This window comes from Rattus norvegicus, chromosome 1 (genome assembly GCF_021556685.1).
Source record: "Rattus norvegicus strain SHRSP/BbbUtx chromosome 1, alternate assembly SHRSP_T2T, whole genome shotgun sequence".
Lineage (NCBI taxonomy): Eukaryota > Metazoa > Chordata > Mammalia > Rodentia > Muridae > Rattus > Rattus norvegicus.
This window is the reverse complement of record NC_141534.1, coordinates 173206502-173267168: the sequence shown is the minus strand read 5'-3', so window position 1 is coordinate 173267168 and position 60667 is coordinate 173206502. Positions and strand designations below refer to the sequence as shown.

Sequence of the window (60667 nt, the reverse complement as noted above, 5' to 3'; positions counted from 1 at the left end):
AGACAATCACGGCCTAAAACTGGTCTTCAATAACAATAAGGGAAGAATGCCCACATGTATGTGGAAATTGAACAATGCTCTACAAAATGATCACCTGGTCAAGGAAGAAATAAAGAAAGAAATGAAAATCTTTTTAGAATTTAATGAAAATGAAGGTACAACATACCCAAACTAATGAGACACAATGAAAGCTGTGCTAAGAGGAAAACTCATAGCGCTGAGTGCCTGCAGAAGGAAACAGGAAAGAGCATATGTCAGCAGCTTGACAGCACACATAAAAGCTCTAGAACAAAAAGAAGCAAATACACCCAGGAGGAGCAGAAGGCAGGAAATAATCAAACTCAGAGCTGAAATCAACCAAGTAGAAACAAAAAGGACCATAGAAAGAATCAACAGAACCAAAAGTTGGTTCTTTGAGAAAATCAACAAGATAGATAAACCCTTACCCAGACTAACGAGAGGACACAGAGAGTGTGTCCAAATTGAAATGAAATGAAATGAAATGAAATGAAATGAAATGAAATGAAATGAAAAGCGAGACATAACTACAGATTCAGAGGAAATTCAAAAAATCATCAGATCTTACTATAAAAGCCTATATTCAACAAAACTTGAAAATCTGCAGGAAATGGACAATTTCCTAGACAGATACCAGGTACCAAAGTTAAATCAGGAACAGATAAACCAGTTAAACAACCCCATAACTCCTAAGGAAATAGAAGCAGTCATTAAAGGTCTCCCAACCAAAAAGAGCCCAGGTCCAGATGGGTTTAGTGCAAAATTCTATCAGACCTTCATAGAAGACCTCATACCAATATTATCCAAACTATTCCACAAAATTGAAACAGATGGAGCACTACCGAATTCCTTCTATGAAGACACAATTACTCTTATACCTAAACCACACAAACACTCAACAAAGAAAGAGAACTTCAGACCAATTTCCCTTATGAATATCAACGCAAAAATACTCAATAAAATTCTGGCAAACTGAATCCAAGAGCACATCAAAACAACCATCCACCATGATCAAGTAGGCTTCATCCCAGGCATGCAGGGATGGTTTAATATACGGAAAACCATCAACATGATCTATTATATAAACAAACTGAAAGAACAAAACCAAATGATCATTTCATTAAATGCTGAGAAAGCATTTGACAAAATTCAACATCCTTCATGATAAAAGTCCTGGAAAGAATAGGAATTCAAGGCCCATACCTAAACATAGTAAAAGCCACATACAGCAAACCAGTTGCTAACATTAAACTAAATGGAGAGAAACTTGAAGCAATCCCACTAAAATCAGGAACTAGACAAGGCTGCCCACTCTCTCCCTACTTATTCAATATAGTTCTTGAAGTTCTAGCCAGAGCAATCAGACAACAAAAGGAGGTCAAGGGGATACAGATCGGAAAAGAAGAAGTCAAAATATCACTATTTGCAGATGATATGATAGTATATTTAAGGGATCCCAAAAGTTCCACAAGAGAACTACTAAAGCTGATAAACAACTTCAGCAAAGTGGCTGGGTATAAAATTAACTCAAATAAATCAGTAGCCTTCCTCTACACAAAAGAGAAACTAACCGAGAAAGAAATTAGGGAAACGACACCCTTCATAATAGACCCAAATAATATAAAGTACCTCGGTGTGACTTTAACCAAGCAAGTAAAAGATCTGTACAATAAGAACTTCAAGACACTGAAGAAAGAAATTGAAGAAGACCTCAAAAGATGGAAAGATCTCCCATGCTCATGGATTGGCAGGATTAATATAGTAAAAATGGCCATTTTACCAAAAGCAATCTACAGATTCAATGCAATCCCCATCAAAATACCAATCCAATTCTTCAAAGAGTTAGACAGAACAATTTGCAAATTCATCTGGAATAACAAAAAACCCAGGATAGCTAAACCTATCCTCAACAATAAAAGGACTTCAGGGGGAATCACTATCCCTGAACTCAAGCAGTATTACAGAGCAATAGTGACAAAAACTGCATGGTATTGGTACAGAGACAGACAGACAGACCAATGGAATAGAATTGAAGACCCAGAAATGAACCCACACACCTATGGTCACCTATGATTTTTGACAAAGGAGCCAAAACCATCCAATGGAAAAAAGATAGCATTCTCAGCAAATGGTGCTGGTTCAACTGGAGGGCAACATGTAGAAGAATGCAGATCGATCCATGCTTATCACCCTGTACAAAGCTTAAGTCCAAGTGGATCAAGGACTTCCACATCAAACCAGACACACTCAAACTAATAGAAGAAAAACTAGGGAAGCATCTGGAACACATGGGCACTGGAAAAAATTTCCTGAACAAAACACCAATGGCTTATACCCTAAGATCAAGAATCGACAAATGGGATCTCATAAAACTGCAAAGCTTCTGTAAGGCAAAGGACACTGTGGTTAGGACAAAACGGCAACCAAAAGATTGGGAAAAGATCTTTACCAATCCTACAACAGATAGAGGCCTTATATCCAAAATATACAAAGAACTCAAGAAGTTAGACCGCAGGGAGACAAATAACCCTATCAAAAATGGGGTTCAAAGCTAAACAAAGAATTCACAGCTGAGGAATGCCGAATGGCTGAGAAACACCTAAAGAAATGTTCAACATCTTTAGTCATAAGGGAAATGCAAATCAAAACAACCCTGAGATTTCACCTCACGCCAGTGAGAATGGCTAAGATCAAAAACTCAGGTGACAGCAGATGCTGGGGAGGATGTGGAGAAAGAGGAACACTCCTCCATTGTTGGTGGGGTTGCAGACTGGTACAACCATTCTGGAAATCAGTCTGGAGGTTCCTCAGAAAATTGGACATTGAATTGCCTGAGGATCCAGCTATACCTCTCTTGGGCATATACCCAAAAGATGCCCCAACATATAAAAAAGACACGTGCTCCACTATGTTCATCGCAGCCTTATTCATAATAGCCAGAATCTGGAAAGAACCCAGATGCCCTTCAACAGAGGAATGGATTCAGAAAATGTGGTACATCTACACAATGGAATATTACTCAGCTATCAAAAGCAATGACTTTATGAAATTCGTAGGCAAATGGTTGGAACTGGAAAATATCATCCTGAGTGAGCTAACCCAATCACAGAAAGACATACATGGTATGCACTCATTGATAAGTGGCTATTAGCCCAAAAGCTTGAATTACCCTAGATGCCTAGAACAAATGAAACTCAAGACGGATGATCAAAATGTGAATGCTTCACTCCTTCTTTAAAAGAGGAACAATAATACCCTTGGCAGGGAAGAGAGAGGCAAAGATTAAAACAGAGACTGAAGGAACACCCATTCAGAGCCTGCCCCACATGTTTCCCATACATATACAGCCACCTATATAGACAAGATGGATGAAGCAAAGAAGTGCAGACCGACAGGAGCCGGATGTAGATTGCTCCTGAGAGACACAGCCAGAATACAGCAAATACAGAGGCGAATGCCAGCAGCAAACCACTGAACTGAGAAGGAATCAGAAACCGTTGAAGGAATCAGAGAAAGAACTGGAAGAGCTTGAAGGGGCTCAAGACCCCATATGTACAACAATGCCAAACAACCAGAGCTTCCAGGGACTAAGCCACTACCTAAAGACTATACATGGACTGACCCTGGACTCTGACCTCATAGGTAGCAATGAATATCCTAGTAAGAGCACCAGTGGAAGGGGAAGCCCTGGGTCCTGCTAAGATTGAACCCCCAGTGAACTAGACTGTTGGGGGGAGGGCGGCAATGGGGGGAGGGTTGGGACGGGAACACCCATAAGGAAGGGGAGGGGGGAGGGGGTTGTTTGCCTGGAAACCGGGAAAGGGAATAACACTTGAAATGTATATAAGAAATACTCAAGTTAATAAAAAAAAGAAAAAGAAACGATAGCGTGTCTTTAACAACTAGTTTGATCTGATTGTGTGAAGTTAAAATAGTGATTATATATATATATACATATATATATGTATATATATATATATATATATATAAAGTTCATCTAGTGTATTACAGAGCAATAGTGATAAAAACTGCATGGTATTGGCACAGAGACAGACAGATAGACCAGTGGAAGAAAATTGAAGACCCAGAAATGAAGCCACACACCTATGGTCACTTGATTTTTGACAAAGGAGTCAAAACCATCCAATGGAAAAAAGTTAGCATTTTCAGCAAATGGTGCTGGTTCAACTGGAGGTCAGCATGTAGAAGAATGCAGATCAATCCATGCTTATCACCCTGTACAAAGCTTAAGTCCAAGTGGATCAAAGACCTCCACATCAAACCAGATACACTCAAACTAATAGAAGCAAGGGTGGGGAAGCATCTCGAACAAATGGGCACTGGAGAGAATTTCCTGAACAAAACACCAATGGCTTATGCTCTAAGATCAAGAATCGACAAATGTGATCTCATAAAACTGAAAAGCTTCCATTAGGCAAGGGACACTCTTGTTAGGACAAAAACAACAACCAACAGATTGGGAAAAGTTCTTTACCAATCCTACAACTGATAGAGGGCTTATATTCAAAATATACAAAGAACTCAAGAAGTTAGACTGCAGGGAGACAAATAAACCTATTAAAAAATGGGGGTTAAAGCTAAACAAAGAATTCACAGCTGAGGAATGCCGAATGGCTGAGAAACAACTAAAGAAATGTTCAACATCTTTAGACATAAGGGAAATGCAAATCAAAACAACATTGAGATTTCACCTCACACCAGTGAGAATGGCTAAGATCAAAAATGTAGGTGACAGCAGATGCTGGCAAGGATGTGGAGAAAGAGGAACACTCCTCCATTGTTGGTGGAATTGCAGACTGGTTCAACCATTCTGGAAATCAGTCTGAGTTTCCTCAGGAAATTGGACATTGCACTACCTGAGGACTCAGCTATACCTCTCTTGGGCACATATCCAAAAGATGCCACAACAAATTTCAAAGTCACATGCTCCACTATGTCATAGCAGCCTTATTTATAATAGCCAGAAGCTGGAAAGAACCCAGATGCCCTTCAACAGAGGAATGGATACAGAAAATGTGGTACATCTACACAATGGAATACTACTCAGCTGTCAAAAACAATGACTTTATGAAATTCATAGGCAAATGGATGGAACTGGAAAATATCATCCTGAGTGAGGTAACCCAATCACAGAAAGACACACATGGTATGCACTCATTGATAAGTGGCTATTAGCCCAAATGCTCAAATTACCCCAGATCCACAGAACACATGAAATTCAAGATGGATGACCAAAAGGCGAATGCTTCACTCCTTCTTTAAAAGGGGAACAAGAATACCCTTGGGAGGGAATAGGGAGGCAAAGTTTAGAACAGAGGCAGAAGGAACACCCATTCAGAGCCTCCCCCACATGTGGCCCATATATATATATATATATATATATATATATATATATATATATATATATATATATATATATATACAGCCACCAAACTAAGACAGATGAAGCAAAGAAGTGCAGTCTGACAGGAACCGGATGTAAATCTCTCCTGACAGACACTGCCAGAATATGGCAATTACATAGGTGAATGCCAGCAGCAAATCACTGAACTGAGAACGGGACACCCATTGAAGGAATCAGAGAAAGGACTGAAAGAGCTTGAAGGGGCTTGAGGCCCCATATGAACAACAATGTCAACCAACAAGAGTTTCCAGGGACTAAGCCACTACCCAAAAACTATACATGGACTGACCCTGGGCTCCAACCTCATAGGTAGCAATGAATACCCTAGTAAGAGCACCAGTGGAAAAAAAACCCTTGGTCCTGCCAAGACTGAACCCCCAGTGAATGTGAATGTTGGGGGAGGGCAGTAATGGGGGAAGGATGGTGAGGGGAACACCCATAGAGAAGTGGAGGGGGAGGGGTTAGGGGGATGTTGGCCCAGAAACCAGGAAATGGAATAACAATTGAAATGTAAGAAACACCCAAGTTAATAAAGAGGGGGAAAATAGTTCATCTAGTATTTGCAAGTTTTGCCTTTTTGCAACAAATTGTCACCTTTTGGGGGTGTTCGCTCCTTCCCTGAGAACACATTTAAACCCATATCTGTAATTCTGTATAGTTCTGTAAATCGAGTGGTTTTAGTTATTTTCACACTGAACATTTTTCACCTCTTAAATTGTAAATACCAAGTAGACATTGAATAAAGGGATGGCTTCATTATGACATTTTCCTACAAGTATATTATTTATTTTGATCACATTTACAGTGCCCCCATATCATTATAATCGACTATCTGTTCCATTCCTTGTTTGTTCTCTTAATGGATCCTGCATTCAATGTTTAGAGTAATCTGTGGCCTTAGAGCTGATTCAGAGACAGAGATCTCAGAAAAACAAGCTAGAAAATACACCCAAGAGGATTCATTAATATACTATTTCTTAGAATCATATTTCCAGGGGAGGCCATTTCAGCTGGGAGATAAGGCCTTTTAAAGACAGCAAAAAGAATAAAGAAATAAAAGAGGCCACAAGCTCAAAAGACATAGTGTGCTCCTCGACAAAGCATCCATTCACCACTATGCTCAGGTAGGTATATTTAGGTGGAGCCCTTTGGACAAATCTTCTAATTTCTACTTCTTTCATCCACCTTTCATCTTACTCCCAGATGGAAGAAGGACTAAATAAATCTGAGCATCTGGACCCAAGACCAATTGGACAAATGACAAGGAGCTAGAAGATTTCTTTACATGAAACTTGTTGAACAGAAAGTTTCTACTCATTCTCAAATATGAAAACTGTAAGACATCTTGACACATAGAACACTAACAAAAGACTGTTACCTGACTGGCTCCCCCCTTATCTATCTCCAGAAAACGTCTGTAGATGAAAGGAAGGAATAGAACAGTGCTGACACCTGACATTGTAAGAATTCCTTCCCTACTTACTGACTTAACAAAACAAACCAATTAGGTACTACTGAAATGTTACTTCTTCCCTCCTTTACATTAAATAACCTCAATTACCATGCAGTTGAATTGTAACAAAGGTAGTCAGTTATGCTTCTGGTTATCTGACATAATGAGTATGTCTCTCAGTTAATGCAATGTGTATCCTCTGAGCAAGTCCAAAGCAGATGCCAAAGTACAAAACTACAATAACAAATTTGTTACTGGTTTTAGTTCCACTGTCCTTTCAATTACTCTATTTTAGGATTAATAAAGACACATTCAGATGTCACAAATACATGCACCTACTTTGTTGTAAATACACATCAATTTACACTACAGTAACAATATATCACTTTTGTCAAAGATACCATTATATAGCAGTTTAGTAATGAAAATATATATAATGGTCTACTACTGTCTTTATGTACAGTGATTTACTAGTATACCCTTGTGTTCTCCTTACTTCTACTTCTATGTGTGCCAATGTCCTACATCCTTGAGTCCTGCTACAGTATTATATCCTGTGCATTTTGTAACAGCATATCTGTGTATGCCTGTACTGGGACATCTATATGTTCTACATTCTGAGAATCTTCTAGTCTAGAGTTAAGTACCTCCTTTCCAGGAGTAATTTCAATACCCATCTTTATAACATTTATCAGGATACCAAGATACAATTAAAAGACAAATTTAGATATCAGCAACCAAATATATTTAAACATAAAAAAATAACATTTTATTGGAAAATCAATGTGCTAACATAAAAACAGTTAAAACATAAAAATTAGTTCTATAATAATAAAATTCAATTAAATCATCTGTTTCTAGGCAACTAAATATATCACTCAAAATGGAGTTTAGAAATTCGACATTGGGCAGTGGTTTCATCTTGGTGGGGATTCTGGATGACAGTGGCTCTCCTGAACTGCTCTGTGCCACAGTCACAGCCCTGTACATGTTGGCCATAACCAGCAATGGAGTGCTACTCCTGGTCATCACTATGGATGCCCGGCTCCACGTGCCCATGTATCTCCTGCTTGGACAGCTGTCTCTCATGGACCTACTCCTGACATCAGTTATTACTCCCAAGGCTGTCATGGATTTTCTGCTCAAAGACAACACCATCACCTTTGAAGGTTGTGCCTTTCAGATGTTTCTAGAACTGGCACTGGGTAGTGCAGAGGACCTCCTTCTGGCCTTTATGGCCTATGACAGGTATGTGGCCATTTGTCATCCTCTAAATTACATGATCTTCATGAGGCCAAGTGTCTGCTGGTTCATAGTAGGTACTACATGGTTCCTGGCATCTGTGATAGCCCTAGTATTTACTATCTACACCATGCACTATCCCTTCTGTCAATCCAGACAGATCAAACACCTGTTCTGCGAGATCCCTCCATTGCTGAAGCTGGCCTGTGCAGACACATCCACATATGAGCTGGTGGTTTATTTGACTAGTGTTTCTGTGTTGATTCTTCCTGTTGCTGTTATCATGGCATCCTATGTACGAATTCTGCTTACTGTATTCTACATGCCCTCAAATGAGGGCAGGAAGAAAGCCCTTGTCACCTGTTCTTCTCATCTGATTGTGGTTGGGATGTGGTATGGGGGTTCTTCACTCATGTATGTCCTTCCCAGTCAATTCCACAGCCCCAAACAAGACAATATCCTCTCCATTTTCTATACTGTTGTCACTCCAGCTCTGAATCCTCTCATCTACAGCCTGAGGAATAAGGAAGTCACTGGGGCTTTAAGGAGAATTCTTAGAAGACAGTTGTTGCCAATACAAACCACTTTCTAGGTAGTTCTTTTTAATAGCTATCTTCTAAACTTACTTCTTCCTTAAAGTCGAAGTTCAGCTATGAATACAATTGTCTTGGACAAAACAAACAAGTAGAAGTGTGTATCTGTTGATTTAAAAGTATGGAAATGAAACAACCCTTATTAAGTACTTTTGACATCTTCTCTATGAGATATTTTACAAAATAATTTCCCAGAGACAACTTCTATGTATATTTAAAAGAATCACTTCATTTTGTATTTTAACGACTAAATATTTGAGTGAGTTATATCCACATAGAAGGATTCTTTACACTTAGATATTTTTCTTCTTATTGTATTGTGGCTTTACATGGTGTGATGAGAATATTCAGGTCTGCTGTTACGGTACAGGGATTGGAATTCAATGTAACTTTCTTGTATAACTTAGAACATGTACATAACCTTTCTGAACCAGGTCTTTAACTTATAAATTCCCTGTAATAAAACACATATCTTATAGCATTTTGTGAGAGCTGATTATACAATACATATAAAGACAGACAGTGAAGAAATATTTTGATTATTATCTAGAATATGATGGTCACTTCATACATTTTAACAGTCTTTTTTTTTCTTTCCATCTTTATTAACTTGAGTATTTCTTATTTACATTTCGACTGTTATCCCCCTTCCGGGTTTCCGGGCCAACATCCCCCTAATCCCTCCCCCCTTTCGATGTGGGTGTTCCCCTTCCCATCCTCCCCCCATTACCACCCTCCCCCCAACAATCACGTTCACTGGGAGTTCAGTCTTGGCAGGACCTAGGGCTTCCCCTTCCACTGGTTCTCTTACTAGGCTATTCATTGCTACCTATGAGGTTGGAGCCCTGAGTCAGTCCATGTATAGTCTTTGGGTAGTAGCTTAGTCCTGGAAGCTCTGGTTGGTTGGCATTGTTGTTCATAGGGGTCTCAAGGCCCTTAAAGCTCTTTCAGTCCTTTCTAAGATTCCTTCAACAGGGGTCCCATTCTCAGTTCAGTGGTTTGCTGCTGGCATTCGCCTATGTATTTGCTGTATTCTGGCTGTGTCTCTCAGGAGAGATCTACATCCGGTTCCTGTCAGCCTGCACTTCTTTGCTTCATCCATCTTATCTATTTGGGTGGCTATATATGTTTGGGCCAAATGTGGAGCAGGCTCTGAAGGGGCGTTCCTTCAGCCTCTGTTCTAAATTTTGCCTCCCTATCCCCTCCCAAGGGTATTCTTGTCCCTCTTTTAAAGAAGGAGTGAACCATTCGCATTTTTGGTCATCCTTCTTGAGTTTCATGTGTTCTGTGTATCTAGGGTAATTCAAGCATTTGGGCTAATATCCACTTATCAATGAGTGAATACCATGTGTGTTTTTCTGTGATTGGGTTACCTCGCTCAGGATGATAGTTTCCAGTTCCATCCACTTGCCTATGAATTTCATAAAGTCATTGTTTTTGATAACTGAGTAATATTCCATTGTGTAGATGCACCACATTTTCTGTATCCATTCCTGTGTTGAAGGGCATCTTGGTTCTTTCCAGCTTCTGGCTATTATAAATAAGGCTGCTATGAACATAGTGGAGCATGTGTCTTTGTTAAATGTTGGGGCGTCTTTTGGGTATATGCCCAAGAGAGGTATAGCTGAGTCCTCAGGTAGTTCAATGTCCAATTTTCTGAGGAACCTCCAGACTGATTTCCAGAATGGTTGTACCAGTCTGCAATCCCACCAACAATAGAGGAATGTTCCTCTTTCTCCACATCCTCGCCAGCATTTGCTGTCACCTGAGTTTTTGATCTTTAAAACCAAATTTTCAATGAAGTTTTAAGAGGTAGCATTTGATTTTACATTGGATGCTTTTGTAAAATAACTAGATGTTTTGTTGCTATTTAAATGACCACTCTCACTGCTGGAATTTTATCTGCTGTGGTCTTACACAGGTCTTGTGCATGCTGTCATAACCACTGTCAGTTCATATGTGCAACTCTTCTGTTGTTTCTGAAAAACACTGCTTTCTTCATAATCATCTACCACTTCTCCCTTCTACAATTTTCTACCTACAATTCCACAATGATGTCTGAGGCTTTGGTGGAAGAGTTGTGATATACATGTCCCACTTAGAGTTGACCATTCTATAATCTCCTGTTCTCTGTACCTTAGAACACTGTGGGTCTCTGTGTTAATTTCCATCTGTTGCAAAGAGAAGAAGCTTCTCTGCTTCTCTCATGATTCGAGATAGATGCACTGGTCTGCGTGTAGGATAAGTCATTTTAGTGATACTCTTTCTTCAGCAGAATCATAGCTGTAGCTTCCCCTCATACATCCTATGAGCTGTCTAGACACAGATTCTTGGTCCCAGTAACTGTGCCAGATATGTGTTGAATTTTGTGGAGTGAGATTTTAAACCCAATCCAAAAGTTCTAGCTTATTTCCATGACTTTTACACTACTATTGCACAAGTGGGCACATTTTACCAGGTGGGTCATTATCATAGCTTACAAGGTCTAAGATAGGATCAGACTGATAATTTCTTTCCTTCAGTTCATCATTCTGTCACTAAGAAAGCTAGGCAATAAAGAAACTTCCAGGTCAGGTAAATACCAGTATGATATCTCCATGTACTATGATCCAAGCATGTTGTGTCTTTTATTTAAATTATTTTAGTTATTTATTTTTACTTTACATCCTGATCACATATTTCCCTCCCTCCTCTTGTCCTAATACTTCCCATCTCACCTTATTTCCCCACCATAATCTCATCCTACCTTTCTCCTCAGAAAAGGCTCAGAAAAAGGGAGGACTCCCATAGATATCAACCCATCTTATCATATCAAGTTACAGGAGGACTAGGTGCATCTTCCTCCATTGTGGCTAGGCAAGGTAGCTCAGTTAGGGGAAAGGGATCCAAAGGCATGTAAGAAAGTCAGATACAGCCACTGCTCCTGCTGTTAGGAGTTCCATCATGAGGTGTCTTTAGTAACCAATTGATGCCATCAAGTTCAGTGGGGTAACCAAGTACAATAACAATATCAAGCAATGTATGGAGTTTTATGGGACATTACTGGCAAGAAGCTTCAATAGAGATAATCCATTCCTACAATTGGACTTTTTCATGTTAGTCTCTGATGTCTAATATAAAGTATTTAATATCTGGCAGAGGGAATTGGGACCCACAATCTCTGCCTAGACAGATCATAGGGCTTATGAAAGAACTCTTAGTTGTTCCATTATGGGGTGACTCTATTTAAGCATTTTTAGTATATGTGTATGCTTGTACTTTAGAAATTTTCTGCAGTAGTAGTTTTTTCATGATTTTTCATGATCTTTTTCATGTCCTCAATGTTAGTTATTTCTCACCTTATTCCTCTGCCCTCCTTTTTCCTACCACATTTAACCACTACTGTTTCGTTATTTCCTCCCCCTTTTATATCTCTGTCCCTTGAATGTTGCCTTCCTCACATAGCCCCTCACTGATTCTCCAACCTCTGTGGACATCTTGAAGGAAACACACATATCTAAAAACTTAGGGCTAATATCCATGAATGAGTGAACACACAAGACATTTTTCTTTTTGGATCTAGATTATCTTAGCCAGCATGGTGTGCAAAAATAATGAAGCTCTATGTTTTTTGTATTATTTTTAATAACCCTTTCATTTCACTTTTACTTGTCACTCTCCCTTCTTTATTTTGTCTTCAGCTGAATTACCTACTGAGCAAGAGGCACAACTAGCTTTTACATACTGCCTCTTCTTGGGACTGGAGAGATGGATGAGAGGTTAAAAACTCAGCTGCCTTTCCAGAGGTCCTGAGTTCAATTCATACCAACCACATGGTGGCTCATAACCATTTAATATGAAATCCAGTTCCCTCTTCTGGTCTGCAGGCATACATGCAGCTAGAGTACAGTATATAAGGCTGTCTCCTTGGTTCTGCTATGTTTCTTTTCTTCATCATTTATAAAGATATTTAATCTTACATTCTACATCTTAAAAAGTTTCAGCGATGTGATCATGAGTATATGTGACTTTCATATAAACCTGAGTATTTTTATGGTACCCTGCCTTCACTATCAAAATAACATATACCATTATATTCCCCAAATTTTTCAAATTATTCTTCAGCAAATAATTATGCGACATTTTGGGACTTATCCATTGATGTTGGACAAAATTTTATTTAGAATAAAACAATCATGTACACATTGCACTCCTCTACCTGCATTCAAATCACACACCTACCTGCATCTGAACAATTCCCATGAGCTTCCATCATTACAACTGCCTGTCAACGGCTAACCTCTTTTAATACCCCTGGTCTCAGTTTTGCTTATATCTCTCAAAATATGCTGTTTTCAAAGACTAAATGCCATTTACATGTTCTTGATACAAAAGCATAAACATATACATAAATTCGGTTCATATGTCTCATAACTAGTAGAATTTGACTCCTTCCCCTGATAATCTTCTCCTGTCCCAGACTGGCTTGTGGCTCTCACATCCTACATGCAATCCTAGTGGGTTTCTCCTTGGATGGTCGGTGGAGCAAAAGTGGTGTCCCACCTGTGGCTTAGGAGTGAGAGCACTCCTGGCATACCAGCTGTCTGTGGGCAGGTTTTGGGTTCAAGGACTGTGAGACAGCTCCAGCTCTGGGCAAAGGACTTGTTAAGCTCCTTCTTAACAACTGAGTAGTACCCATTATGTAAATGAACCAGATTCACTCACACCCCTTCCCACAATCTTTTCCCATTCCCCTTCTCTTCTGAGAGAGTGGAGGACCCTCTAGATATTCTACCACCCTGGCATATCGGGACTTTTGGGGGCTAAGACACCCTCTCCTGCTGAGGCCAGACAAGGCAGCCCAGTTGGAGGAACATATCCCGCAGACAGGCAATGGCTTTTGGAATAGTCCTAGTTCTAGTTCTTCAAGACCCACATGAAGACTAAGTTGCACGTCTGCCATATATGTGGGTGGCAAAAGGGCAGGGTTGTAGTTCAGCCCATGTATGCTCTTCATTTGATGGTTCAGTCTCTGAGAGCCCCAAAGTTCCAGGTTAGTGACACTGGTGGTCTTTCTGTGGAGTTCCAATTCATTTCAAGCCTACAAGCCTTTTGTCAAACAATTCCACATAGTCCCCAAGCTCCATCCACTGGTTAGTTGTGGGTTTCTGAATCTGACTGAAACAGTTGCTGGGTGGAGCCTCTCAGGGGACAAGATCCTGTCTGCAAATATAGCAGAGTATCTTTAATAGTGTCAGGGATTGGTGCTTGCCCATAGGATGGGTCTGAAGTTGGACCAATTATTGATTGGTCATTCCCTCAGTCTCTGCTCTATCCCCTTTCCCTGCCTTTCTTGTAGACCGGGTAAAATTTGGGATCAAAAGTTTTGTGGGTGGTTTGGTGTCACTATTGATCCACTTGGGTTCCCACCTGGCTAGAGGAAGTGTACTTTTCTAGTTCCATCTCCAAAATGCTGTGAATTACAGCTATGCTCATCCTTATTGATTATTGGGTACTTCTTTTAGCCCTGTCTCATCCTAGAGATCCCCCCTACCTCCTCACCCCTATTAGTTCAATTCATTTTCACAGTCATCTATCCTTCTCCCCTGTTTTTCCCCACACCTCATCTGGGACCGACCATTCCACATCCCATTCCCTTCACTCCCATTTTCCTACTTTCATCTGCCATTTATGACTATTTTATTCCCCCATTCTAAGCAAGATTCAAGCTTCCTTGCTTAGACCTTCTTTTAGTTTAGCTTATTTTGGTCTATGGAGTATAGCATGGTACCTGTATTTTATGGCTAATATCCACTTATTAGTTAAAACATACCATGCATGTCCTTTGGGTCTGGGTTATCTCCCTCAGGATTATATTCTCAAGTTCCATCCATTTGCCTGTAAAATTAATGATGTCTGTTTTCAATAGCTGAATAATACACCATTCAGTGTAGACGTAGATATTTTTAAACCTACTTTTAATAAGGGCTCTCAAAAACTTCAACATCCTCTACTAGCCCACCATCCAAAGATAGGGGAGAAAAGATGGTAAATAGGACAAGGGAATGGTGACATCTTTAAAAGTAGTTCCTTGGGGTGATTCCAATCTCCTTTTGTCCTGATACCAGCATTCCAGTTCAGTAGTGTCAGGATAACAAACATGAATCAGCAGCAGTGGCATGACCCAGCAGAAACTGTCTAGACTCTGCCCAATCTTCAGGAGTCAGCAGGAGCCACCAGGACCAGCCTGGATGCCAGGACTTCTCAACTATACTTCTTTCAATGAAGCAAAGATCAGCAAACATGAAGATGAGAGACCAAGGAAGCATTTCAAAGCTAGCTAGCCAAGCATGCCTTCACTGTCCAATGAATCTTATTTATAGTCTCTCTAAATATCACCTGTCCTCCCACAGGTCTTGCCTCATCAAAACACCATATAAGTCTGTCCTAGAAGAACAGCACTAGAAGTTGCATCACATGATACAACCAGAAACTTCAACTTCAGTGTAGATGTACTATATTTTCTTTACCCACTCTTCAGTTGAGGAAATCTAGGTTGTTTCCAGTTTCTGGCTATTGACAATAAAGTTGCTATGAACGTTGTTGAGCAAGTCTCTTTGTGGGATGGTAGAGTATCTTTTATGTATATGGAGTGATATAGCTGGATTTTGAGGTAGAACTATACTGTTTTTCTGAGAACAGCCAAATTGCTTTCCAAAGTGGTTGTACAAGTTTGTATTCACACCAGCAATGGAGGAATGTTCCTCTTGTTCCACATACTTGTCAGCATATGCCATCACTTGAGATTTTGATCTTAGCCATTCTGATTGGTATAAGATAGAATCTCAGAGTAGTTTTGGTTTACATTTCCTTGATGATTAAGGACTTTTAAGTGCTTGTCAGAAATTCAAGATTCCTTTGTTGAGAATTCTCTGTTTAGCTCTGTACCCATTTTTAATTTGGTTATTTGGGTTGTGGTTAACAAAGAACTTGAGTTCTTTTTATATTTTGGATATTAGCCTTCTGTCAGATGTAGGGTTGGTGAAGATCTTTTCCAATCTGTAGGTCTACTGTCATATTAACACTTTCCTTTGCCTTACAGAAGCTTTTCAGTTTTATGAGGTTCCATTCATCAATTGTTGATATTAAAGCCTGAAGCATTGGTTTTCTGTTCAGAAAGATGTTTCCTATACCAATAAGTTCAAGGATATATTCCACTTTCATATCTATTAGATATTTTGGTATCCTGCTTTATGTTGAAGACTTTGATCCACTAGGACTTGAGCTTTGTGAAAGATGATAGATGTAGATGTATTTGTATTTTCTGCATGCAGACAACCAATTACACAACACTATTTTCTGAAGATGTTTTCTTTTTCCACAATACGCTTTTGCCTTCTTTGTCAAAAATCAAGTGTACATAGTTGTATGGGTTTATTTCAGGGTTTACAATTCAATTCCATTGATCAACCTGTATTACTATTGTTCTATAACACATGGTTTAAAGTCATAGGTGGTGATTTTTTTAATATCCTCAGTTTCTGTTGTTATATCTCCCTTTTCATTTCTGATTTCATTAATTTGGATATTGTCTTTGGGCCCTGTCTGTTAGCTTATGTCATTTTATTGGGGAATTGAGTCCACTGATTTTGAGAGATATTAAAGACAGAGACAGTTGATTGTTAGTTGCTGTTTGTTGTTGTAGATGGCATTATGTGTATGCAATTTCTTTTTTAGTTGTGAGATAATTAATAATTTGTTTTTTCTTTGGCGTAAGTACCCTCCTTGTGTTGAACTTTTTCTTCTAGAATACTCTGTAGAGTAGACATATATTTTTACTACTTTATATATTTTTGTTCTTTAATTCTCTTTTTATAGTCCAGACTCCATCCCCTTCCTGGTCTGCACCTGACCACTCCCCGTCCCCCCTTCCCCATATCTAAGAGAATGTCCCCATGCCACTACTTCAAACCCTACTCCCTAGGGCCTCAAGTCCCTCCAGGGTTAGGTTCTGTTTCTCTCACTAAGGCAATACCAGTCCTTCCTCTGCTGTATATGTGTTGGGGGTATCATAACAGATGGTGTATGCTGCCTGTGTGGTGGCTCAATGTCTGATAGATTTGGGGAGTCCAGGTCAGTTGAGATTGCTGGACTCCTGATGGGGTTCCCTCCTCCTCAGCTTCTTCCATCCTTTCCCTAATTCAACCATAGCGTTCCACAGCTTCTGACCATTAGTTGGGCATAAATATCTGCATATCACTCTTTCAGCTGATGTGGGGCTTCTCCAAGGGAAGGCATGATAGGTTCCTGTCTGCAAACACACCAGAGCATCATTAATAGTGTGAGGTCATGGGGTCCTCACCTTCAGCTGGATCCCAATTTGGGCCTGTCATTGACCCTCCACTTTCACATGCCATTCTCCAATTTTGTCCCTAAAGTTCCTTCAAACAGGATCAGAAATATTGACTGTGAGAGGGCAACCTCATACCTCCACTTGATTTCCTATACCTCCACTTAAGGTGGATTTTATGAGCTTCCCCCTCCACACTGTAGAGAACTTCATCCAAGGTCACTCTCATTGATTCCTGATAATCTTTCACCTCCCAGGTCTCCAGTACATTCTGGAGGGTCCCCAACTTTCTATTGACTGTTTCCATTCTTTCTGCTGGCCATTAGGGCTCCAGTCCCGTTCCCCTCTCCCAATACCTGATCATGTTCCCCTCTCCTCTTCCCTGTCCTGTCTCCCACACATATCCTCCCTCCCTCTGACCCTGTGACTGCTATCTTCTTGTTCCCAAGTGGGATTGAAGCATCCTCACTTTAGCCCTATAGCTTGCTAACCTTCTTGAGTCCTATGGGTTGTATGCTGGATAGTTCGTACTTTTGGGCCGAATATTCACTTGTAAGTGAGTACATACCAGGCTTGTCATGTTGGGTCTGTGTTACCTTACTCAGAAGGATATTTTCTAGTTCCATCCATTTGCCTGCAAAACTCATGATGTCCTCCTTCTTTATTGAAGGTTAGTATTCCACTCGGTGATTAAGCATATTTTCTGTATCCATTCTTCTGTTGTGGGAGATCTGGGTTGTTACGACCTTCTGACTATCACAAATAAGGCTGCTATGAGAATAGTGGAACATGTGGCCCTGTGGCGTGGTGGGGCATCTTTTGGGTATATACCCAAGTGGTATTACTGGGTCTTCAGGTAGATCTATTTCCAATTTTCTGAGAAACCTCCATATTGATCTCTGTATTGGCTCTCCCAGTTTGTGATCACACCAGCAATGGAGGAGTGTTTCTTTTTCTTCACATCCTCTCAAACATGTGCTGTCACCTGAGTTTTTTAACTTAGCCATTCTGATTGATATGAACTGGAATCTCAGGGTAATTTTAAATTGTGTTTCCCTGATCACTAAGAAATTCAAATATTTCTTTAAGTGCTTTACAGCCCTTCGAAATTCCTCTGTTGTGAATTCTCTGTTTAGTTCTATACGCCATTTTTTTATTGGGTTGTTTGGTTTATGGTGGTTAACTTCTTGAGTTCTTTGTATATTTTGAATATTACCCCTCTATCTGATGTGGGGTTAGTGAACATTTTTCCCAATCTGAAGGTTGCCAGTTTATCCTATCAACTATGTCCTTTGCCTTACTGAAGCTTTCCAGTTTTTTGAGGTCCCATTTATCAATTTTTGATCTTAGAGCCTGAGCTGTTGGAGTACTGCTCAGGAAAATTTCCCCTGTGACAATGAGTTCAAGGTTCTTTCTCACTTTCTCCTTTATTTGATTTAATGGATCTGGTTTTGAGTGGATGTCCTCAATCCACTTTGACTTGAGATTTCTGCAAGGTAATAAATATTTATATATTTTCATTTTTCAATGTACAGACTGCCAGTAATACCAGCACCATTTATTGAAGATGCTTTCTTTTTTCCATGGGTTATTTTTGTCTTCTTTTTCAAGGATCAAGTGTCCATAAGTGTGTGCCTTTATTTCTGGGTCTTCAATTCTATTTCATTGATCAACCTGTCTGTTTCTGTAACAATGCCATGCTATTTTTATCACTATTGCTCTGTAGTATAGCTTGAGGTCAAGGATGGTGATAACCCACAGAAGTTCTTTTATTATTAAGAACTGTTTTTATTATTCTGAGTTTTTTGTTTTTCCAGGTGAATTTGAGAATTGCTCTTTCCATGTCTTTGAAGAATTGTATTGGTATTTTGATGTGGATTACATTGAATTTGCATATACCTTTTGGTAGAATGGACATTTTTACTATGTTAATTCTACCAATCCATGAGAATGGGAGATCTCATGAGATCTTCTCAGGTCTCCCTTAAATTCTTCCTTGAGAGACTTAAAGTACTTATCATGCAGATCTTTCATTTGTTTGGTTAAATTTACACCAAGATATTATAAATTATTTTTGATTATTTTGAAGTGTGTCATTTTTCGAGTTTCTTTCTCAGCCCATTTATTATTTGTATAAAGGAAGGCTACTGGCTAATTTGAGTTAATTTTATACCTAGTCACTATGCTGAAGTTGTTTATCAAGTATAGGAGTTCTCTGACAGAATGTTTGGGGTTGCTTATGTATACTAGTATACCATCTAAAAACAGTGATACATAGACTTCTTCTTTGTCCCTTGAGATCCTTTTGTTGTCTTATTGCTCTAGCTAGAACTTCAAGTACTATATTGAATAGATATGGGGAGAGTGGGCATCCTTGTCTTGTCCCTGATTTTAATGAGATTGTTTTGTCCCTGATTTTGATGAGATTGTCTCAAGTATATCTCCATTTATTCGATATTGGCTGTTGGTTTGCTGTATATTGTTTTTATAAGCCTTGAATTACTGATCTCCTGTACTTTTGACACGAAGGCTTGTTGTATTTTGTCCAATGCTATTTCACCATATAAGGATATGAAGAGAGTTGAAAGCTGGTCACTAGGAGAGTTGGAACACCTGAGAGAAGAGGTAAGAACAACTCTTCTGCTCCAAGCAACCTGCCTGGTGACCTCAGGACACACAAACACAGTATCACTCTGGGACAGGACACTTCTGGTTTCTGCCTGTGCCCAGAGATGAACTGGTTCCACAGATCTCTGTACCTAACTCCAGTGGGAGAAAGAGCTGGACTCTTAGAACTAAAGACAATCCTGAGAGGTCAGAGGGGACAACTACTTCTGTTCAAATTTCTGGCCCAATGTGAACCCACCTAGTGTACACTGTGACTTCTGGGCACAAAAAACTAATAATGATGATACAGGAATTTAAGAAGGAAATAAATAACTCCCTTAAAGAAATACAGGACAACACAGGAAAAACAAGTAGAATCCCTTAAACAGGAAAAACAAAAATCTCTTAAACACTTACAAAAAAACACAAACAGGTGAAGGAATTGAACAAAACCATCTAGGATTTAAAAATGGAAATAGAAACAATTAAGAAAACACAAAGAAAGACAAACCTAGAGACAAAAAACCTAGTAAGGAGATCAGGAAATATGGATGCAAGCATCACCAACAGAATACAAGAGAGAGAAAAGAGAATCTCAGGGGCAGAAGATACCATGGAATACATTGATATAAACATCAAAAATAATGTAAAAGGCAAAAAACTCCTAACACAAAATATCCAAGAAATTCAGGACACAATAAGATGACCAAACGTAAGGATAATAAGTACAGAGGAGGGCGAAGACTCCCAAATTAAAGTACCAGTAAATACCGTCAATAAGATTATATAAGAGGCACTGAAGCTCCCGGAAGGGGTGGCACAGGTCTTCCTGGTTGCTGCCGGAGCAGAGAGCCCCTGGGCAGCACCCCACGAGCGAACCTGAGCCTCGGGACCACAGGTAAGACCAAATTTTCTGCTGCAAGAAAGCTGCCTGGTGAGCTTGGGACACACGGAAGCAGAATTTCTCTAGGACCGGGCACGTTCTGTGTTTACCGGAAGTCCCACACCCGCGGATCCCGGCCCGCAGCAGCTCTCTGCTCCCAGACCCAGTGAGAGAGAGACCCAACCACCTGGTCAGGTGGGCACTCCTGAGGCTGCAGAGCGGAAGAGACCACCAACACTGCTCACCCCTGCCCACATCCCTGGCCCAAGAGGAAACTGTATAAGGCCTCTGGGCTCCCGTGGGGGAGGGCCCAGGAGCGGCAGGACCCCTGCCTGAGACACCGCCGGAACCTGAAAGAAACAGACCAGATAAACAGTTCTCTGCACCCAAATCCCGTGGGAGGGAGAGCTAAACCTTCAGAGAGGCAGACAAGCCTGGGAAACCAGAAGAGACTGCTCCCTGCACATACATCTCGGACTCCAGAGGAAAAAGCCAAAGACCATCTGGAACCCTGGTGCACTGAAGCTCCCGGAAACGGCGGCACAGGTCTTCCTGGTTGCTGCCGCTGCAGAGAGCCTGTGGGCAGCACCCCACGAGCGAACTTGAGCCTCAGGACCACAGGTAAGACCAAATTTTCTGCTGCAAGAAAGCTGCCTGGTGAACTCAAGACACAGGCCCACAGGAACAGCTGAACACCTGTAGAAAGGAAAAACTACACGCCCGAAAGCAGAACACTCTGTCCCCATAACTGACTGAAAGAGAGGAAAACAGGTCTACAGCACTCCTGACACACAGGCTTATAGGACAGTCTAGCCACTGTCAGAAATAGCAGAACAAAGTAACACTAGAGATAATCTGATGGCGAGAGGCAAGCGCAGGAACACAAGCAACAGAAACGAAGACTACATGGCATCATCGGAGCCCAATTCTCCCACCAAAGCAAACACGGAATATCCAAACACACCAGAAAAGCAAGATCTAGTTTCAAAATCATATTTGATCATGATGCTGGAGGACTTCAAGAAAGACATGAAGAACTCCCTTAGAGAACAAGTAGAAGCCTACAGAGAGGAATCGCAAAAATGCTTGAAAGAATCGCAAAAATCCCTGAAAGAATTCCAGGAAAACATAAATAAACAAGTAGAAGCCCATAGAGAGGAGACACAAAGATCCCTGAAAGAATTCCAGGAAAACACAATCAAACAGTTGACGGAATTAAAAATGGAAATAGAAGCAATCAAGAAGGACACATGGAAACAACCCTGGATATAGAAAACCAAAAGAAGAGACAAGGAGCTGTAGATACAAGCTTCACCAACAGAATACAAGAGATGGAAGAGAGAATCTCAGGAGCAGAAGATTCCATAGAAATCATTGACTCAACTGTCAAAGATAATGTAAAGCAGAAAAAGCTACTGGTCCAAAACATACAGGAAATCCAGGACTCAATGAGAAGATCAAACCTAAGGATAATAGGTATAGAAGAGAGTGAAGACTCCCAGCTCAAAGGACCAGTAAATATCTTCAACAAAATCATGGAAGAAAACTTCCCTAACCTAAAAAAAGAGATACCCATAGACATACAAGAAGCCTACAGAACTCCAAATAGATTGGATCAGAAAAGAAACACCTCCCGTCACATAACTGTCAAAACACCAAACGCACAAAATAAAGAAAGAATATTAAAAGCAGTAAGGGAAAAAGGTCAAGTAACATATAAAGGGAGACCTATCAGAATCACACCAGACTTCTCGCCAGAAACTATGAAGGCCAGAAGATCCTGGACCGATGTCATACAGACCCTAAGAGAACACAAATGCCAGCCCAGGTTACTGTATCCAGCAAAACTCTCAATTAACATTGATGGAGAAACCAAGATATTCCATGACAAAACCAAATTTACACAATAACTTTCCACAAATCCAGCACTACAAAGGATAATAAATGGTAAAGCCCAACATAAGGAGGCAAGCTATACCCTAGAAGAAGCAAGAAACTAATCATCTTGGCAACAAAACAAAGAGAATGAAAACACACAAACATAACCTCACATCCAAATATGAATATAAAGGGAAACAATAATCACTATTCCTTAATATCTCTCAATATCAATGGCCTCAACTCCCCAATAAAAAGACATAGATTAACAAACTGGATACGCAACGAGGACCCTGCATTCTGCTGCCTACAGGAAACACACCTCAGAGACAAAGACAGACATTACCTCAGAGTGAAAGGCTGGAAAACAACTTTCCAAGCAAATGGTCAGAAGAAGCAAGCTGGAGTAGCCATTCTAATATCAAATAAAATCAATTTCCAACTAAAAGTCATCAAAAAAGATAAGGAAGGACAATTCATATTCATCAAAGGAAAAATCCACCAAGATGAACTCTCAATCCTAAATATCTATGCCCCAAATACAAGGGCACCTACACACGTAAAAGAAACCTTACTAAAGCTCAAAACACACATTGCACCTCACACAATAATAGTGGGAGATTTCAACACCCCACTGTCATCAATGGACAGATCGTGGAAACAGAAATTAAACAGTGATGTCGACAGACTAAGAGAAGTCATGAGCCAAATGGACTTAACGGATATCTATAGAACATTCTATCCTAAAGCAAAAGGATATACCTTCTTCTCAGCTCCTCATGGTACTTTCACCAAAATTGACCATATAATTGGTCAAAAAACGGGCCTCAACAGGTACAGAAAGATATAAACAATCCCATGTGTGCTATCGGACCACCACAGCCTAAAACTGGTCTTCAATAACAATAAGGGAAGAATGCCCACATATACGTGGAAATTGAACAATGCTCTACTCAATGATAACCTGGTCAGGGAAGAAATAAAGAAAGAAATTAAAAACTTTTTAGAATATAATGAAAATGAAGATACAACATACTCAAACTTATGGGACACAATGAAAGCTGTGCTAAGAGGAAAACTCATAGCGCTGAGTGCCTGCAGAAAGAAACAGGAAAGAGCATATGTCAGCAGCTTGACAGCACACCTAAAAGCTCTAGAACAAAAAGAAGCAAATACACCCAGGAGGAGTAGAAGGCAGGAAATAATCAAACTCAGAACTGAAATCAACCAAGTAGAAACAAAAAGGACCATAGAAAGAATCAACAGAACCAAAAGTGGGTTCTTTGAGAAAATCAACAAGATAGATAAACCCTTAGGCAGACTAACGAGAGGACACAGAGAGTGCGTCCAAATTAACAAAATCAGAAATGAAAAGGGAGACATAACTACAGATTCAGAGGAAATTCAAAAAATCATCAGATCTTACTATAAAAACCTATATTCAACAAAATTTGAAAATCTTCAGGAAATGGACAATTTCCTAGACAGATACCAGGTATCGAAGTTAAATCAGGAACAGATAAACCAGTTAAACAACCCCATAACTCCTAAGGAAATAGAAGCAGTGATTAAAGGTCTCCCAACCAAAAAGAGCCCGGGTCCAGACGGGTTTAGTGCAGAATTCTATCAAACCTTCATAGAAGACCTCATACCAATATTATCCAAACTATTCCACAAAATTGAAACAGATGGAGCCCTACCGAATTCCTTCTACGAAGCCACAATTACTCTTATACCTAAACCACAAAAAGACACAACAAAGAAAGAGAACTTCAGACCAATTTCCCTTATGAATATCGACGCAAAAATACTCAATAAAATTCTGGCAAACCGAATTCAAGAGCACATCAAAACAATCATCCACCATGATCAAGTAGGCTTCATCCCAGGCATGCAGGGATGGTTTAATATACGGAAAACCATCAACGTGATCCATTATATAAACAAACTGAAAGAACAGAACCACATGATCATTTCATTAGATGCTGAGAAAGCATTTGACAAAATTCAACACCCCTTCATAATAAAAGTCCTGGAAAGAATAGGAATTCAAGGCCCATACCTAAACATAGTAAAAGCCATATACAGCAAACCAGTTGCTAACATTAAACTAAATGGAGAGAAACTTGAAGCAATCCCACTAAAATCAGGGACTAGACAAGGCTGCCCACTCTCTCCCTACTTATTCAATATAGTTCTTGAAGTTCTAGCCAGAGCAATCAGACAACAAAAGGAGATCAAGGGGATACAGATCGGAAAAGAAGAGGTCAAAATATCACTATTTGCAGATGACATGATAGTATATTTAAGTGATCCCAAAAGTTCCACCAGAGAACTACTAAAGGTGATAAACAACTTCAGCAAAGTGGCTGGGTATAAAATTAACTCAAATAAATCAGTAGCCTTCCTCTATACAAAAGAGAAACAAGCCGAGAAAGAAATTAGGGAAACGACACCCTTCATAATAGACCCAAATAATATAAAGTACCTCAGTGTGACTTTAACCAAGCAAGTAAAAGATCTCTACAATAAGAACTTCAAGACACTGAGGAAAGAAATTGAAGAAGACCTCAGAAGATGAAAGATTTCCCATGCTCATGGATTGGCAGGATTAATATAGTAAAAATGGCCATTTTACCAAAAGCAATCTACAGATTCAATGCAATCCCCATCAAAATACCAATCCAATTCTTCAAAGAGTTAGACAGAACAATTTGCAAATTCATCTGGAATAACAAAAAACCCAGGATAGCTAAAGCTATCCTCAACAATAAAAGGACTTCAGGGGGAATCACTATCCCTGAACTCAAGCAGTATTACAGAGCAATAGTGATAAAAACTGCATGGTATTGGTACAGATACAGACAGATAGACCAATGGAATAGAATTGAAGACCCAGAAATGAACCCACACACCTATGGTCACTTGATTTTTGACAAAGGAGCCAAAACTATCCAATGGAAAAAAGATAGCATTTTCAGCAAATGGTGCTGGTTCAACTGGAGGGCAACATGTAGAAGAATGCAGATCGATCCATGCTTATCACCCTGTACAAAGCTTAAGTCCAAGTGGATCAAGGACCTCCACATCAAACCAGACACATTCAAACTAATAGAAGAAAAACTAGGGAAGCATCTGGAACACATGGGCACTGGAAAAAATTTCCTGAACAAAACACCAATGGCTTATGCTCTAAGATCAAGAATCGACAAATGGGATCTCATAAAACTGCAAAGCTTCTGTAAGGCAAAGGACACTGTGGTTAGGACAAAACGGCAACCAACAGTTTGGGAAAAGATCTTTACCAATCCTACAACAGATAGAGGCCTTATATCCAAAATATACAAAGAACTCAAGAAGTTAGACCACAGGGAAACAAATAACCCTATTAAAAAATGGGGTTCAGAGCTAAACAAAGAATTCACAGCTGAGGAATGCCGAATGGCTGAGAAACACCTAAAGAAATATTCAACATCTTTAGTCATAAGGGAAATGCAAATCAAAACAACCCTGAGATTTCACCTCACACCAGTGAGAATGGCTAAGATCAAAAACTCAGGTGACAGCAGATGCTGGCGAGGATGTGGAGAAAGAGGAACACTCCTCCATTGTTGGTGGGATTGCAGACTGGTAAAACCATTCTGGAAATCAGTCTGGAGGTTCCTCAGAAAATTGGACATTGAACTGCCTGAGGATCCAGCTATACCTCTCTTGGGCATATACCCAAAAGATGCCTCAACATATAAAAGAGACACGTGCTCCACTATGTTCATCGCAGCCTTATTTATAATAGCCAGAAAATGGAAAGAACCCAGATGCCCTTCAACAGAGGAATGGATACAGAAAATGTGGTACATCTACACAATGGAATATTACTCAGCTATCAAAAACAACGAGTTTATGAAATTCGTAGGCAAATGGTTGGAACTGGAAAATATCATCCTGAGTGAGCTAACCCAATCACAGAAAGACATACATGGTATGCACTCATTGATAAGTGGCTATTAGCCCAAATGCTTGAATTACCCTAGATCCCTAGAACAAACGAAACTCAAGACGGATGATCAAAATGTGAATGCTTCACTCCTTCTTTAAATGAGGAAAAAGAATACCCTTGGCAGGGAAGGGAGAGGCAAAGATTAAAACAGAGACTGAAGGAACACCCATTCAGAGCCTGCCCCACATGTGTCCCATACATATACAGCCACCCAATTAGACAAGATGGATGAAGCAAAGAAGTGCAGGCCGACAGGAGCCGGATGTAGATCGCTCCTGAGAGACACAGCCAGAATACAGCAAATACAGAGGCGAATGCCAGCAGCAAACCACTGAACTGAGAATAGGTCCCCTATTGAAGGAATCAGAGAAAGAACTGGAAGAGCTTGAAGGGGCTTGAGACCCGAAAAGTACAACAATGCCAAGCAACCAGAGCTCCAGGGACTAAGCCACTACCTAAAGACTATACATGGACTGACCCTGGACTCTGACCCCATAGGTAGCAATGAATATCCTAGTAAGAGCACCAGTGGAAGGGGAAGCCCTGGGTCCTGCTAAGACTGAACCCCCAGTGAACTAGTCTATGGGGGGAGGGCGGCAATTGGGGGAGGGTTGGGAGGGGAACACCCATAAGGAAGGGGAGGGGGAGGGGGATGTTTGCCCGGAAACCGGGAAAGGGAATAACACTCGAAATGTATATAAGAAATACTCAAGTTAATAAAAAAAAAAGAATGCAAATAAAATCGTTCAACTGTTAAAAAAAAAAGATTATATAAGAAAACATTCCTAACCTAACAATAGAGATGCCCATAAACATAAGACAAGCCTACAGAATTCCAAATAGACTGGACCACAACAGATATTTCACCTGTCACATAAAAATCAAAGCAACAAAGAAAGAATATTAAAAGGAACAAGGGAAAGGGTCAAGTAATATATAAAGGCAGACCTATAAGTATTGCAACAAGAATCAACCTCACTGATCCCAGTCCACAGATCACTGCTCCCAAACCCCTTGGGAGAAAGAGCTTACTGCCCAGACAGGTGGGCACTCCTGAGACTGCAGAGCAGGAGAGACCAACAACACTGCCCAACCCTGCCCACATCCCTAGCCCAAGAGGAAACGGTATACGGCCTCTGGGAACAGGAAGATAGGGGCACTTGAGCATCAGGTCCCCTGTGTGCCAGACACCGCCCAGACTGGATCAACAGTTCTCTGAACAAAAATCCCGTGGAAAGGAGAGCTAAATCTTCAGAGGGGCAGACACGCCTGGAAAAGCCAGAAGAGCTACACTCTGCCCACATTTCTGACTCCAGAGGAAAACACCTAATGCCATCTGGAACCCTGGTGCACGGTGGCCACAGGAAAAGGCAGTGCAGGCCCTCCTGGTAGCCGCCCTCACACAGAGCTGAACATCAGCCCCCCATGAGCAACTTGTAACGTGGAACCACAGGTAAGACCATTTTATATGCTCCAAGCGACCTACCTGGTGGACTCAGGACACAGACCCACAGGAACAGGTGAAGACCAGTAGACAGGAAAGACTACATGCCCAAAAGCAGAATACTCTGCTCCCATAACTGGCTGAAAGAAAACAGGAAACAGTTCTACACCACTCCTGACACACAGGCCTATAGGACGACCTAGCCACTGTCAGAAATAGCAGAACAAGGTAACACCAGAGACAACCTGATGGCAAGAGGCAAGCGCAGGAATCCAAGCAACAGAAACCACGACTACATGGCATCATCGGAGCCCAGTTCTCCCACCAAAGCAAACACTGAATATCCAAACACACCAGAAAAGCAAGTTCTAGATTAAAAATCACATTTGCTCATGATGCTGGAGGACTTCATGAAAGACATGATGAACTCCCTCAGAGAAACACAGGAAAACATAAATAAAAAAGTAGAAGCCTATAGAGAGGAACCACAAAAATCCCTGAAAGAATTACAGGAAAACACAATCAAACAGGTGAAGGAAGTAAAAATAGAAATAGGAGCAATAAAGAAAGCACAAAGGGCAACAACCCTGGTTATAAAAAACCAAAGGAAGAGACAAGGAACAGTACATAGAAGCATCATCAACAGAATATAAGAGATAGAAGAGAGAAATACAAGAGGAGATGATTACATAGAAATCATTGACATAACTATTAAAGATAATGTAAAACGTAAAAAAGCTACTGGTCTAAAACATACAGGAAATCCAGGACTCAATGAGAAGATCAAACCTAAGCATAATAGGTATAGAAGAGAGTGAAGACTCCCAGCTCAAAGGACCAGTAAATATCTTCAACATAATCATAGAAGAAAACTGCCCTAACTTGAAGAAAGAGATGCCCATGAACATACAAGAAGCCTACAGAACTCCAAATAGATTGGAACAGAGAAGAAACTCCTCCTGTCACATAATAGTTAAAACAACAAATGCATAAAATAAAGAAAGATTATTAAAAGCAGTAAGGGGAAAAGGTCAAGTAACATATAAAGGTAGACCTATCAGAATCACACCAGACTTCTCACCAGAAACTATGAAAGCCAAGAAGATCCTGGACTGAGGGCATACAGACCCTAAGAGAACACAAATGCCAGCCCAAGTTACTGTATCCTGTAAACTGTCAATTAACATAGATGGAGAAACCAAGATATTCCATGACAAAACCAAATTAACACAATATCGTTCTACAAATCCAGCGCTACAAAGGATAATAAATGGTAAAGTCCAACATAAGGAAGCAAGCTACACCCTAGAAAAAGCAAGAAACTAATTGTCTTGGCAAGAAAACAAAGAGAAGAAAAGCACACAAACATAATCTCACATCAAAATATGAATATAACAGGAAGCAATAATCACTATTCCTTAATATCTCTCAATATCAATGGACTCAACTCCCCAATAAAAATACATAGATTAACAAACTGGATACACAATGAGGACCCTGCATTCTGCTGCCTACAGGAAACACACCTCAGAGACAAATACACACACTACCTCAGAGTAAAAGGCTGGAAAAAAAATTTCCAAGCAAGTGGTCTGAAGAAGAAAGCTGGAGTAGCCATTCTAATATCGAATAAAATCGATTTTCAACTAAAAGTCATTAAAAAAGATAAGGAAGGACACCTCATATTCATCAAAGGAAAAATCCACCAAGATGAACTCTCAACCAAAAATATCTATGCTCCAAATTAAAGGGCACCTACATACATAACAGAAACCTTACTAAAGCTCAAAGCACACATTGCACCTCATTCAATAATAGTAGGAGATTTCAACAACCCTCTCTCATCAATGGACAGATCATGGAAACAGAAGTTAAACAGAGAAATAGACAAAGAGAAGTCATGAAACGAATGGACTTAACAGATATTTATGGAACATTCTATCCTAATGCGAAAGGATATACCTTCTTCTCACTACCTCATGGTACTTTCTCTAAAATTGTCCATATAATTTGTAATAAAACAGCCCTCAACAGATACAGAAAGATAGAAATAATCCCATGCGTGCTATCAGACCACCACAGCCTAAAGCTGGTCTTCAATAACAATAAGGGAAGAACGCCCACATATACATGGAAGTTGAACAATGCTCTACTCAATGAAAACCTGGTCAAGGAAGAAATAAAGAAAGAAATTAAAGACTTCTTAGAATTTAACGAAAATGAAGTTTCAACCTACCCAAACACATGGGATGCAATGAAAGCTGTGCTAAGAGGAAAACTCATACCTCTGAGTGCCTGCAGAAAGAAACAGGAGAGAGCATATATCTGCAACTTAACAGCACACCTAAAACCTCTAGAACAAAAAGAAGCAAATACACCCAAGAGGAGTAGAAGGCAGGAAAAAATCAAACTCAGAGCTGAAATTAACTAAGTAGAAATAAAAAGGACCATACAAAGAATCAAGAGAACCAAAAGTTGACTCTTTGAGAAAATCACGAAGATAGATAAACCCTTAGCCAGACAAACGAGAGGACACAGAGTGTCTGTCCAAATTAACAAAATCAGAAATGAAAAGGGAGACATAACTACAGAATCAGAGGAAATTAAAAAAATTATCAGATCTTACTATAAAAGCCTATATTCAACAAAACTTGAAAATCTGCAGGAAATGGACAATTTCCTAGAAAGATGGCAGGTACCAAAGTTAAATCAGGAACAGATAATCCATTTAAACAACCCCACAACTCCTACAGAAATAGAAGCAGTCATTACAGGTCTACCAACCAAAAAGAGCCCAGGTCCAGACGGGTTCAATGAAGAATTTTATCAGACCTTCTTAGAAGACCTCATAACAATACTACCCAACAAATTCCACAAAATTGAAACGGATGGAGCGCTACCGAATTCCTTCTATGAAGACACAATTACTCTTACACCTAAACCACACAAACACTCAACAAAGAAAGAGAACTTCAGACCAATTTCCCTTATGAATATCAACGCAAAAATACTCAATAAAATTCTGGCAAACCGAATCCAAGAGCACATCAAAACAATCATCCACCATGATCAAGTAAGCTTCATCCCAGGCATGCAGGGATGGTTTAACATACGGAAAAACATCAAGGTGATCCATTATATAAACAAACTGAAAGAACAAAACCACATGATTATTTCATTAGATGCTGAAAAAGCATTTGACAGAATACAACACCCTTCATGATAAAAGTCCTGGAAAGAATAGGAATTCAAGGCCCATACCTAAACATAGTAAAAGCCATATACAGCAAGCAAGTAGTTAACATTAACCTAAGTGAAGAGAAACCTGAAGCAATCCCACTAAAATCAGGGACTAGACAAGGCTGCCCACTCTCTTCCTACTTATTTAATATAGTACTTGAAATTCTAGCCAGACTCATCAGACAACAAAAGGAGACCAAGGGGATACAAATTGGAAAAGAAGAAGTCAAAATATCACTATTTGCAGATGATATGATAGTATATTTAAGCGATACCAAAGGTTCCACCAGAGTACTACTAAACCTGATAAACACCTTCAACAAAGTGGCAGGGTATAAAATTAACTCAAATAAGTCAGTAGTCTTCAGAAAAAAATAACAAGCCAAGAAAGAAATTAGGGAAATGACACCCTTCGTAATAGTCCCAAATAATATAAAATACACAGTGTGACTTTATCCAAGCAAATAAAAGATTTGTATGATAAGATCTTCAAGCCTCTAAAGAAAGAAATTGAAGAAGACCTCAGAAGATGGAAAGATATCCCATGCTCATGGATTGGCAGGATTAATATAGTAAAAATGGCCATTTTACCAAAAGTGATCTACAGATTCAATGCAATCCCTATCAAAATACCAATCCAATTCTTCAGAGAGTTAGACAGAACAATTTGCAAATTCATCTGGAATTACAAAAACCCCAGGATAGCTAAAAACTATCCTCAACAATAAAAGGACATCTGGGGCAATCACTATCCCTGAACTCAAGCAGTATTACAGAGCAATATTGATAAAAACTGCATAGTATTTGTACAGAGACAGACATATAGATCAGTGGAATAGAACTGAAGACCCAGAAATGAACCCACACACATATGGTCACTTGATCTTTGACAAAGGAGCCGAAACAGTCGAATGGATAAAAAGATAGCATTTTCAGCAAATGGTGCTGGTTCAACTGGAGGTCAGCATGTAGAAGAATGCAGATCAATCCATGCTTATCACCCTGTACAAAACTTAAGTCCAAGTGGTTCAAGGACCTGCACATCAAACCAGATACACTCAAAGTAATAGAAGAAAAAGTGGGGAAGCATCTGGAACACATGGGCACTGGAAAAAAATTCCTGAACAAAACACCAATGGCTTAAGCTCTAAGATCAAGAATCAACAAATGGGATCTCATAAAACTGCAAAGCTTCTGTAAGGCAAAGGACACTCTTGTTAGGACAGAACAACAACCAAAAGATTGGGAAAAGATCTTTAAAAATCCTCCAACAGATAGGGGGCTTATATCCAAAATATAAAAAGAACTCAACACGTTAAATCACAGGGAGATAAATAAACCTATTAAAAATGGCGTTCAGAGCTAAACAAAGAATTCACAGCTGAGGATTGCCGAATGGCTGAAAAGCACCTAAAGAAATGTTCAACATCTTTAGACATAATGAAATGCAAATCAAAACAACCCTAAGATTTCACCTCATACCACTGAGAATGGCTAAGACCAAAAACACAGGTGACAGCAAATGCTGGTGAGGATGTGGAGAAAGAGGAACACTCCTCCATTGTTGGTGGGATTGCAGACTGGTACAACCATTCTGGAAATCAGTCTGGAGGTTCCTCAGAAAATTGGACAGTGAACCACCTGAAAACCCAGCTCTACCTCTCTTGGGCATATACCCAAAAGATGCCCCAGCATAAAACAAAGACATGTGCTCCACTATGTTCATAGCTGCCTTATTTATAATAGCCAGAAGCTGGAAAGAACCCAGATGCCCTTCCACAGAGGAATGGATACAGAAAATGTGGAACATCTACACAATGGAATATTACTCAGCTATCAAAAACAATGACTTTATGGAATTCATAGGCAAATGAATGTAACTGGAAAGTATCATCTTGAGGGAGGTATCCCAATCACAGAAAAACACACATGGTATGCACTCATTGATAAGTGGCTATTAGCCCAAATGCTTGAACAAGAATATCTTTGGCAGGGAATAGGGAGGCAAAGTTTAGAACAGAGGCAGAAGAAACCCATTCAGAGCCTGCCCCACATGTGGCCCATACATATACAGCCACCAAACTAGATAAGATTGATGAAGCAAAGAAGTACAGTCTGACTGGAAGCAGATGTAGATCTCTGCTGAGAGACACAGCCAGAATACAGCAAATACATGGGCGAATACCAGCAGCAAACCACTGAACTTAGAACGGGACCGCCGATGAAGGAATCAGAGAAAGGACTGAAAAGACCTTGAAGGGGCTTGGGACTCCATATGAACAACAGTGCAAACCAACCAGAGCTTCCCGGGACTAAGCCATTACCCAAAGACTATATACATGGACTGACCCTGGGCTCCAACTGCATAGGTAGCAATGAATAGCCTAATAAGAGCGCCAGTGGAAGGAGAAGCCCTTGGTCCTGTCAAGACTGAACCCCCAGTGAACGTGATTTTTGGGGGGACAGCAGTAGTAGGGGGAGGATGGTGAGGGTAACACCCATATAGAAGGGGAGTGGGAGGTGTTGGGGGATGTTGGCATGGAAACCAGGAAAGGGAATAACAATTGAAATTTAAATAAGAAATACCCATGAGTATATATTTATAATCATGTTTTTTCATATTTTCTATATAAGATATTTTATAAATTTAAAATTATTTCATCATTGATGCTTCATTACTTAAAGTCTATTTTGAATAATATTAAGATAAACTCTTCTAGTCTTATTCAATCCTCATCTTCTCTTTTTACTTTTAAATTTCTTTTTAATATTTTTGGTATTTAGTTCTTAGATGAGTCTACTATAAATATCTTTAAAATAATTTAATGTACAATTTGCTGAATTCCATTTTTGATAATCAACATTTGTCTATGTATTCAAGTGGCTATAATAAATTGTATACCTCTATGACTTCAAGTGCCTTATCACCTTTTCTACCCAATTCAATATATTTTCATTCTTTTATGTATTTGACTTATTAAAATTAATATTTGTGTTAAAAAATAAACGAAATATTCCAAACAAACAAGAATCGAGAAATCCTGTATTTGTCTATATAGGATTACTAGAAAATAGTACATCTTCAGCTCTTCACAGTGGCAGTATTGTAGCCAATGAAGTTTATCTGAGGCATGATTATTGCTAATTGAAAAGATAGTGCATCTTCATATATCTGCAGGGATCTTCTCAAAAGGGTAGGTGAATACCTAGTAATTCTCACAGATATTTAATAATGACAGGAAAAGCATATTGATAGCAAGAATCTTTCCTAAAATGATTTTCTCTTCAGCCTTGTATATAGAAGCAAATCTGTCATGGATTATTTTAATCCAATGCAGATAATCTCAGGAAGATCATCTGCTAATTATTAGCTTACTGGATCCTGACATATGGACATCTAATTTTTTTAAAAAGAATTCAGAAATACACACTGGTAAAAGAATATATCTTCAACAAAAGCTGCTGGTCAAACTCGATGTCTTTATGTAGAAAATTTAAAATATATCTGTATTAATCACGCCTCACAAAACTCATTGCTGGTAGGAGTGCAAACTTCTATAGCCATTATGGAATTCAATATGGCAGTTCCTCAGAAAACTGGAAATTTATCAACCTCAAGATCCAGCTATCCCACCCTTTGGGTATATACCCAATGGTCACTCCTTCCTATTACAGGGATACTTGGTAAACTATGTTCTTTGAGGATTTGTTCATAATAGCTGAAAACTCGAAACAACTTGGATGTCCCTGAACCAAAGAACAGATAAAGAAAATGTGGTACATTTACACCATGAAGTATTATTAAGCTATTAAAACAATGACATCATGAAATTTGCTGCAAAATGGATGGAACTAGAAAAAATCATCTTTGGTGAGGTAAACCAGGCACAGAAAGACATATAGTATGTACTCACTTATACATAGATGATGGGTCTAAAGTAAAGGATAATTATGCCACAATTCACAGACCAGGAGAGATTAAGAGGAGGTTTCTGAGTCTGGATCACATGGATCTCCTTGAGAAGAGGAAATAGAATAAATTTTGTGAGTGGGCTGGGAGAAGGTTGGGATAGATGTAGGATAGATGGCAAGGAAGGGATGAAGGGAAAGAGGATGGGGAGAGATGGCTGAAATGGGCAGAGCTTTAGGAGGCAAATGTGGAAACTGAGTACCATGGAAATTTCCTGGAATCTATAAGGGTAATTCTAATGAGGGCTTCTAGTAAAGGAAGATACAGATTCTGAACTTGAAGTGGAAATGTAAGGGTTCTTTGGAAATTCAGTCGTGTTACATGGGGTTTTGTTAGGGCAAACATGTGACGGTGCATTTTTCTAAAGTGGACAAGGTGTGAAAGGCTAAGGCAGACTAGTGAAGGAATGTTTCACTAAAGCAGACAGGGAAGAAAGGATGTTCTACTAAAGCAAGCATGTGAAAGGGCAGGTGATGAAGAATTCTTCTCTAAGGACACTCACGTATTGGTCCACCTTACATTGTATAGTTTAGCTGCATTTATCAGGACTCCATAAACATACCAAAGACCTTCTGTTAGTATGCCACAGCTTCTTGCCACTTCTGCAGACTCAGGGCTGATTGTTAGAGTGATGTCTACCGAGGCTGACTCACATGCTGAGGCAAGACACATACTGAAGCAAGATCTGTGGAGGACATGTGATGTTTGGATGGAGTATAAATAGAACTCAATAGTGATGGAGGCTAAGCTAGACTTTCTGGCAAAACTAGCTGTGCAACACTTATTGGTCTCATGTCTTTGCTGATCTTCACTTTCCTGAGAGAGGCAAAGCTGAGAATTTTCCTGGCATTACTATCCTCCCTGGACCCTTCTGCTGATGTGCGCTGAGACTGAGGCCTGACTGTTTCTACTAGGTAGTGCCATCACTGCTGCTAACCCAACTCTACTGAACTGGACTACTTCCATATCCATGAAGAGATTGTGAGTATATCCAGCTGCCACTGCTGACTCATGTGAACTGAACTGTTGATTTCCAGAAAACACAGATAGGGTTTGCTTTAAAGAACCCTTTCTAAACAAGTCCATTTCCCCTGTATCTTTTCTTTTCTACTACTTCTGGTGGCCAGTGTGCTAGAAAGGAGGTTAAAGCTTTTAAGAACCATCATTAAATATAGGCATTGAAAATTCTGACCACTATTGTAGCTAGGCAAGAATTCTAGTAATGACACTTGTGAAGTGTAAGTTTCTAGATATGTCAGATGATACAGACTCAAATGGTATTTTGCTGATATAGACTCAGGTCATGAAGCTGCCTCATGTGGTGTTTTGGAGAGATAAGTCCCGTGGGAAGACATGAGATGTTTGCATAAAGTATTAATAGGACGTAATAGACAGTGATGGTGTGCTTATACAGCAAGATTTGCAATGTTTCATTGGTCTCATGCCTTTGTCTTTAATGATTTTCACTTTGTTGGGAGAGGAATGACAGAGAATTTTACCTAGTGCCTCCTGTTCACACATGCCTGGCAGTTTCTGCTACATCATGCCACCTCTGCTGATTCATGTTTGTTACCTGACACTACTGAACTGGGCAGCTGGTATCCTGGCAAATGGAGATTGGAATCACTCCAAGGAACTATTTATAAATGGTCCACATCCCATTGTCCTATTTACAATCTTTTCTCCCCTACATTTGGATTGTGGGATAGAAGTGAGTATCATTGGAGAACATTTATTAAAAGTAGATTTTAAAAAATCAAAACCAGCTGACTTGGCACCAATTCAGCCACAAAACTTTCACTCTGCAATCTATTCTGCTTGCAAAGTGTGCAGGAGAACAATGAAGGAACAGAATTCATAGGAATGGCCAAAAAATATCTGCTTTAACTTGAGCCCCAAATGAAAGAGAGCCCATGGATGACACTGCCTGGGTGGCCAAGAACCAGATACTTTGTTGCCCAGAGGTCTAGGTCTAGAACCAAAGCACTGGGCTGAAATTTTTAAAAAGAGAAGACTCAACAAAATAATTCCTAATGATAGTGTGCTATACTCATAGATTGGTGTCTTGTCCAGGTGCTATCAGAGAAGCATCCTCCAGTGGCTGATAGGAGCAGGTGCAGACACCCACTGCCAGAAGTTAGGTGGAGATAGAGTCTATCTTAGAGGTCTCCATTGGATCCCTCCCCTTGGAGCTCAGGGTAGCCGTGAAAAAAAGGAAAAGTAAAATTGGAGCAGTCACAACGCTGGGCCCATATTGGCTCACAAAGACTCAAGTGACAAGCATGGAGCCTAAATGGGGCTGCACTAGGTCCTCTGTGTATATGTTATGGCTGTTAGTTGTTTTTGTAGGACTCTTAACAATGGGAGTGGGTGTGTCTGAATCTTTCACCTGATCTTGAGACACTTTTCCTCCTATTGGGTTGCTTTGTCCAGCCTCAATATGAGGGCTTTATCATGTCTTACTGGATTTTGTTTTGTTGTGTTTGGCTGTTGTCTCACTGAGGCCTGCTCTTTTTCAGAAGGGAACTGAATGGGGAGTGAAATTGAGAGAAAGGGGAAGTAAGAGAGTACCAAGCTTGGAGGAGTGGAGGTAGGGGAAAATGTGATCAGGATATATTATATAAGAGAAGAACCTACTTTCAATAATAAGAAATGAAAATTGAAATATGATTAGGTAACAAAGCATCAAGGATTATAATGAAATTACATATATTTACTGACAGTGAAAACATTTAAAATTTGTTAATATTTTATCACACAAAAATAAAGATAGATAGGATGTAATAACATGAATAGCTCAGTAAGTTGGAAACAAAGAGAAAGTCATAGATACTAATCTACAATCTTCATAATTATGTGTATTATTTAAAATTTATAAGATTTTATAATACAATATATATGAAATACTAAAATGTTTGAGAGCACAGATATTTTTAAAATCTCTTTGAGAGAATATCAAAGAAGGAAATCCCACATTGTACAGTACTGTACCACTGAGCTATGCCCACTCTGTATTTTCTTAATTGGATTATGGCATAAGACAGTGAGAATTTCATAATGAAAAATTTACCTCCTTCTTGCCATAATGGTAATGTTAATTAAAGTATGCATATAATGAGAATATAAAATAAACAAGTAGTTTTTCTAGAAATTTAAAAACAGGATAGCATCGAACAATTGTCAGAAAATAATTTCTTGATTTAGTGAAATAAATATTTACTTCTCTATATCTGATGTATACCATATTGTATTTTGATAAACAGTGAAATAAATACTATAGTCCAGCATGTAAAGATAGTAATTTTCAATAATTTTGTAAAATAAGTTTTATTATAATATTACACTAACAAATGAAGCATGATACACATTTATAGTAAATAGCGTGATGTATTTATAAACACATACATTATAAAATTATTAAATAAAATATCTCTACATGCATATAATTTATATACATGCTTATTTTATGAAGAGAATATTTGAAATCTATTCTGTTTACTGCTTACAAAATGTAATAGCATATTTATACTAAAAAAGAAAGAGAGAGATTTTTTTTGAAATTTTGAGATTATATCTTAACCCAGTCATAATGGTCATATTGATGCTAGTGCAAACTAGTGAAACCACCATGGAAAACAGTGTCTGAGTTCCTCAAAGAGTTAGAAGTATATCTACTTCATGATCCAACTAAACCATTGTTGGGATATAGCCAGACATGTGTCCTTTTACTGTAGAAAGTATTGTTGATACATGTCCATTGTTGTTTTGAGTGATGTAACTCAGACCCAGAAAAACAAATGCTGCATGTTTTTCTTATATTTGTATTGCATGATATTTGCGATATTTCACATTGTGAACCCCGAGATTGTATACTGGAAAAATATTTCTCTAGTTGTGGTGTGTCTCATCATTAGCACACACCTTTAATCCAAGAGTGTTGCAGGATATTTGATCACACTATGAGATTGTGCATTGAAAAGCCCTGTCTGTAGTTGTTGTGTGGCTCAGTCCTTGCACACACCTTTAATCCAAGAGCTTTATGTTTATTGTAAAGATGATTGAATAAAGTTGACTGTAGGTCAAGAAATGTAGCAAGCAACCAGTTGACATGGAGAGGAAGTAGGAAAAAACCATAGAGAGTGAGAATTCAGGAGGACAGATAGAGATGCATAGGAAGTAGAAAGGGGGCATGTTCACTTGGAAGTGGTTTAAAATCAGTGTGGAGAAGGAGAACTTGTTTTTTCCTTCTGGGACATTAGTTGGAGAGGAAGGTCTGCCTCTCTGAGCTAGCATGCTCTCACTACAGTTTAAGTCTCCTGATTCTTCATTTGATAAAATCAAACCTTGAGATTTTGCTTGAAAAATAATGTGTGGATGCTAGATTTGAATCCGTTGATATGCATATTTAAGTACAGTACCACAGAAGTCAGGAAACTAGTAGTGGACAATTAGAGAGTGCTTTTAAAAAAAGAGACATAAAACATAGCTAGTATAAAGGATGAATGGGAATAATAAAATAAGAAGGATTATTACTGTATAAACGTCCTAAAGCATACATAAACATATGAAAAAAACGTTTAAAGTCACCATGTACTGGGGACAATGACTTTTTAGACAATGTATACTATCAAATAAAAGTACCAGCTCCAGGAATGTGTTACCTCTTTTGGAGTTGTTGGTTGGTGGAGTTCACAAACATTACAAATTATTTCCAATGCTATTGGTAACCCTCTAGAACTTAATAGTAAGACCCTGTTACTAAAGACATCATATATTTGAGTGATAGAGCAAGGAGAAATAAAACTGATATGTATCTGAAAGTTTCATATCTGCTCTGGGTTTTTAGAGTTCTGAAAGTTAAAAATTCTATAGTGATACATAAAGTAAAGCCTTTATGTCTGGCTTTAAGTGCATTGTATAGTGAAGTCTTTGAGTGGAATATTTTAACAAAGCCATTGCTATGTTCTGGTCAGTCAGTGGTGGTCAATTATTTTGAGACTGTTTGAACCTTGAAGAAGTGATGTACCTCTAAAGAATTTGTATTTGGTGCTACATGAAAACATGCAGCTGCACCAACCTTGGTCCTAAGACACTCCTGGCAAACTTGAAATTCTTACTTTTGATTATGGCTACTCATGGTCAAAATGGCCTTGATTTGCATGTGTTTTGTATTCTTGTAGGCAGCAAGGACAAGATGACTTTGGTGTGTAGAACATTTCCCAACCCCAATTAACTTTGTATAAAGTTTGAATAAAATAACTGGGGTGAAATAGTTGGGTGTCAGTCTTTTCCAAAAAGGCTGAACCCCTCTGTTCCTTCAGGACAGAAATGAAGGCCTAGCATCCTGGTGTGCTTCTCTCTCTAATGTGCTACCTGAAACCAACATCAATCAATAAATTCTACTGGGAAGAAAAGTTACCATTAGTCTTATCAAAAGGTTAACTCTGTAAACTATAACATGCCTGGCATGGTATCTCTACTGGTTCAGTAATGATCCAAATTCTATGGGAGTATCCATAAATTTCTGCTTGGATTTAAGGCCTACTCCACATCATGAAAATATGCTCCAAAATATACAAAGAACACAAGAAGTTAGACCGCAGGGAGACAAATAACCCTATTAAAAATGGGGTTCAGAGCTAAACAAAGAATTCACAGCTGAGGAATGCCGAATGGCTGAGAAACACCTAAAGAAATGTTCAACATCTTTAGTCATAAGGGAAATGCAAATCAAAACAACCCTGAGATTTCACCTCACACCAGTGAGAATGGCTAAGATCAAAAACTCAGGTGACAGCAGATGCTGGCGAGGATGCGGAGAAAGAGGAACACTCCTCCATTGTTGGTGGGATTGCAGACTGGTACAACCATTCTGGAAATCAGTCTGGAGGTTCCTCAGAAAATTGGACATTGAACTGCCTGAGGATCCAGCTATACCTCTCTTGGGCATATACCCAAAAGATGCCTCAACATATAAAAGAGACACGTGCTCCACTATGTTCATCGCAGCCTTATTTATAATAGCCAGAAAATGGAAAGAACCCAGATGCCCTTCAACAGAGGAATGGATACAGAAAATGTGGTACATCTACACAATGGAATATTACTCAGCTATCAAAAACAACGGCTTTATGAAATTCGTAGGCAAATGATTGGAACTGGAAAATATCATCCTGAGTGAGCTAACCCAATCACAGAAAGACATACATGGTATGCACTCATTGATAAGTGGCTATTAGCCCAAATGCTTGAATTACCCTAGATCCCTAGAACAAACGAAACTCAAGACGGATGATCAAAATGTGAATGCTTCACTCCTTCTTTAAATGAGGAAAAAGAATACCCTTGGCAGGGAAGGGAGAGGCAAAGATTAAAACAGAGACTGAAGGAACACCCATTCAGAGCCTGCCCCACATGTGTCCCATACATATACAGCCACCCAATTAGACAAGATGGATGAAGTAAAGAAGTGCAGAGTGACAGGAGCCGGATGTAGATCGCTCCTGAGAGACACAGCCAGAATACAGCAAATACAGAGGCGAATGCCAGCAGCAAACCACTGAACTGAGAATAGGACCCCCGTTGAAGGAATCAGAGAAAGAACTGGAAGAGCTTGAAGGGGCTCGAGACCCCATATGTACAACAATGTCAAGCAACCACAGCTTCCAGGGACTAAGCCACTACCTAAAGACTATACATGGACTGACCCTTGACTCTGACCTCATAGGTAGCAATGAATATCCTAGTAAGAGCACCAGTGGAAGGGGAAGCCCTGGGTCCTGCTAAGACTGAACCCCCAGTGAACGTGATTGTTGGGGGGAGGGCGGCAAGGGGGGGGGGGAGGATGCGGAGGGGAACACCCATAAAGAAGGGGAGGGGGGAGGGGGATGTTTGCCCGGAAACTGGGAAAGGGAATAACACTCGACATGTATATAAGAAATACTCAAGTTAATAAAAAAAAAAAAAAGAAAGAAAGAAAGAAAGGCACAGGAATCACAACAGGCCTTGATTCGGGGACCCTCCTAAGGATGGCTCCAAGAACTGAAAGACCGGAGGTGGTGTATTTATCCTCCATCTCAGCTGCTGTCTGTTGAAGGTAACCTAGCAACTGCATATCGACCCTTGGAGGCATGATCGAATTATATTTGGGCTTTGGCAGACTTGATAGCTAAATTAGCTGAATTTACCCTTCTCTTTAATGAACATTTTCAAGGCAGTTATCAAAGCCTGGTAACAGGTAACTAACCATTGGTGTATCTGTGTAATTCTCATTGGCCTTTCCTATGCAAACACTAGGACTACCGCATACTTTCCTTACCATCTAAATTTCCCCCATCCTGAGACCTGTTGAGTGACAATTCATTAAGAATCATTAGCACTCAACAACAACGACGACGACGACGACGACGACGACGACAACAACAACAACAACTCCCATGGGAGGCAGAGGAGCTGTCCCTGATTTGCTTTGTGCTGGTGGATCCTGTTGCCCTAACTGCGCTGTCTTGTCTATTGAGCCTAGTCCTGCAGTGACTTATATGCTCATTGTGGTAGGAGGTTGGGGGGATGAATCCTGGAGGGGTCCCCTTGTCAGAGGAGAGGGAGAATAGAGAGAGGAGCTGCAAGAAAGGAGGAGAAGGAGGCTGATATTGAAATGTAAAACAAATTGATTAGACATAGATGATAGATAGATAGATAGATAGATAGATAGATAGATAGATAGACAGACAGATAGACAGAGATATTTAAAAAACCTTATTAGACTGAGATACAATATGAACCCCTCAAAATTAATGAGGGAAATAAACAAAACCCAAAGCCTGAAGAAGCTTACAGAATTGTTGAGTATATATTTCACAAGAAGATAGTAGATGGGCATCATTATGGATGTGTCTTTTCTGGAATAAATTAACTTTTACTTTTTTAAAAAAGGTCCCTTGTTAGTCTGACTGTGAGGGCTCTAACACCAAAAATTCTATCATTTACAACTTGTCTCTCAGCTTGAGCTTTGCCTACAACAATATAGCTGACAAGAATCTGGACACAGGTACACTGAGAAATGTCTCAGGGACTTTGAGGAAGTATAAGGATTATGAAACCAAGGCATAGTACTTAACTTAAAGGAACATTTTGAGTTAATTAAGGCCTGATTCTGATTATCTCAATGGCTCTTCTGAGAAATAGCTATTAGCTATCTGATTGTTCCAGTGGAGCAAGATAAATCACATATGTATAGCCTCCCACTCTCCATTTTTATAAAGCATTGACCCTCTTTAGGTTAACTCCCTCCTGTCAAGCTTATGAAAGGACAGGCAGATGCATGGGCAATCAGAATAATAGAAATAGACACTCACTTGATGTAGGACAGTGACATTACCAGGTTGGGCTGGTAAAGTTAAGAAACAATTCACCACAGCTATGGTGGAATAGAGTGGGGGGCATGCAGCCTGGGCTTCTAGAGAGACGTTCTTGCAACTCAGTCACAGTCTCACACTCAGAAAACCTGCATCTAACGTGGTACCATGGAAACCACAAACCAGAACATATCTTCACAAAGTAGTACCCAGGTACACCTCAGGGCATCCTTTAAACTGTCACAGCTAGGTTTCTCTCCTGGTCTTCTCTGTCCAATCTTAACTACAAGCAAAGCTTATCTTATATCCAACCTGCTCCATAAGAGAAAACACCCATTGCTGTTTAAACTGGAAAGTGACAAGGTAGAAACTTTCTAAATTTCCAGGCGCACACTACTTGTTGACAATCATTATACAATCTCTATTTTTATGTCATTTTTATAGAATAAAAGAATATTCATGAATTACTTAAATCATTTGTATTTAGTTTGTGAGGCATTCATACATGTATACAGTGAAAATTGATCACATCTAGTCTGATTTCCCTCTATCCAACTGCTGCCTTGTCTCTCACAATGTTTACTCTTCATGATTCTTTTTAGGATAACCCACTAAGTTGAGTTCATAATCCTCATCTGTGCATGGATGTAAGGCCATCCACTGAATACAGGGAACCTGACAGAGGCTGTGGGTTGATGTCTGTGTACAGGTGAGGGCAGGCACAAGATAAGGCAAGGCCTGTGATTGGGCAGTAGAGAAAAAAAAAGACAGGCTGAGAATTTTAGAGATTGGACAGATAGTACAGAGAGGGGTAAAGAAGGAAGATGAAGGAAGAGAAGGATGACCCAGATCCCTGAGTCTTTAAATAGCCACAGGTAGCTATGAATATCTTATAAGGAATGGATAATTACAGGACAATTTGTTTTATCTAGCTGGGAAGTTTATATCAACATCAATTGTCTCTGAGTTTATTGTGTGGGAATTTTGTGGGCTGAGAATTTACTGAAATAAACTGATTGATAAATTTAAAAAAAAAGACACATGCTCCACTATGTTCATCGCAGCCTTATTTATAATAGCCAGAAGCTGGAAAGAACCCAGATGCCCTTCAACAGAGGAATGGATACTGAAAATGTGGTACATCTACACAATGGAATATTACTCAGCTATCAAAAGCAATGACTTTATGAAATTCGTAGGCAAATGGTTGGAACTGGAAAATATCATCCTGAGTGAGGTAACCCAATCACAGAAAAACACACATGGTATGCACTCATTGATAAGTGGCTATTAGCCCAAATGCTTGAATTACCCTAGATGCCTAGAACAAATGAAACTCAAGACGGATGATCAAAATGTGAATGCTTCACTCCTTCTTTAAAAGGGGAACAAGAATACCCTTGGCAGGGAATCGAGAGGCAAAGATTAAAACAGACACAGAAGGAACACCCATTCAGAGCCTGCCCCACAGTTGGCCCATGCATATACAGCCATCCAGTTAGACAAGATGGATGAAGCAAAGAAGTGCATACTGACAGGAGCCAGATGTAGATCTCTCCTGAGAGACACAGCCTGAATACAGCAAACACAGAGGCGTATACCAGCAGCAAACCACTGAATTGAGAATAGGACCCCCGTTGAAGGAATCAGAGAAAGAACTGGAAGAGCTTGAAGGGGCTCGAGACCCCATATGTACAACAATGCCAAGCAACCAGAGCTTCCAGGGACTAAGCCACTACCTAAAGACTATATACATGGACTGACCCTGGACTCTGACCTCATAGGTAGCAATGAATATCCTAGTAAGAGCACCAATGGAAGGGGAAACCCTGGGTCCTGCTAAGACTGAACCCCCAGTGAACTAGATTGTTGGGGGGAGGGCGGCAAGGGGGGGAGGATGGGGAGGGGAACACCCATAAATAAGGGAAGGGGGGAGGGGGATGTTTGCCCAGAAACCAGGAAAGGGAATAACACTCAAAATGTATATAAGAAATACTCAAGTAATAAAAAAAAAGAAAAGAAAATATGCCTGGCATAGTTGATAAGGCTATAAATACGATACCATGTATAACATAGGTTATATGTGAAAATCTATAGCTACTACTCAAGTAAATGGACATAATTTTAACCCAACTCCTAAAAATGTACCTTAAAACCTATAAATAAGTATATCTTTCGGCATCCTAAGAGAAGCTTCATGCAACAGATGGCAATTAATATAGATAATATTAATAATAGGTCAGTGTTCAGAGATAAGAGATTGTAGAGTTCTTAGTCACAAATGAAACATCTATATCTCATTCCTTCTTCCAAGGTCCAGGAATCATCTAAGAAGAAGGAACAAAGAGAGTGGAAGCACAAGTAGAGGAGATTAGGACTACAGAATGCTATTATTCAGACATAACGTAACTATTGCACTCAAGAACTCGGCAGCTGCAGAAGATCAACCCAGCAAAAATTTCAACATAGATGACAAAAACACTCATGAGGCTTTTGATGCTGAACTATTGACAACTGGTTTCTCCTGAGAGGTGGGAGAATCTCTCAATTTTCTTTGGGGATATGTCAACTGGTAGCCAGTTCATTCTACATTCAATGACCAAACCCCCATTTACATTTGGACAGCAATAATTATACTCAATGGGTTATTATAAAAAGCAAGATGGCATTAGGTTAGGAGACAGATTTGGGGGTGGTACTTCTGAAGGAGTGGTGAGAAGAAGCAAGGAGTGGAATTGATCATATTTCATGTTTGCATGTATGAAATTTACAAATAATAAATGAAAAACATTTTAGGCACTAGTACACTTGGGGTGTTACAAAAACTTTTGGGTTCTTTTAACTTTGGTGATTATATTCCATGATTGTATTTGTCAAATCTTACAAAGCTGTAAACTAAAAACAGACTAGTTTTACTGTATTTAACTTAGCCTTTTTGAAAACAAAACAGAAATAATGATATTAACGAATGATTATGATGCTTTTCATGCTTGGCTTCTGTACCTCAGTAAATACTATAATGAAGTCTTATTCTGTGTGATCATTTTTATGGCTTTACACTTTTTAAAATATAAATGTGGGTAGACAGTTCAGAGTAAGAGCACTTGCTGGTTTTCAAATGGACTTGAGTTCTGGTCCCAGTTCCCACTTCACACCTGTCTGTAACTCCAGCTTCAGGAACTTCTGACCTTTAAATGGAGCTTCATTGAAATGAACATAGGTCCAAACAGACACAAGCTCATTCACATAATTTAAAACAGTTCATCTTTAAGATTATAAATATAAATAGTTTTGGATTTCAGGAGTTAAATATTACAATTATTAAATATTTTTGAGCTCAGCAAGGCTCCTTATACATCGTACGTCCAATAGATATTACTTTTCTTCTTCTACAGTTATTTAACTGAGAGTCTTTGGAGAGAGTTCTGTTTCCTTTTCATTTAATTTCATTCTCTTAAGAAAGTTCAGCTATGCCCTAGGAGTCTATGTGAGCAGTTTTATTTCCTCAACATTTAAAACCCATATCTTTCTCATCTATTTCTGACATTAATAAAAAATTGTCAACTAAATATGTTTACATAATCCACAGCCTTTCTTTGTTTATGGGAACATTTGAAAGATGTTAATGAATATTGACTCTTTATAACTCTAGTATTATGCAGATTTATTTTTAATTTATCACCTAATACTTGGAAAATGGAGCTTTCGTTTTTCTAACCACCACCAAATTTAAGACGTGAACAGACATAGAAGCTGTCCTAAGTCTCTCGATGTTAAGGAAGAGAGACTCTCATATCTACAAATTTCAAATGGAATAGCCATAAGGGAGTTGGAAATCATCCATAGAGGAACATAAAAAGGGAAGTAGAGTTCTAAAAACCCTGAGAATTTGGCCTAGTTTCTCAGCTGGAGAAATGACCATGAGGATATCCATGCACATCTATTCAATTAGAAATGAAGAAATTGACTGCCAGTGTTTCCTTAAGGTTACAAAAAAAACTAGAAAAGATAGCTAGTGTGCCTATAGTCTCAATACTTAGGAGGATAAAGAAGTTGGATCCTGTATTCAGAGAAAGGCCCAGAGCTCATTTAGTTACAGAAGAACTTCTGAAAGGAAAAGCCAAGAAACTGCCCCAAGAGAATTCATTAAATTTTATATTCCTAGACCAGTATCTCCAAGGGGAGCTTTTCTTCTGGGAGATAAGTCTCTCTGAAAATATTCACAGGAGAAAAAAAAAGGTCCTGGGCTCAGAAGACCAAAAAGAATCTCCTCAAAAAAACTCTAGCTTACTCAGGCCTCAGATACATTTAGGTGAGGTTCAAAAGCATCCTTTGGACATCTCTCCTAATTTCAAATTTCTATATGCCATTTTTATCTGTGTTGCCAGAAAGAAACAAGAGTAAATAAACATGATAATCTGAACCCAAAGGCAGTCCAGTAATTGACACAAAGAAACATCCCCTAAATTTAGCCTGCTATGTGAAAGCAATTTCTACAAATTCTCACACTTAGAACCAGGAAAAATATCTTACTGCATATTACATCACCCAAAGGTGCTTAACAGTCTGGCTGAATCCACTGATACATCTAGTATACATCTGCCGATCAGAGGAAAGACAGGAACAGCCTTAACAACTGATGTTGGATGCACTTGGACATACTTCACTAACAGCAAAAATAATTAAGTAATACCAAAAAAGCGGCATCCTCTGTCTTGAAGCTGTCCAAGTGTAGCTGGAGAAGTCAAGCAGGAGGCTTCTCAACAGGCAAGGTAAGAATTTCATTTCTATTTTATTGAAATGTGTAGTCTCTAAGTGTGGCTAATCAAAACACAGAATCCAAAGCCAACGCTAAGACCTTGAGCTGCTTTGTCAGATTTGCTACATCTTTGGGCTCTATTGCCCTTCCATATCTTTTAAGTGTTACAGTGCTAATGGTACCCAGAGAAGTCAACAGAGACTAATGAAATATTAATGTACATATGCCAAGATATGGGTGAATGATCTCTGTAAGGACACTTGACTTCCACATCTTTATTATCATGCTCTGAGTTGGCTTTAGTGGTACTGTTGCATGCAGATCACAGGCTCCCATAGTTCTGACACTACTACTGACTTTGGTGGATTCACTGTAAGATTGGGTACCATGCACCAATCAGATTTTTTCAAAATAGAGAGACTGGTCTCATTCCTGTTCCTACATAGTGCAATTACTCTCGACTTACAAGAGGGAAATTGGAACATTGACATTTAAGGCTATCTTTGAATAGGATTTGGGGGCTATAGCACAATATAAAATAGCTATTTTAGTTGTTTTTAATAATTTCTTATGAGAAAAATACAGACTAATTTTCTATGAAATGATGTTATATTTCTTAGTCTTTATAGTTATACTATAATTTGATAAAAACAAAGATGTTCAAATTAATTCCAAAATTTTAACTCTAATAGCAACATTTTCTTAAATATAATACTACATAATTTTAGAGAATTTGTATTCCTTTCTGGGGATCATGGAAAAAATGGGAAACTGAGCAAAAAAGATAACAGGGGAAAAATATGATTTCCAATGTGATTAGCCACAAACAGATGTGGACTGATGGGATATAGAAAATGAGCCTTAAATAGACTGAGTAGATAGATAGATGATAGATAGATAGATAGATAGATAGATAGATAGATAGATAGATAGATAGATAGATAGATACCCATGGATATCTCTCTCTCTCTCTTTGTGTGTGTGCGTGTGTGTGTGTGTGTGTGTGTACTCACACACATGTGTAACAATAACAGTTAAAGATAAGATGTCATGAATTTAAGAGACAGTAGGGAACATGAAGAAGTTGAGGGGGAGAATGAGCGTAAACACAGTACTCATGCATGAAATTCTCAAAAAATATAAATTAAACTTCAAAAAGAATTTTAAAAGATTTAAAAATGTGAAAATCAAGAAGCAAAGCTATTCACTAGTGTAAAAGATATATAAAGTCATCTTGGGAATCCTAAGGGGCTTCTAATATCACAAAACTAGAGCCTATATTAGCCCAAGTTCACAGAGCCTGGGCCATCTGTTTCTAGGCAGGTAAGCAGACCACAAAGAATGGAGCTCTGGAACTCGACCTTGGGAAGTGGCTTCATCTTGGTGGGGATTCTAGATGGCAGTGGCTCTCCTGAACTGCTCTGTGCCACAATCACAGCCCTGTACTTCTTAGCCCTAACCAGCAATGGACTACTGCTGCTTGTCATTACCATGGATGCCCGGCTCCACGTGCCCATGTATCTTCTACTTGGACAGTTATCTCTCATGGACCTACTTCTCACTTCAGTTATCACTCCCAAGGCTGTTGTAGACTTTCTCCTCAAAGACAACACCATATCCTTTGGAGGTTGTGCCCTTCAGATGTTTCTAGAACTGGCACTGGGTAGTGCAGAGGACCTTCTTCTAGCCTTTATGGCCTATGATAGGTATGTAGCTATTTGTCAACCTCTGAACTACACAATCTTAATGAGTCACAAAGTCTGCTGGCTCATGATAGCCACCTCATGGATCCTGGCATCCCTCAGTGCTCTAGGATATAGCATCTACACCATGCAGTATTCCTTCTGCAAATCTCGTATGGTCAATCACCTGTTCTGTGAGATACCCCCATTGCTGAAGCTGGCCTGTACAGACACATCCAGATATGAACTTATGGTTTATTTGATGGGTGTGATTGCGCTACTTCTTCCTCTTGCTGCCATCCTGGCCTCTTACTCACTAATTCTGTTCACTGTGCTCCACATGCCCTCAAATGAGAGCAGGAAAAAAGCCCTTGTCACCTGCTCTTCCCACCTGACTGTGGTTGGGATGTGGTATGGTGGTGCTTCCTTCATGTATGTTCTACCCAGTCCCTTCCACACCGCCAAACAAGACAATATCAGCTCAGTTTTCTACACGATTGTTACTCCAGCTCTGAATCCCCTCATCTACAGCCTGAGGAATAAGGAGGTCACTGGAGCTTTGAAGAGAGTCCTGAGGAAACGATTGTCAACACAGCCTAACCTCTAGGTAGCTCTAGCAGTTACCTTTTAAACTTAATTATTCTAGAAAGTCAGAATTCTGTTGTGAATGAAACATTTCTGCTAAATCCTAGAGTAAGAAGTATGTCTTTTGGCAGAGAAGCATGGAATGACAAGGAAGTGTGGGGTCCTTTGGAAATGCTTTGTGAATATTTTCAGGAGATATTGGAGAATCTAGTGACTTGTCATATATGGACACAAAGACCAGGTTTATGTCCAGGTAGTAAATGGCATTTAAATGTTATAAAGTGATTGGAAATTGGAAAATTTTGTAGATAATAAAGTATAATTGTAATGAGAATCAGATTATATTTCAAGTATGTGATTCAAACAACAACCAGGAAAAATTCTTGAGTTTTGTATACAGTTTTAGAAAAAAAAATTAATCACAGTTTCGCTGAATGTTGAATTAGCATCAGCCTTCATGATGATTTGATAGATGTCATCCATGGAATATGGGGTGTGTGTGTGTGTGTGTGTGTGTGTGTGTGTGTGTGTGTGTGTGTGTGTCTATGTGTGGTACAGATTTCTTTTCTTCATTTTATTTTCAGTGGTGGGAACTGAACTGAACCAAACATTTATATTTCTTTCTTTATGTTAATAGTCAATGCTTTTCCAATTTTTCCCAACATATCTTGAAATATATCAAAAATGCCTAGGGTCCATATGATTAATATGTGCATCTGGTTTAAATATTGTACAATGTGTCCATGTGAAAAAGCATCATCTAGTTACTCATGAATATGCAAAATTTCAGAAGTTTTGTATCCATAAATTCCTGGTTAGAATTACCATCTTTGAGAAATGACAACAAACACTGCCTTGGATGTTGTATGAGGGACACTATACAGTAAGGTGGAAAAGCTAATGTATGCAGCCTAGATGTAATCTATGAAAATGAGTCTAGATATTTCTCCAAAATATGAATAGAACTAATATATGACCCAGTGATGGCACCCATGGGCATATATCTAATGGACTCTACATCCTACCATAAAGACTCTTGAAAATTTATGTTCATTACCACTTTATTCACAATAGAAAACAGAATCACTGTAGATGTTCATTAATGGAAGAATGAATAATCAAAATTTAGAATGTATATACTATAGAAGTTTGTTCATTTGAAAAAAAATGAAATAATGGATATGGTAGTTAAATTGATGGAACTGTAAAAAAAATTATACCAAGTGAGATAACACAGATACAGAAAAAAAGGGCATATGTTCTCTCTTATCTGTGGCTCCCAGCTCTCAATCCTTACTTCATGTGTTTAACCTAGAGTATTTGTAAAGCTAGGAAACTAGAAAGGGGACATTGGGAGACACGCTGTAGGCAGTGTGGTTTGGCAGAACATGGTGATCTGAAAGTAGAAAGATAAGAAATTAGCGGGAGGAAGGTTAAAGCAGAGAAGTAGGAAGATGGAAGTGAGGGAAAGTTGAAAAGTGTATAAAAATGTTGAAACCTAGTGTCTTATAAAAGTACAGTGAAAATAGAATTTATAAAGGTGTTTCAAAGGATAAATAAGTTTAAATTGAAAGGATAACAGGAATAAGCAGTGTAACTTATTTTCTTGTTAATTTAATGATCTTACTAAGGGAGGTCATGTTGTGTTTACAAAAATTGGATAATTATGTCATGCTCATGTTTAACTCAGAGGATGTCTTATAGCAATTTATTGATAACGCTAAATAAAATTATTTTAAGTTGCTATCACAAAACCTGAATATAGAATAGTGCTTACCAGATGCTGGAGAAAGATGGTGAGGGACAGGATCAGGAAAGTATTGATCATCATTGATGGGTACAGAGTTGCAGTCACGTAGCAGCAACATCACACAACTTCTGATGTGATGTGGAACAGTAGTGTGAAAATGCATAAAATTAGTGTGCAGTGCTTCTTAAAACCAAAAAGTCAGAATTTTGAAAGTTTTAACCATAAGTCAATAATAAATATTTGAGAGGATAAGTATTTACTCTGATTTTAAGGTTATTCAATGTATACTTATATAAAAAAATAACACAGACCAATACCAACTCATACAATATCATGCATTTTTGTAGTACATAAAATAAGTAATGATTTCTTTCTAAAATCAATACAAGTCACTATACTAGAAATAAGTCAAGTTCATGTAAAATCCCAGAGATAATCCCTATGTACAGGTAGTGGATGTCTATCATTTTTGATGCAGGCACTCACTTAACTTAGTGTTCATGTAGAAGTTTGTTTCATCTGATGGAGGCGCACAGGCATCTTTTCTCCTTATGGTAGACTTACAGGTACTGTAAGGTAGCTAATGTGGCAGCCTTACAAAGCAATGGGAGAGAGACAACACAAGGGCTGGAACTCAGTGCATCTCATCTTCCTGTTAATTTTAATGTGAATGTAGCCTTTTAGAATTAAGGTCTGAAAGCTATAAATCCATTCTAATACCACATTTATTTTACAGCATTGTTGTTAGGACTAAATAACACCTATAAATACCTTCAACTAGATGTCTGGAATATAATGACTATATCATCCACCTTAACAGTTCTAAGACCAGATTGCCCTGGAAATTGGAAATTGTTGTATATAACATCACTCAGATGTTTTCTAATGTAACTTGGTGTCATCATTATAAATATGTAATGATGTTTTATACGTGTGCTTGTGTGTATAGTAATCAAATAAATTACTGTCTTAGATATATCACTAATATTTCTCATATATAGAGTTATTAAATGAAGCTTAAAATCAACTGCACACTCTTTATATTAAAAGCAAAAATGTTTTTTAAAATACTAGATATTTTTAATTTATTTTTACATTGCACTTTTACTGCTGTATTCATTATAATATTTAAATCTCTTAATTTAATTTGCATAATTTATAGTTTGTTCATTTATATCTTTATATCTTCATAGGTTTTTTTATTACCTTGATTATTTCTTATATACATTTCGAGTGTTATTCCCTTTCCCGGTTTCCAGACAAATATACCCCTCCCCCCTCCCCTTCTTTATGGGTGTTCCACTCCCCATCCTCCCCCCCTTGCCGCCCTCCCCCCAACAATCTAGTTCACTGGGGGTTCAGTCTTAGCAGGACCCAGGGCTTCCCCTTCCACTGGTGCTCTTACTACGATATTCATTGCTACCTATGAGGTCAGAGTCAAGGGTCAGTCCATGTATAGTCTTTAGGTAGTGGCTTAGTCCCTGGAAGCTGTGGTTGCTTGGCATTGTTGTACATATGGGGTCTCGAGCCCCTTCAAGCTCTTCCACTTCTTTCTCTGATTCCTTCAACGGGGGTCCCGTTCTCAGTTCAGTGGTTTGCTGCTGGCATTCGCCTCTGTGTTTGCTGTATTCTGGTTGTGGTGTTGGGAGCGATCTACATCCGGGTCCTGTCACCCTGCACTTCTTTGCTTCATCCATCTTGTCTAATTGGATGGCTGTATATGTATGGGTCACCTGTGGGGCAGGCTCTGAATGGGTGTTCCTTCAGTCTCTGTTTTAATTTTTGCCTCTCTATTCCCTGCCAAGGGTATTCTTGTTCCCCTTTTAAAGAAGGAGTGAAGCATTCACATTTTGATCATCCGTCTTGAGTTTCATGTGTTCTGTGCATCTAGGGTAATTCAAGCATTTGGACTAATAGCCACTTATCAATGAGTGCATACCATGTGTGTTTTTCTGTGATTGGGTTACCTCACTCAGGATGATATTTTCCAGTCCCATCCATTTGCCTACGAATTTCATAAACTCGTTGTTTTTGATAGCTGAGTAGTATTCCATTGTGTAGATGTGCCACATTTTCTGTATCCATTCCTCTGTTGAAGGGCATCTGGGTTCTTTCCAGCTTCTGGCTATTATAAATAAGGCTGCGATGAACATAGTGGAGCACGTGTCTTTTTTATATGTTGGGGCATCTTTTGGGTATATACCCAAGAGAGGTATAGCTGGATCCTCAGGCAGTTCAATGTCCAATTTTCTGAGGAACCTCCAGACTGATTTCCAGAATGGTTGTACCAGTCTGCAATCCCACCAACAATGGAGGAGTGTTCCTCTTTCTCCACATCCTCGCCAGCATTTTCTGTCACCTGAGTTTTTGATCTTAGCCATTCTCACTGGTGTGAGGTGAAAGCTCAGGGTTGTTTTGATTTGCATTTCCCTTATTTTTTTTTTCCTGGTTTCATTTACCTTTTATTTAGTTATTAATTAGAAAGGAGATGCCCTTTCTTTCCTTTCTCACAAACAGTCCACACGTCAACACCTTTGAACTTCATGTTGTCTTTTCTACTGCGTACCACTCGGTCTCCTAGTTCCCCATCACTGAAGCTCTCTACCTTTCCTACATTCATCTGGAGGCCCATTCACCTTTGTGAGGTGGCTAATGTAGCACCACCCACAGAAGTCTTTGTCCCTCTGTGACCCTCTGTGGAGAACTGGTACTTTACCCCACTTCCATTCATTTCTGTTGGGACCTGAGACTTGACTTATGCAGTGTTAGTCCCTGACCAGTAGTTTCCCTCTCATCTTGGCTTTTCTTTTTTTTTTTTTTTTTTTTTTTTTTTTATTCTCCTTTTCATTTTTTTTTTTTTAATTAACTTGAGTATTTCTTATATACATTTCGAGTGTTATTCCCTTTCCCGGTTTCCGGGCAAACATCCCCCTCCCCCCTCCCCTTCCTTATGGGTGTTCCCCTCCCAACCCTCCCCCCATTGCCGCCCTCCCCCCATAGACTAGTTCACTGTGGGTTCAGTCTTAGCAGGACCCAGGGCTTCCCCTTCCACTGGTGCTCTTACTAGGATATTCATTGCTACCTATGGGGTCAGAGTCCAGGGTCAGTCCATGTATAGTCTTTAGGTAGTGGCTTAGTCCCTGGAAGCTCTGGTTGCTTGGCATTGTTGTACTTTTGGGGTCTCGAGCCCCTTCAAGCTCTTCCAGTTCTTTCTCTGATTCCTTCAATAGGGGACCTATTCTCAGTTCAGTGGTTTGCTGCTGGCATTCGCCTCTATATTTGCTGTATTCTGGCTGTGTCTCTCAGGAGCGATCTACATCCGGCTCCTGTCGGTCTGCACTTCTTTGCTTCATCCATCTTGTCTAATTGGGTGGCTGTATATGTATGGGCCACATGTGGGGCAGGCTCTGAATGGGTGTTCCTTCAGTCTCTGTTTTAATCTTTGCCTCTCCCTTCCCTGCCAAGGGTATTCTTTTTCCTCATTTAAAGAAGGAGTGAAGCATTCACATTTTGATCATCCGTCTTGAGTTTCGTTTGTTCTAGGGATCTAGGGTAATTCAAGCATTTGGGCTAATAGCCACTTATCAATGAGTGCATACCATGTATGTCTTTCTGTGATTGGGTTAGCTCACTCAGGATGATATTTTCCAGTTCCAACCATTTGCCTACGAATTTCATAAACTCGTTGTTTTTGATAGCTGAGTAATATTCCATTGTGTAGATGTACCACATTTTCTGTATCCATTCCTCTGTTGAAGGGCATCTGGGTTCTTTCCAGCTTCTGGCTATTATAAATAAGGCTGCGATGAACATAGTGGAGCACGTGTCTCTTTTATATGTTGAGGCATCTTTTGGGTATATGCCCAAGAGAGGTATAGCTGGATCATCAGGCAGTTCAATGTCCAATTTTCTGAGGAACCTCCAGACTGATTTCCAGAATGGTTTTATCAGTCTGCAATCCCACCAACAATGGAGGAGTGTTCCTCTTTCTCCACATCCTCGCCAGCATCTGCTGTCACCTGAGTTTTTGATCTTAGCCAATCGCACTGGTGTGAGGTGAAATCTCAGGGTTGTTTTGATTTGCATTTCCCTTATGACTAAAGATGTTGAACATTTCTTTAGGTGTTTCTCAGCCATTCGGCATTCCTCAGCTGTGAATTCTTTGTTTAGCTTGCATTTCCCTTATGACTAAAGATGTTGAACATTTCTTTAGGTGTTTCTCAGCCATTCGGCATTCCTCAGCTGTGAATTCTTTGTTTAGCTCTGAACCCCATTTTTAATAGGTTTATTTGTCTCCCTGCAGTTAACTTCTTGAGTTCGTTGTATATTTTGGATATAAGGCCTCTATCTGTTGTAGGATTGGTAAAGAACTTTTCCCAATCTGTTGGTTGTCGTTTTTGTCCTTACAAGAGTGTCCCTTGCCTAATGGAAGCTTTTCAGTTTTATGAGATCACATTTGTCGATTCTTGATCTTAGAGCATAAGCCATTGGTGTTTTGTTCGGGAAATTCTCTCCAGTGCCCATGTGTTCGAGATGCTTCCCCACTCTTGCTTCTATTAGTTTGAGTGTATCTGGTTTGATGTGGAGGTCTTTGATCCACTTGGACTTAAGCTTTGTACAGGGTGATAAGCATGGATCAATCCTGTCTGCAAATATAGCAGAGTATCTTTAATAGTGTCAGGGATTGGAGCTTGCCCATAGGATGGGTCTGAAGTTGGACCAATTATTGTTTGGTCATTCCCTCAGTCTCTGCTCCATCCCCTTTCCCTGCCTTTCTTGTAGACTGGGTAAAATTTGGGATCAAAAGTTTTGTGGGTGGCTTGGTGTCACTATTGATCCATTTGGGTCCTGCGTGGCTACAGGAAGTGTACTTTTCTAGTTCCATATCCCCAATGCTGTGAATTACAGCTATGCTCATCCTCATTGATTACTGGGTACTTCTTTTAGCCCTCTCTCATCCTAGAGATCCCCCCTACCTCCTCACCCCTATTAGTTCAATTCATTTTCATAGTCATCTATCAATCGCTCCTGTTTTTCCCCACACCTCATCTGGGACCGACCATTCCACATCCCATTCCTTTCACTCCCATTTTCCTACTTTCATCTGCCATTTATGACTATTTTATTCCCCTCTTCTAAGCAAGATTCAAGCTTCCTTGCTTGGAACTCCTTTTAGTTTAGCTTATTTTGGTCTATGGAGTATAGCATGGTACCTGAATTTTATGGCTAATATCCACTTATTAGTTAAAACATACCATGCATGTCCTTTGGGTCTGGGTTATCTCCCTCAGGATTATATTCTCAAGTTCCATTCATTTGCCTGCAAAATTAATGATGTCTGTTTTCAATAGCTGAATATTACACCATTCAGTGTAGACTTAGATATTTTAAAACCTACTTTTAATAAGGGCTCTCAAAAACTTCAACATCCTCTACTAGCCCACCATCCAAAGATGGGGGAGAAAAGATGGTAAATGGGACAAGGGAATGGTGACCTCTTTAGAAGTAGTTCCTTGGGGTGGATTCCAATCTCCTTTTGTCCTGATACCAGCATTCCAGTTCAGTAGTGTCAGGATAACAAACATGAATCAGCAGCAGTGGCATGACCCGGCAGAAACTGTCTAGCCTCTGCCCAATCTGCAGGAGTCAGCAGGAGCCACCAGGACCAGCCTGGATGCCAGGACTTCTCAACTATACTTCTTTCAATGAAGCAAAGATCAGCAAACATGAAGATGAGAGACCAAGGAAGCATTTCAAAGCTAGCTAGCCAAGCATGCCTTCACTGTCCAATGAATCTTATTTATAGTCTCTCTAAACATCACCTGTCCTCCCACAGGTCTTGCCTCATCAAAACACCATATAAGTCTGTCCTAGAAGAACAGCACTAGAAGTTGCATCACATGATACAACCAGAAACTTCAACTTCAGTGTAGATGTACTATATTGTCTTTACCCACTCTTCAGTTGAGGAAATCTAGGTTGTTTCCAGTTTCTGGCTATTGACAATAAAGTTGCTATGAACGTTGTTGAGCAAGTCTCTTTGTGGGATAGTAGAGTATCTTTTACGTATATGGAGTGATATAGCTGGGTTTTGAAGTAGAACTATACTGTTTTTCTGAGAACAGCCAAATTGCTTTCCAAAGTTGTTGTACAAGTTTGCATTCACACCAGCAATGGAGGAATGTTCCTCTTGCTCCACATACTTGCCAGCATATGCCATCACTTGAGATTTTGATCTTAGCCATCCTGATTGGTATAAGATAGAATCTCAGAGTAGTTTTGGTTTACATTTCTTTGATGATTAAGGACTTTTAAGTGCTTGTCAGAAATTCAAGATTCCTTTGTTGAGAATTCTCTGTTTAGCTCTGTACCCATTTTTAATTTGTTATTTGGGTTGTGGTTAACAAAGAACTTGAGTTCTTTTTATATTTTGGATATTAACCTTCTGTCAGATGTAGGGTTGGTGAAGATCTTTTCCAATCTGTAGGTCTACTGTCATATTAACACTTTCCTTTGCCTTACAGAAGCTTTTCAGTTTTATGAGGTTCCATTTATTAATTGTTGATATTAAAGCCTGAACCATTGGTTTTCTGTTCAGAAAGGTGTTTCCTATACCAATAAGTTCAAGGATATATTCCACTTTCAGTTCTATTAGATTTTTTGGTATCCTGCTTTATGTTGAAGACTTTGATCCACTAGGACTTGAGCTTTGTGAAAGATGATAGATGTAGATGTATTTGTATTTTCTACCTGCAGACAACCAATTACACAACACTATTTTCTGAAGATGTTTTCTTTTTCCACAATACGCTTTTGCCTTCTTTGTCAAAAATCAAGTGTACATAGTTGTATGGGTTTATTTCAGGGTTTACAATTCAATTCCATTGATCAACCTGTATTACTATTGTTCTATAACACATGGTTTAAAGTCATAGGTGGTGATTTTTTTAATATCCTCAGTTTCTGTTGTTGTATCTCCCTTTTCATTTCTGATTTCGTTAATTTGGATATTGTCTTTGGGCCCTGTCTGTTAGCTTATGTCATTTTATTGGGGAATTGAGTCCACTGATATTGAGAGATATTAAAGACAGAGACAGTTGATTGTTAGTTGCTGTTTGTTGTTGTAGATGGCATTATGTGTATGCAATTTCTTTTTTAGTTGTGAGATAATTAATAATTTGTTTTAATCTTTGGCGTAAGTACCCTCCTTGTGTTGAACTTTTTCTTCTAGAATCCTCTGTAGAGTAGACATATATTTTTACTACTTTATATATTTTTATACTTTAATTCTCTTTTTATAGTCCAGACTCCATCTCCTTCCTGGTCTGTACCTGACGACTCCCCACCCCCCCCTTCCCCATATCTAAGAGAATGTCCCCATGCCACTACTTCAAACCCTACTCCCTAGGGCCTCAAGTCCCTCCAGGGTTAGGTTCTGTTTTTCTCACTAAAGCCATACCAGTCCATCCTCTGCTGTATATGTGTTGGGGGTATCATACCAGATGGTGTATGCTGCCTGTGTGGTGGCTCAATGTCTGATAGATTTGGGGAGTCCAGGTCAGTTGAGATTGCTGGTCTCCTGATGGGGTTCCCTCCTTCTCAGCTTCTTCCATTCTTTCCCTAATTCAGCCATAGCGTTCCACCGCTTCTGACCATTAGTTGGGCATAAATATATGCATATTACTCTTTCATCTGCTGTGGGGCTTCTCCGAGGGCAGGCATGATAGGTTCCTGTCTGCAAACACACCAGAGCATCAGTAACAGTGTGAGGTCTTGGGGTCCTCACCTTCAGCTGGATTCCAATTTGGGCCTGTCATTGACCCTCCACTTTCACATGCCATTCTCCATTTTTGTCCCTAAAGTTCCTTCAAACAGGAACAATTCTGGATCAGAAATATTGACTGTGGGAGGGCAACCTCATACCTCCACTTGATTTTCTATACCTCCACTTAAGGTGAACTTTACGATCTTCCCCCTCCACACTGTAGAGAACTTCATCCAAGGTCACTCTCATTGATTCCTGATAATCTTTCACCTCCCAGGTCTCCAGTACATTCTGGAGGGTCCCCAACTTTCTATTGACTGTTTCCATTCTTTCTGCTGGCCATTAGGGCTCCAGTCCCGTTCCCCTCTCCCAATACCTGATCATGTTCCCTTCTCCTCTTGCCTGTCCTGTCTCCCACACATGTCCTCCCTCCCTCTGCCCCTGTGACTGCTATCTTCTTGTTCCCAAGTGGGATTGAAGCATCCTCACTTTAGCCCTATGGCTTGCTAACCTTCTTGAGTCCTATGGGTTGTATCCTGGATAATTTGTACTTTTGGGTCAAATATTCACTTGTAAGTGAGTACATACCAGGCATGTCATTTTGGGTCTGTGTTACCTGACTCAGAATGATATTTTCTAGTTCCAATCATTTGCCTGCAAAACTCATGATGTCCTCCTTCTTTATTGAAGTGT

General features: G+C 39.4%; 2 protein-coding genes and 1 pseudogene across 2 annotated transcripts; all 3 read left to right on the top strand.

Moving 5' to 3' along the window:
• Positions 1-7779: 7779 nt before the first annotated feature.
• On the top strand, positions 7780-8730 carry Or2ag19b (olfactory receptor family 2 subfamily AG member 19B). Its single transcript, NM_001001018.1, is given in 1 exon segment — positions 7780-8730. A coding segment is annotated over 1 exon segment (951 nt).
• Positions 8731-34193: 25463 nt separating this feature from the next.
• On the top strand, positions 34194-34344 carry LOC120100116 (U4 spliceosomal RNA; annotated as a pseudogene).
• Positions 34345-49533: 15189 nt separating this feature from the next.
• On the top strand, positions 49534-50481 carry Or2ag16 (olfactory receptor family 2 subfamily AG member 16). Its single transcript, NM_001000192.1, is given in 1 exon segment — positions 49534-50481. A coding segment is annotated over 1 exon segment (948 nt).
• The last annotated feature ends 10186 nt before the right edge of the window (positions 50482-60667 follow it).